This window comes from Trachemys scripta, chromosome 5 (assembly GCF_013100865.1).
Source record: "Trachemys scripta elegans isolate TJP31775 chromosome 5, CAS_Tse_1.0, whole genome shotgun sequence".
NCBI lineage: Eukaryota > Metazoa > Chordata > Testudines > Emydidae > Trachemys > Trachemys scripta.
In genome coordinates, this window is record NC_048302.1 from 69,290,169 (window position 1) to 69,362,257 (window position 72,089).

Here is a 72,089-nt window from a genome sequence, read left to right on the forward strand (position 1 = left end):
AGGGCTTCCCAGCCGCCAAGGCCTTTCCCCAGCCCTGCCTCACTCTAGGTCCCTGGTGAGTTCCCCAGCAGCCAGGCCTGTCTCTCTCTCCAGTCAGAGAGAGACTCCTCAGCTTCTGGCTGCCCTGGCCTTCTTATAAGGCCTAGTTGCTCAGTTTGGGGTGTGGCCCCAGCTGCAGCCACTTCCGCCAATCAGCCAGGGTTTTGCTCCCTTCCTCAGCCCCAGCCCTCTCCAGGGCTTTTCCAACCCCTTCAGGGCTGGAGCGGGTGTTCACCCCGCTACACTTCCCCACATGAAAAATACGGATTCTATGTACGAAACAAGGAAAACTTTATTAGGTGCTGGTGAGTATTTGCTTTAGGTTGGGGGGTTGTCTGTAAGCGAGGACAGGTCTGTCTCCCAAGATCTGTGAGAGTAAAGGATCATCTTTCAGGATAGGTTGTAGATCTCTGATGATGCGCTGGAGAGGTTTTAGTTGGGGGCTGAATGTGACAACTAGTGGTGTTCTGTTATTTTCTTTGTTGGGCCTGTCTTGTATGAGGTGACTTCTGGGTACTCGTCTGGCTCTGTCAATCTGTTTTTTCACTTCAGCAGGTGGGTATTGTAGTTTTAAGAATGCTACCCCCCAACCTAAAGCAAATACTCACCAGCAACCACACATCACTGAACAAAACCACTAACCCAGGAACCTATCCTATTTGTAACAAAGCCCGATGCCAACTCTGTCCACATATCTATTCAAGTGACATCATCATAGGACCTAATCACATCAGCCATACTATCAGGGGCTCGTTCACCTGCACATCTACCAATCTGATATATGCCATCATGTGCCAGCAATGCCCCTCTGCCATGTACATTGGCCAAACCGGACAGTCTCTACGCAAAAGAATTAATGGACACAAATCTGACATCAGGAATCATAATACTCAAAAACCAGTGGGAGAACACTTTTAACCTGTCTGGTCATTCCATGTCAGACCTGCGGGTGGCTATCTTACAACAGAAAAACTTCAAAAACAGACTCCAAGGAGAGACTGCTGAGCTGGAATTGATATGCAAACTAGACACAATCAACTCAGGATTGAATAAGGACTGGGAATGGCTGAGCCATTACAAACATTGAATCTATCTCCCCTTGTAAGTATTCTCACACTTCTTATCAAACTGTCTGTACTGGGCTATTTTGATTATCACTTCAAACATTTTTTTTCTCTTACTTAATTGGCCTCTCAGAGTTGGTAAGACAACTCCCACCTATTTATGCTCTCTGTATGTGTGTATATATATCTCCTCAATATTTATTCCACTCTATATGCATCCGAAGAAGTGAGCTGTAGTCCACGAAAGCTTATGCTCTAATAAATTTGTTAGTCTCTAAGGTGCCACAAGTACTCCTGTTTTTTTTTACTCAAAGAGAGTTATTAATTGTTCACTGTCAAAGTGAGTGGATGTATCCAGTGAGGTCCTGCCGGGTCTGTCCTGGGTCTGCGACTATTCAACATTTTCATTCGTGACTTGACTATTGGAGTGAAGAGTAGGCTTATAAAATTTGCAGATGATACCAAGCTGGGAGGGGCAGCCAGCAATATGGAGGGCAGGATTAGAATTGAAAATAACCGTGAAAAATTGGTCTGAATTCAAGAAGATGAAATTCGATAATGACAAATGCAAAGTACTTCACTTAGCAATGAAAATTCAAATGAACAACTACAACTGGGGAAAAACTGACTAGATAGTAGTACTGCTGAAAAAGATTGGTGGTTATCACAAATTTGAATTTGAATCAACAGTGTGATTCAGTGGCAAAACAGACACACATCATTCTCGGGTGTTTTAGCAGGAGTGTTGTATGTAAAACGCAGGAGATAATTGTCCCACTGTAGTTGACTCTGTGAAGCCTCAGCTGGAGTAGTATATCCTGTTTTGAATGCCACACTTTAGGAAAAATCTGATAGAGTGGAGGGAGTCCAGAGGAAAGTAGCAAAAGCGATAAAAGATTTAGAAAGCCTGATCTATGAGAAAAGATTTAAAAAAACTGGGTATATTTATTCTTGAGAGGACCTGATAACAGTCTTCAAATATGTTAAGGGTTATTCAAAAATGGGAGGTGATCAGTTGTTCTCCATGTCTGCTGAAGGGAGGACAAGAGGTAATGGACCTAATTTGCAGCAAGGGAGATTTAGATATTTTTATTAGGACAAACTTTCTAACTATAAGGATAGGTAAGCACTGCAATAAGTTTCCAAACAAGGTTATTGTAGATCGCTGTAACTGGAGGTTTTAAAGAACAAGTTGACAGTCACCAGTGTGGGATGGATTAGATGAACTTGGTCCAGCCTCAGTGTGGGGAACATGGACTAGATGTCTTCTCGCAGTCCCTTTCAGCCCTACTTTCTATGATTCTTGGAAAACAACAACAATATAGGCATATGAATGATAAATAAAATACTTTCCCAGGATAAGTTTGGCAGGATTGCATTAACACAGTTCCCTCCACACCAACATGAACATCCAATAGGCAAATGTCACTTTACGACATCACTTCCCCGTCCCCAAACCCTGTTCATGGTTTGGTGTCAGTGGGCTGTGTAGTCCCAGAGTTTTGAGGTGCATTCGGACAGACCTGACTCCAATCCCTTGGGAAATGCTCCCTGGTCCTGTGTTGAGGTTCCACCACCTAACTAAGCTGTCATAGTTTCAGATTTATTTTGTGGTTAGATAGGCCTCTCTGGAGTTCATTCAGCTTTGCTCCTGTCTCTGTGGCATCAGCTAAAACCCCTCTCTGTATTTCATCCCCTCAAGAGTTGCTTCCATTCAAAAGTCACCTGCATGTCATCTTTCATCACAAAGTCCTCTGCAGCTGATCTTTCAACAAAATGCTCAGTCTAATCATCTCTTCCCAAAAACTACTCCCAATGACACCTTACTAGAAAGGAACATGTCACATAAATAAAGAACCCTTAAGCAGAATCCTTGTCTCAACATAAGAGCTCCTTTTTTCTCTCTTCACTCTTATTTCAGCACCACTGCCCAACCTATTCTGAGTTTTGTATACAGTTATGGTGGCTCCAAAAGTATCAGTGGAGGATTTCTGTGTAGAAAGCTTATACAAATAAAGCTATCTCAGTAATCCTACTTCTTCCTGTTCACCAGGATGGTGGCAGAGAGGTCCTTTCTCTGTGGAGCTTGTGTCTATCTGGTGTGCTAATCAAATAGCTTATGAAGAGAAAACAACTCTGTCCATTTTTCCCCTTATTCACCAACAGATGGGAGTAAAGAGCTCCTTACTCTCTAGAGCTTCAGGCAGCAGGGCATAGATACATATACTGTATATATGGTATATATTCAGTAGGGGACATATTTTAAAAAATAGGTAACTAAGTTATTACAAAATATTAATGCATGGGTACCTCATGCTGCTCATTCATGTGGGCACTAAGGATACTGCAAAGTATGACCCTGAGCAGATCTGAAGTGATTACAGTGCTCTGGGAATGAGGGTGAAGGAGATGGGGGCGGGGGGCACAGGTTGTATTCTCATTGATCCTTCCAGTCAAGGCTGGGGGCCTAGGCAGAAACAGATGCCTTTTGAAGGTGAATGCATGGCTGTGTGTATGGTGTCATCAGGTGGGGTTTGGCTCCCTCAACCATGGGATGATATTCTGAGAAGAACTGCTGAACAGAGATGGGGTCTACCTATTAAGGAAGAGGAAGAATAGCTTCAGAAATAGACTGGCTTGTGAGGCAGGCTATAAATGAGGCAGGCTTTAAATGAGGCTTGATGGTGGTGAAGATTAAACATACAGGTAAGTCTGGAATATGAACACCTGGGTGAAGGGTTGGAATCTGGGGGAACATGGGAAATCATAGCAGGGACAAAGGAGAGACAAGGGGAAATCTAATGAACTTGTTAGATTACTGTATACTAATGCAAGAAATATGGAAAATAGGAAGACCAAGAAATACTAGTTAATAATCACAATTATGACATAACTGGCATCACAGAGACTTGCTGGTTTAGTTTATGACTGGAATATTGGTATGGTATAGTACAGCTTGTTCAGGAAGGACAGCAGGAGAAAAAAGGGAAGAGGTGTTGCCTTGTTTACCAAAGATGTACACATTTGCACTGAGGTTGAGGTAGAAGTTGGAGGCAGACCTGTTGAAAGTCTCTAAGGGTAAAATCAAGGGTGATGTCATGGTTGGATTCTGCTTTGACCACCTAACCAGGAAGAAGAGGTGGATGAGGCTTTTTTAAACAACTAACAAAATCACCCATTGCATAGGACTTCAACTACCCAAACGTCTGTTGGGAAGATAATGCAGCAGGGCACAGATTATTCAACAAGTTATTGGAATTGGAGACAACTTTTTATTACATAGGTGGAGAAAGTGATTAGGGGAGAGGCTCTTCTAGATTTGATTCAAACAAATAGGAGGAACTGATTGAAAATTTGAAGGTTGAAGGCAGCTTGTGTGAAAGTGAGCATGAAAAGATAGAGTTCATGGTTCTAAGGAAAGGTAAGAGTGAAAACAGCAGAATAAAGAGAATGGATTTCAAGAAGGCAGACTTTAGCCAACTCAGAGAATCAGCAGGTAAGATCCCTTGAGAAGCAAGTCTAAGGGAAAAAAGAGTTCAGGAGAGTTGGCAGTTTTTTAAAGAGAAAAGTTATGAATATTGGCTGCATACTTATTTGATTCTAAGCAGTTGGTCAGCTTCCTGAGAAAAGACTATTCTCAGTAAGTGCCCAATCCAGAAACACTTAAGCCAACAATCAAGTTGGAGATACCAATCCACATCTGGGCTTTCCCAGGAACGTGGTTTGGCTGGTAAGGAACTCAGTCATACATGGACATGTGACTTGCCCAGGTGACTCCAAAACATGGGAGACCTCTCCACTTGGTCTTCAGCTGGCTAAAGAGAGAGCCTCTCCACCCCCAGGATGCTTGGAAGAAACTGGAACAAAGGGCAGTGACTGCAAGGGGTGTGAGTGGTTGCTGGACCCAGGCTAAAAGGAGATTAGTCTGTAAAAGGGAGAATTCTGGAACTAGTGAGGATCTTATCTGTATTCAGTTTGATTAGACGTAGATTTGCGTGTTTTATTTTATTTTGCTTGGTAACTTACTTTGTTCTGTCTGTTACTACTTGGAACCACTTAAATCCTACTTTCTGTATTTAATAAAATCACTTTTTACTTACTAATTAACTCAGAGTATGTATTAATACCTGGGGGAGCAAACAACTGTGCATATCTCTCTATCAGTGTTATAGAGGGCGAACAATTTATGAGTTTACCCTGTACAAGCTTTATACAGGGTAAAATGGATTTCTTTGGGTTTAGACCCCATTGGGAGTTGGGCAGCTGAGTGTTAATGACAAGAACACTTCTGTTAGCTGCTTTCAGATAAACCTGCAGCTTTGGGGCAAGTAATTCAGACCCTGGGTCTTTGTTGGAGCAGACGGGAGTGTCTGGCTTAGCAAGACAGGATGCTGGGGTCCCAAGCTGCCAGGGAAAGCAGGGGTAGAAGTAGTCTTGGCACATCAGGTGGCAGCTCCCAAGGGGGGTTCTGTGATCTAACCCGTCACAATAGTACCTATGTATAAAAGAGGGAATAAGGACAAGCCAGGAAATTATAGACCAGTCCACTTAACTTGGGTACCCAGAAAGATAATAGTGCTAACAATCAGTTTGTAAGGACCTAAAAGTTAATAAGGTGATACATAACAGTCACCATGGATTTGTGAACAAATCATATCAAACATATCTGATATCCTTCTCCTACAGGGTAACAAGCCTTGTGGAGGAACGGAAGCAGTAGATGTGATATATCTCAATTTTAGTAAAACTTTTGATATTGTCTCATAGGACCTTCTCATAAATAAACTTTGGAAATACAGCCTAGATGAACCTACTGGATGGATAAACAACTGGTTGGAAAAATGTATGCAGAGGATAGTTATCAATGGATCACAGTCAAACTGGAAGGGCATACCGTGTAGAGTCCTGTAGGGATCTGGTTCTGGGTCTGGCTTTATTCAATATCTTCATCAATTATTTAGCTAATTGCACATAGAGTACACTTAGAAAGTTGGGAGAGGTTACAAGAGCTTTGGAGGATAGGATTAGAATTCAAAATGATCTTGACAAATTGGAGAAATGGTCTGAAATCAATAGAATTAAATTTAGTAAGGACAAATGCAAAGTATTACATTTAGGAAGGAATAATCAATTGCACAGATACAAAATGGGAAATGACTGCTAGGAAGGAGTACTTCAGAAAAGGATCTGGGGCTTATAGTAGATCATAAACTAAATAAGAATCAACAGTGTAATACTGTTGGAAAAGAAGTGAACATCATTCTGAGACATATTAGCAGAAGTGTTGTAAGCAAGACACAAGAAGTTATTCTTCCACTCTACTCAGCACTGATTAAACATCAGCTGGAGTATTGTGTCCAGTTCTGGGCACCACAGTTTGGGAAAGATGTAGACAAATTGGAGAAAATCCAGAGGAGAGCAACACAGATTATTAAAGGTCTAGAACAATGGTTCCGAAACTTGTTCCACTGCTTGTGCAGGGAAAGCCCCTGGTGGGCTGGGCCAGTTTGTGTACCTGCCGCGTCCACAGGTTCGGCTGATCGCGGCTCCCAGTGGCTGCAGTTTGCTGCTCCGGGCCAATGGGAGCTGCAGGAAGCGGCGGCTCGGCCCGCGCCACTTCCTGCAACCCCCATTGGCCTGGAGCAGAGAACCGTGGGCACTGGGTGCCGCAATTGGCCGAACCTGCGGATGCAACAAGTAAACAAACCAGCCCAGCCCGCCAGGGGCTTTTCCCTGTACAAGCGACAGAATAAGTTTGAGAACTACTGGTCTAGAAAATATGACCTACAAGGAAAGGATTAAAAAAAAAACTCTGGATTTGTTTAATCTGGAGAAGAGAAGACTGAGGGGGGACATTATAACAGTCTTCAAGTACATAAAAGGTAGTTATAAAGAGGAGGGTGATACTTTATTTTTTTTCTCCTTAACCACTAAGGACAGGAGAAAAAGTAAGGGGCTTAAATTGCAGCAAGAGAGATTTAAGTTAGATATTAGGAAAAACTTCCTAATTGTCAGGGTAATTACGCACTGGAACAAATTACCTAGGGAGCTTGTGGAATCTCCATCACTGGAGGTTTTTAAGAATAGGTTAGACAAACTCCTGTGAGGGATGGTCTAGATAACACTTAGTCCTTCCTCACTGCAGGGGACCAGTAGCGCAGCTTGGGGGGAGCAGGAATAGCGGCTGCTCCCACTGAGCAGAAAAGTGGTGCCTTTTTAATTTTTACTTACCCAGCGGCCCTCCGGGTCTTTGGCGGCACTTTGGTGGTGGGTCCTTCAGCTGCTTGGGTCTTCGGTGGCACTTTGGCGGCGGGTCCTTCAGCCACTTCGGGTCTTCGGCGGCACTTCGGCGGCAGGTCAGTCTGGGTTTTTCTTTTTCTTTTTTTCTTTTTTTTCTTTGCGGTGGGTGGCACCTTTTTTTATGTGTTTGCTCCCCCTGCTGCTAAAACCTGGCTTTGCCACTGCAGGGGACTGGACTAGATGACCTATAGCGGACCCTTCCAGTCCTACATTTCTATGATTCTGTGAAACTACAAACATGTAACATTATGGAAAAATATGTTTTGCAGACACAGCTGCATAAGTGTGTAAACATCTGCATATTTTGTACATGCCATTGTCTTTTTTGCCTGCATTCAAAGAGGACTAGATTGTCAGAGCTCTAGTCACACAGGGACTGAGGCCCTCCTTATCCCACTGCTAGGCCAAGTGCAGGCTGTGACTCTAGCATAGAGGATAGTCCAAGTACTCCCCTGATTCTCCAGATGTGAACAAATGGAGAAGAAGGGAGCAGAAAGAGCCAGAGAATGGGAGGTTCTCTAAGTGTATGTTCTACAATAGCTGGCCAGAGTAACTGGCAGGGCACACAGAGGGAGTAAATTGCTCCATGACAAAGGGTGAAGTAGTTTATTCCCCTCCATAGCTAAAGTGGATCAGGGCAAAGAATTATGATTGACTCACAATTCATTCTTTGACCTCCCTCTGGGGCAATGCAGCTACATACCACCTTTGATTTAGGGCAGACTTTATAGTTAAAGTATAGCCAGTATATTGTAGGCAAAGCATGGGTGCCTATTTCTGAGAAATGGTATGTGTATGTCAACCAATAGTAACTATTGTTTTATTGTTATAGGGCTATACAATCAATCACTTGTATTGTAGCCTCAAATGGGTAGCTCGTTGGGACGCCCCTGCTGAATTCTGATCACTTTAAAACTTTATTTAAAGTTATTACATATTTACAAAAATTCCTTTTTTCAAACCCTCCCAAACTTCTTGTTCAATCTTTCACATTCATATATGAAAGATATCTATTTCATTACCATACTGGTCTTATTGTATCACTTTAATCAGCGTGCTTGTCAGGTGCTAATTTAAAAAAACAAACAAACAGACTCCTACACATTTACATTTCTTTCAGCTGTGAGCTGCCAGGCCAGAAACTAATTTGTTTTACTGCTTTCCCTACTGCTTTTGTTCATTACAGGAACTTAACCCCCCCCTATTTACGCTTAGTGTGATTTTCATGTCTTGCATGTTTGTTAATAGTAGTCATTTCAGAGTACTGAGTTGATTTAATGTCAACTTTTAATGTAGTCTGTGAATATGCCAAAGCATTGTGTGGGTTGTATGAAGTTTGTACATGTCACTTTTATTTTGCTGAACCTGTCATTGTTTGAATAGCAGTTTATTAGTACATATACCGTATAGGGAGAACATCTCTTTGTATTGATGTTTTTTGTTGCTGTCAAGAGTACTTAGTCTTGCGATACTACTTTTCTTGCTGTTAGTCTTTTTGAAATTATATCAAACGCACTAGAACTCAAAAATAGTATTTCAGTTTTATTGTTGAGTAATATCACTAAACTTAAGTTTCAAGCACCTTAATACATTTTCCTAGGAAAGCCAGAGGCATGAGAGGTTTATCACTTCACTGTACCTTATCGATCTAGCATTCAGTGGGCACTTTAGGAATATGAGTCAGCACAATAAACTGAAGCAAAACCAGTTGTGACTCCATAAACAACCTGCTTAATCAGTGTTTATTGCTTTAAATTACAGATTATAAACTCATTGGGCAGATTTAAGTGATGTAAATCAGATCTGATCATGTGTCTGTCTATAGCTAGCTGCATGTCCAAAATAATTAGGCTAACATTTTCAAGCCTGGCTGCCTAATGTTATACACAGCTAAATAACTGGCCTGATTTTTTCAAAGATGCTGAGCAACTAGAGCACCCACTGGAAAAATCTTCCTGAAAAACAGGTGGTTATTTAGGAGTGGATTTAGGTTCCTAAATTTAAGTACTGACTTTTGAAAATATTGCCCTCAGTATCCATAAGGAAGTGAGTTTAATAAAAGCTATGCCTATCTCTGCATATAAGGTGTGTTTTCTACTTTGACTCTTGCATTCTTTAATATCCATTTTGAGACTATATTTTTGACTAGCTGATTTTTTTTTCCCCTCTGGATAAATATAAGTGCATTTACCATTTGAGATTTGTGCTTGTCACAAGGGTGAACATGAAGTTATATTCACTATTTCATCTTACCAATTTCTATATTGTTTATTTCCATAGTCTTGGTTTGTTTTTTTTTAAATACTTTGGCTCTATTTTGAGGGAAAAGACCAATAGTCACATTTACTGCTGATGTAAACAGGCACAACTATATTAATCATTTGATCAACAGTGAATTTCGCTTGGATCTTAGCTTTGTGACATATTTCTACAGACACATTCTTATCTGAAAAATTATTTCCCCCCCCCCATAAGCTATTGATGTACAGTACATGTATTTTGTCTTGATTTCTTCCATCTGGTTTCTGTCTAATTTGCTCAATTATCAAGGTACAGTGAATAATCTATGATGATGATTTTCTTATGTTTTGTGAGTTACCGCAATTTTCTTCATTATAGTTCTTGGCTTTTATCCATTCTCTCCTCTCAAGACTTGTAGATTATATGTGAGATATGTATCTTATCTAAAGATTAGAAGCATCTTAAATCCTTTTCTTTTCAACCCTAGTTTCTAGATGATATTTTAAACTTCTATGAGGATGTTTTTGCCTATTTTGAAACAATAGTTATTGCCTATTGCCTATGAGGATGTTTTTGCCTATTTTGAAACAGAAGTTACTTAAATGCAACATATATACATAATTTACAAAGTTATTGGTTTCAGAGTTCTGTTCACTAACTGTATTCATTGTTGAGCTATGTAGCTAGACGGCTATATTATCATTTTGTTTAATTATTATACAGAAACTAAATTGTGTTACATACTTCACAGAACAAATATAGTTCTTACTCTAAAGATCAATCTGCCTTTAGACATGGCTGAATAGACAGCCAGATTTTCGGCTGTATTAGCAGATACCAGCTTGGGCCCCAAAACACTTTAGAACAGTCATTTGGGTCCAGATTTTTAAAGGAATGTAGGTGCCTAAAGGTGCAGATAGTTGCCGATGAGATTTTCAAAAGTGCCTGGGAGCCTAACTTCCATTGATGTCAATAGGAGTTAGGAGCCAAAGTGCTTTTGAAAATTGTACTAGGCATGACTAGCTGCACTTTAGGTGCCTAAATACCTTTAACAATCTGGCCCTTGATTGTTCTAAAGTAAATCAAATGGAATGGTCTCCAGGAGGCTGTCTGCCAGCAAGGGATTGCTGAAGCACAATGCCTTCTAACCACGTCCCCTCAGCATGCTTCCTTTGCTGAGACCTGCGGGAGGAGGTGGCTGCAGCTTTACACCAGCTGGAAACTCACTCATGCCAGGGAAATGCCCAGGTAGGAAGAGGCAGCTCCTTTGTAGCCTCTGTGCACCACTACAGCTGTACAGTTGGGCCCGATTGTAGTTCAGGGCATGGCTCAATGAATCAGAGCAACAAACAGTAGAGGACCGAAAAGGGCAAAGGCAGCCTAAGGGTTACAACAATATTGTGCAGTTACTTAGCTTCAATATGTGCATGTCTTGATGTTACAACTAATTTTTTGCAAATATAAAGTAAATATATTACTAACTTCTTCATAATTATGCTTACAACATTTTGCTTTACTCAAGCTAATTTAGTCACTGTTACATCAAATTAAATCTAAAGAAGGTTTCCTGCATTCTCATAAATATTTTGATCACTCTGTACTTCACATGTACGTTTCTTGCATTTTGCTATATTTTTATTACCCATAATCACTTTTAATTTACTGGAAGCTTATACTCCATCCAATATTCATATGGTGAATAGCAAGAAATGAAGTCTGAAGGGTCAGACAAACAATTAGGGGTTCTAGTACAATTCTGCCACCAAATTACTATTTGATTTTGGGCAAATCATTTCACTTCTCTGACTCCCTTTCTCCTTTATAAAAGAGAATAATAATACTTAATCCAGAGGGTTGTTGCATGGTTTACTTAAGGTTGATGAAGTACTCTGAAATTCCAGGATAACAAATACGTAATAAATGTGATCAATTCATTTTGCTATCAGTACATGAGTATTGCCCAACTTCTATATTACATGTTCATATCTTTTAACATAGCTAAGAAACCACAATACAGAGTCCATTGGCACTTTTAGTTCTGTTATGACATATAATTTCTTACTAATAGCCTGCTGACGCTTCTTAGATACATTTATAAAAGATTTTGCAAAGAGGATGTTCACTTCTGTTACAGCTGGTTTTGAAGATTTTATGATATCTATTTCTGCTTGGCAGATTATTGGTTGCCAAAATGATTCTTGGGCAGAATACACTTTCCACCAGATCTCAGGGGGTGGAGCTCCAGATATGTAATCTCACATAATTCGTTGAAATGGTGTTTTCTTTTTTGCTGTATGTTGATGGAAAATTATATATATTTTATAAATATTTTATATTTATATTATATATAGTAGCTGTTTAATAACAAGAAGGCTGTCTAGTGAGGAAAATTCTTTATATAAAGTCTGCTTATTCCTTTCTTAGGTTAGACTTCAGTATTGCTGTGAACTGAATGTGTAGTGTGGTATCTCTCCAGGCTGTAAATAAGAACGTGAAAGGATTAAACAAAATCTTTCATTCCTCTGTTCTATTTTACCAAAATATAATGTATTTGGAGCTCTCTTGAATTCTTTACATGACTGCTGTGAATTCTTTTACTGGATACTGGGTTACCTTTGTCCTTCATTCCATTTCAATTGCAATGCCATTTTCTATGGACATTTTCCTTATAATCAACTTCATTATTGTTCATTTACAGGCAACTGTTTTATTCTTATGCTCACTGTAATCATCATCCTTAGAGTTTTACATGGTTTTGATAATTTTAACATCTTGTTCACATTGCTGTTTCTTGTCATCTTTTCTATCATATTTTACATATTTTTTTTCTTGCCCAATATAATTTAGTCATCACACTGAAGTTACGGTGGCACAAGTAAAAGTAGAAATATAAGGAAAGGCTATTTTAATTTGAAATTAGGACTAGTGATATAATGTCAAAAAAGAATGGGACAGTCTTATAGGTGAGCAAAATTAAAATGTAGAAGAATCTTTTCATGAAGCAGGAAACTTGCTAGTAAATTAAATGAGATAATACTGACATGAAATAGGAAATATTACAAGGTAAATTAATGAGTTCAGCAGGCAGATATATAATTAATACATTTGAAAGGGAAAATGAACAATAAGTTACACTGAGTTCAACTGACAGTTAAACCATTCATAAAACTGAAATGGAAAATAGGACTGTGCTCTGATGATATCTAAGAAAAATCATAGTGCTTATGAAAAGAAAATAGATCACTAAGGTTAATTCAAGAAGACTACAATAGAACAGAACAAAGGCAAAAAAAGCAACATAATGATCAAGAAGAATGGAAAAATATGTTAAGACAAATGCAAGGTTTTTATATGTGGCAAAAGGAAAGGGGGGGAAATCTGGAAGTAGAGCTGGGTGAAAAATTTATTTATTTTTATTTTTTTTATTTACTTTTTTTTCTATATTCAGCCAGGACACCGAAAATTCCAAAAGAATTTTCAGTTCAATTCCAAAAATATTTAGAAATTGTAGAACACTTGGCCCAGAGGCTGGTTCCTTGGAGCACTGTTCTGAACCCCTTTCTAGGCTCTGTTCCTTGGGTTCTTCCCTGCTCCAGTGCTGAGCCAACCCAAGACGAGCCCTCCTCCACCCTGCCTTGCCCTGTGCTGCCTTGTGCCTCCAAGATAGCCCCCCTTGAGTATTCTGCCTGCCTGAGCACTCAGTCCTTTTATGAAGCCAAGTGTTCGGTAAGCTGTCATCTGACCTTCTTTGACTCCTTTAGGCTGAGAAACAGCTATTTCTTATGGCACAGGTGGGGCTGGCCCCATCTCCCCTTAAAGGGCAGTCACATATTGACAGAACAACACAAATCTCTATCTTGTTTTCTTTCAGGGTTTGGAGGAGAAATTCCTGATAATAATCTCAGTAACTGGCCAATTCAGAGTGAAATATAAAACCAGAGTCTGGAAACATGAGCCATTGCCTATACAATTCAGTTCATTCAGTTTAGTTACATTAATATTTTCTACTGTGGTACAGAATCACTTCTTCATCTCAAGACATATTCTTCATTTTATCATTCAGGTGTCTCAATGTTCCATTTCTCATATTCCCCATTACATTAGTTATTCAGAACCTTTATGTTTCTATGATTAGCAAATGTTATCACATTGTCTTCTTTTTATCCAGCTCAGTCTTACTCCAGAGTGGTCTGATATTTTTTTTCATTGAGCACTGAAGTCCCTCATGATTAGACTGAAGCAGATTCTTTCATCCTGTAGCAGCTTATATAGGCCTCAATGTAGATAGTACCTTTTTTAACCATTTACTTAATCTCTCCCTTCCTTTGTACAATGCACAAACCCAGATCATTAACAGTTTGTACCTCCTGTTGATTTATACAAAGATTCAGTCTATTATGTTTGACACATTTTCAAAATCAGCCACTAACTTCTTTAGGGTAAAAATAGCCTTTTCCTTGGTAATATAAAGTTCCTTACCTTGATATGATTCTTTTCATTTTCTCCTCACAGCTTTGCCTTTATTTCCTGTTTTCCCATTTGTTGACTGCTAGTAGAATTCATGAGATTGCCTGTCTAAACCAAATGATTTTTTACCACTTTCTCTTCCTTCACATTCATCAGCACTAACATGCAGCAGAGTAAAATTAACTTCCCTCAGATGCAAGTACATATTATTTTAATAGTGAAAAACTTTGTTTGACATTAAAAGTTCTAGGCAACTTTTGTATAATGCTAGAGTACAATTTAAAACCTGTAGTTGTGAGAGTTATACATATGAATATCAAAGTTAAATACTGAGGAGGTTCACAATAGCTAATTAGTTTACAATGATGGAAATATTTCTCCATTCAGTAGAATAAACTTGGAGAACTGTAGTGCTAGTAAAAGAAATGTATGTAGAGTGCTGGGTAAATTCAGGCAAATAGACCCGATACTAGACCTGTAAGAAAAACCCTATTGGTTCAACCCTGCTGTTCCTGGAGCAGACACGCCCTCTCGCACAGGTTTTCTGATTTGAACAAATGTGCACTATGGATTCTTCTAAAACTACTGTAACGGTTCTCAGGGTACCCAGGACTTTGTGTCACCTTGTTACCCCCTACCTCCAGCGAAGAGTCTTTCCAGTGGTAGCTGGGAATCAATTGCCTAAAACCACCAGCCATTTAGCCACTCAAGCACTCTCCTCTGAGCTATTCCAGCCCTAACTTCGCTTTACAGGTTAACAATAGGTGCACCCCCATCCACGAATCTCTTTGAAGTGTTCCCCTTGATATCCACCCTGACACTGGCTACTCTCAGAAATTCCATATCTTCTGCACCCAGAGGTGCAGTGTAGCAGTTTTACCTTAAACCACTGCTCCTGTAACCCATACAGCACTTGTGAACACTTATGATGAAACAGAAGTTGGCTTATTTAAGAAAGAATAAGGATTTAACTAGAAACAAGAGAGAGTGGTGCAAACTAATGGTTGTAACAACAAAACCATAAAACGTGAACCTCTCTACACTTATCAGTAATTGACTTTTCTATCTAATAAAGTAGATTCCCCAAGTTCAGTCTGTTAGAGAGCTGTCTAGTTTCTCAAGAAACAAGATCCAGGTATTCCCACTCCACTGGGGTTTTCCTCAGTGAATGGATACAGTGTGCTTCTCCCTCCTCTGTGATATACTGAAAACAGCCTTTTGTTTCTGTTCTCAGGCAGGGCATATCGTGCTCTGTTGCCAAGTTCCTTTTTTACTTTTAAGTGGTTTAGATTGTTTGCAGCTGCTTCTGATGGTTTACCATTATTAGTCTTAATATTGTGCAAGACTAAACAATGAGAATTCCATTGCATCACTGGCAAAAGCAGATTGGCGTGACAATTCCCCCTTGCCTGAACGGGCCATCGCTGAGACAAATTATCCCCTGGTGACTGATTTCTACTCCAAGTCCATAAAGCATACTTTCAATATAAATACACTATTCCCTAAGTATTACCCATACATACATATCTCAATGATTATACAAGTTGACAAGTTGTGAGCTTTCTGTAGATACATTACATGCTACTCTTTATGGATAAATATCCTGTAAGGCATGCATTTGGTGTAATGAGTTTGTCAGGTCTCAGGTAAGAGTTGTTTGAAAAGAACAAGGGATCCTTTGCCAAGGGTCTCTATGTTGTAACTACCAAAATCATTATATTGGGAATTGAGCCAAATTTGAATTTCTATGTATCCTAGCCACTGTATGCCTCTTCCTTGCAAGACTTTGAAGAAGCCATTGTCCCAAATGGAGAGGTGGGGAGAGAGAGCTAGATTTGTCCCATCTGTGGATAGAGGTGCAGCGCCCAGTCCCCAAACCTGCTTGATACTTAGGGAGCCTCTCTGGCCATCGCTGTGGCCTCCAATACTTCAGAGGCAGTACGTGGAAAAAGCAATACAGGCTGTGGAGGGTCCCCTACTCTGCCTACTCCTTTTCCTGGCCTGCTCAGTCTCTGACCACTGCTGCAGCAATGACCCTGGATTTCACAAAGAGTGTTCCACTGTGTCTGAGCTGGGAAACTGTGCTATGGAGGCAGTTGACCCACCCTTCCATGTACAAGCTGAAGGATTTGCATATGTAGGGCCTCTCAGTGCATAGACTTAGGGGGGAAAAGATCTGGTCTAACCTATTTGCTTGCAATTAATTCATCTAAATGGGTCCTCAGGAGGAATTTAAAGAAGCAGAAGTAACTTTATGGATACATTCAGGAAAGGTATTCCATGCATAGTAGAAGGTGCAAATGTTGTGTTCAGGGCTCTGAAATAGCAGCCAGGCCAGTATCCCTCCCATTTTATCATGCCCTGATTTTCTCCTATCAGCACCAATGGCCAGAGATAGTGGCATGAAAATTCAAAACTGCAGCCACATGAGACTGGGTAAAAGAGCCTCAGGACTGGCTAGCTGCTTCATTGCACTTTGCTAGCAGGTGCCACTCACAGAGGGACCCTTGTGACAGCAGCTATAGCAGAAGCTGAGGGCATAGCTGGAGTCCTTTCACCCCTCAGTGGCAGGGCAGCAGCAGTCAGAAGGGTAGGAACTGGAGAGGGATATTCTGGAGAAAGAGGTCCAAAGAAATGTTTCTGCAGTAGAGGACTGCCTGATATTTGCATGTAGCAGCTCAGGAACATTTCCTGGAGACAGCAGGAATAGTAGCAGCTATCCAGGGGGAGAAGTAGCCAGGAAGAAGAGAGTGCATCCCCATGAAGGATGTGAGGCACCAGGCCATCTAGCTGAGGAGTCTGAGGCATGATGATATTACAAAGGCCTAAATGAAATACTGTGAGTGATGTACGTTTTCCATATTTGGCACCATTCTTTAAAATTCTGTCTTGGTGATACCTGGCTGTGTGAAAATATGCTGAATGGGCAGAAAAGGCTGGCATCATATTGACAAATTCAGACTGGAAATAAAGTATATATTGTTAACAGTGAGCGTAATTAACCATTGGAACCATTTATCAAAGGTAGTAGTGGATTCTCCATCACCGGCAATGTTTCAATCAAGATGGGATGTTTTTCTAAAAACTCTGCTCTAGGAATTATTTTGGGGAAGTTCTCTGGGCTGTGTTGTACAGGAGGTCAGACTAGATGATCACAGTGGACTCTTCTGGTCTTGGAATCTATGAATCATTAACAGGATGCAAAAGGTTAGGAATTCACTACAGATGTAATTACACTTCAGTTAAGTATTTAAAACAGAGCAGTATTTTGTGGATGACTAGCAGTGGTGTTAGAAAACCATTTTTTTGGTCAAGCCCTTTTCTTTCCAAGTTTTAAAAAAATGGGACATTTAATCTTAAAGTAATCTAATGCTCCTGAGCAATTTTAGAATTTTCTTTTGAATCCAAAATGTCAAATCTGAAATGAGCAACAGAGGGTCCTGTGGCACCTTTAAGACTAACAGAAGTATTGGGAGCATAAACTTTTGTGGGTAAGAACCTCACTTCTTCAGGTGCAAGAGATGCAAGAAATCTGAAATGGTAAAGTTATCTCGGGGGGAGGGGGGAAGGGGGAAGGTCCAGGTTTCCAATAGGAAATCTATGGAAAATCATTTTGTTTTTTTATTTCTGTTCAATTTTACTAATGTAAATGCCTTTCTTATACTAGATCATAAAGACTAATCACATTAGGAAATTCATTCATGGGCCAGATTTTACCATTAGTCTTTTCACAGATCTCCCATTGATCTAAATGGTTTGCTGAAAAATGATTGTAAGAGAAATAAGTTGATGCTATAAATATGATCCAGTATAATACAAAATAAATCAAATAGCTGTGTAAATGGGTCCTGATCAAAATTTCTATTTTGGCTAATTATTTTTACCCAATTATATGCAAGAAGAATTCATATACAATAGACGCTCACTAGTAGCAACATATGTGTGCTCTTTTGCTACGTTGCTCTTAAACAGATGTTGCTGTTATGGGGAGTGTTGACTATTCACAGTAGGGAAAGTGTTCCGAGGGAAATGTTGCTTGTAAGCAGCGGTTGCTCTTAAAAGGTGTTGCTGCAAACAAGTGTCTACTGTATAAATTAAAAAGAAAAATCTCTCTCCAGTCATTATGAAACTAAAAAGCTCTTTAGTAGTATGAAGTTAAAAGCAAGACTTCTATACCAAAGTCCAAATCCATGGTGTTGCAATGATGAGCATTGCAGAATCAAACTTTTAGGTGCTTAACCACCCAGTGGAATCCACAAACCCTGAGCTAGGTGCCTGGGCTCTCCATACAATGCCTGGGGAAAGATAGGTGCCTAAGCATAGGTTCTACAAAAGCTAACACACTTTGGGGGGAGGGAGTCACCTAAAATAGCCAGTGCTGAGGAGAAGGGTGTGTCCTAAGCCCCTCTCCTTTCAGGAAATTAGGCACTTATCTCAACTTTGTATCCACAGCAGCATATTCTCTCTCTTAGAGTCAGACGCCTAAGCCCTTTCTTGCACAAACATTTAAATCCACACAAAGAGGTCAGGGAAAAGGCAGCTGTCTTTGTAACCTTTAGCCCAGTGGTAGAGCACTCACTCAGAATGTGGAAGACCCTGGTTATATTCCCCCTTCTGCCTTATGAAAAGGGATTTGAACTTGGCTTTCCCATCTCTGAGGTGGGTGCCTTAATAACTGAACTATGGGATATTCTGATGTGGATCTTTCTCAAGCTCTCCTGTTGAAGCTGCTCCAAGGTGCATGAATAATTAACTATGCATTGGGCTATTCAAAATGACTGTCATCCAGTGGTTAGGGCACTCACCTGAGAGCTGTGGGAGATCCATATTCAAATTCTTTCTCCACATCCAGGAGACTCTGGGTCTCCTACACCCTAGGGCAGTGGTTTTCAAACTGCAGGTCACGACCCAGTACTGGGTCATAGAATGGAAGGCACTGGGTCATGGCAGCTCTGGTCAGCACTGCCGACTGGGCCATTAAAAGTCCTGTCAGTGGTGCTGCCTGGCTAAGGCAGGCTAGTCCCTTCCTGTTTTGACACTGCGCTGTGCCCTGGAAGCGGCCAGCAGCAGGTCCGGCTTCTAGGCGGGAGGGCCACGGGGCTCTGCTTGCTGCCCCCACCCTGAGCACCAGCTCCGCACTCCCATTGGCCGTGAACCGGCCAATGGGAGCTGGATGGGGGAGGGGGGGGCTGGTACCTGTGGGTGAGAGCTGCACTGAGCCGGACCTGCTGCTGGCCACTTCTGGGGTGCAGCATGGTCCGTGGTGCCAGGACAGGCAGGAAACCTGCCTTAGCACCCCCGCTGCACCGCTGACTGGGAGCCACCCAAGGTAACCCCAGGTCCCAATCCCCTGTCCCAGCCCTGAACCCCCTCCAAACCCAGAGTCCCCTTCTGCAGTCCAAACCCCTCATCCCCATCCCCATCCCAGAGCCCTCATACCCTAATCCCTTGTCCCAGCCCTGAGCCACCCCCAAACCTGGAGCCATCTCCTGCACCCCGAAGCCCTCATCTCCGGCTCCACCCCAGTGCCTGCCACCCCCAGCCCAGGGCCCTAACCCCTCCTGCATTCCAACCCCATGTCCCAGCCCAGAGCCCCTGCCCACACCTTGAACCCCTCATTCCTGGCCCCAGCTCTCAGACCGGCACCCCAACCCTCTGTCCCAGACCTGAGACCGTCCCACATCCCAAACCCCTTGTCCCCAGCTCCACTGGGTTGCGGACATCAACAATTGTTTTCAACTGGGATGCCAGAAAAAAAGTTTGAAAACTACTAGCCTAACAACTTGACTAACTGTTAGAAGGGAGACCTCAGCCTTCTTCTCCTAAGCCATTCTGTGTGGAGATAGGTGTGTTCTGAGCATACCTACCAGATTTGGTCCTGTGGGTGAGAGAGGCAGGCCAATATCTAGCTTCACCTGGTTTGGGGATCTCCCTGGGGCTTAGGTGGGAGATAGGCACTGGCCATCAGAACTGAAGCAGCAGTTTGCATGGCCAGAGGCAGAAACTTAGATACCTAGGTCACTTTACTGGTGGAAATGTAGGTGCCAAGGGATTTTGGAGGCCTCCAGGATTAAGCAGCAATTTAGCAGGGTTTGGGGGATCTCAGTAGTGCCTAAACTTTGGATCTAGGTGTGTAAAGAGGGACTTAGGTGTGTAAAATAGATGCCTAAGTCATTTTGTGGATATGGGACCAAATACCAATATTTTAAAAAAGATACAGTAGTTTGCTTGAATATCTATTATATTACAGCCAAGTATAAAAGGCACCATTTTTCTTGCTATTACAAATTTAAACATCTCAAGCAGGTAATATTTACAATAGTTTTCTAAAAGAAATTCTGTAAGCAGTCTTTAAGATGCTTAAAGTGACAAAGAGTCCTGTGGCACCTTATAGACTAACAGAAGTATTGGAGCATAAGCTTTCGTGAGTGAATACCCACTTCATCATGCGTCTGACCAAGTGGGTATTCACCCGCGAAAGCTTATGCTCCAATACCTCTGTTAGTCTACTAGGTGCCACAGGACTCTTTTTTGCTTTTTACAGATCCAGACTAACACGGCTACCCCTCTTATACTTTAAGATGCTTGTGACTCGGTGTTCTAACTTTCACAGAAATACATTGAACCCATTAAAATAACAAGTTTTCTCAATTATGCCTAAATACTGATATCACATTTTTAAAAATATATATATAAACTTATTTTCTTTCAGTCAGGGTTATCTTCACCAAGAGAAAAAAGTTGTAGCAGTTTTACATTAAACTGTTATACTGAGATAAAGTACTACAATTAGATACCCATTCATCATGACAGTGATTTTTCATCTTTATGAGATTTCTCTTCATCTAAATGATGCATTGGCTGTCATACACTAACCACTACATACAGTATTAGTTAAAAGAGAAAAAGCAAACTACAAAACAGTCTTGTGAGATTCTTCAAATAGCCAGAGGAGATCATTCAATAACTTAACAGAGCACCTAGATTCAGTAGAATACTGGTTCAAATTCTGAAAGAGTTGACTTCATTCTCCTGCAGTAAGTGCTTGTCAATACTCTATTTTTGCATGAATTTAACTAAATCAATAGAAAAAAATAGTTAAATTGGTGTAACCTCCTATGTGGATATAGTTATACTAAAAGGGTGTTAATATTGGTGTACCCCTATACTATGGTGTGTGTGGGGGGGTCACCTGCTTCTGGCTTAAAAGGCTTAAAAGAGCCTGGGGAGAGGGCTGTGGCAGGGAAGGAAAAGCTAGGCTGATTCAGGGAAGCAGCCACAGCTGGGGCCATGCCCCAATCAGGCCACAGCTGGCCCTATAAGAGGGTTGAGGGACAGAGGCTGAGAGGGAGGGACCTGCCTGCAGGGAGCTGAGAGAAGGTACCTGGAGTGGAGCAGGGCTGGGGGAAGGCCAAGGGAGCTGGGGAGCTCCAGCCTGGAAACCCCCCAGGCTGTGGCCTAGTGGAAGGCCAATTAGGTACTGGGGTTTCAGGGGGCTGCCCCTGGGTAGGCAGAGGCAGCAGGTCCAAACCCCCCTTGCCTATGATGAGTGGCTTTTACACTACATTCTTTCCCAGTGATCGGGGGGCTAGATGGTGACTGGCAGTAGCCCACAACTGAGGCAAGGTACGGATAGAGGGTTGGGGGTTCCCCAGGGTGGGGAGACCCTGAGACTGTGGGGGTATTGCCACGGGGCAGCACCCCAAAGACAAGGAGCACCAGGTCCTGGGAGAGACACGGGGGCCAGGGGCAGCGGGACACTGGCCTGCAGAGGGCACTCTGGAGGCTGGAAACGCTAATTCCTTGAGACGTCCAGCAGGAGGCGCCACAGGGGTGAGTCCCACACCGTCACATATGGGTTTCTTTAAATCTTCAGATAATCATGATACAAGCAGACAATCTGATAATCTTATTCAGAACTCAGTAGTGAAAATATTTCCTCTATTATTCTGACAAAGCAAGAGAAATTATTCAGCTTCGGGTTATAGCTCTAGTTCTTGGTTGTTGTCAGCAAATAAGTTTATAGTATTTGAGTGTATTTAAGCTAAAATATTACTGCTTTAGGGTGTTTTCCTTTGGCTTCTATGGCATTTTCAGGTTTAGCACTAGAGACGGTCCAAAACGTCAGAATTTCCAATCAATCCTTAGGTAACACTGCTCTGCAGCCAAAATGCTTCTGAAATAAATGTAGTCAAACTTTACTAATTCTGGGTCACTGAGAAGGAAAATGATGCTTAAAATTGTTGATTGGCTCTAGTTTTCAAGATATCCTATTGGGTCAGTATATACGACCCTTGACTTGGGAATGGCGGAGGATAAGTGAGTTATAAAGGGAAGGGATCTCAATTTAAACCAGAAATGACTAAAATACATCTTTGACTGGATCTATGAATACATCTATGACTGGGTTTGGACAGTACTTGCTTTTTAGGCAAAATAATGAATGATGCAATCTGAAGCTGGTATTGCGTCATCCATGATATGAATTGCATCATGTTATTCCTAGAAGTCATGGATGATGCAATCATAATGAAGCTTACATCACTGCTGAATAAATTGCCCTATATCAGCTCTAGAAATCATACAGTGTCATGCTCTTTTATTTGTCAGTCTTTGATTTTGCAAAGGGACGCATTTCTGTTTAGCCCAAGTGAGCAGAGATGCCTCGTACTTGTGTGAACAGTGCAGATAACTTCTGCTATGTTTGTGGTGAAGTGACTTTTGCATCACAAAAGCACAGTATAACCACTATGGTTAAGAAAGCCTATCCCCTTTATTTTGGCTGCAAAATTGGACATCAGGACAAGAGGTGGGCCCCACACATATGCTGCAACACTTGTGCAACAAATCTTCACCAGTGGTTGAACAGGAAAAGGAAATCTATGCTTTTTGCAGTGCCAATGATTTGGAGAGAGCCAACGGATCATACCAGCAATTGTTACTTCTGCATGGTGCCTCCTGTTGGGAAAGGCGTGTCAAAGAAGAAAAAGTGGACTGTGCATTATCCAAACATTCCATCAGCTATACGCCCAGTACCCCAAGGAGAAGGACTGTCGGTTCCTGATGCACCAGAATCATTCTCACTTGAGTCAGACGAGGAAGAGGAAGAGGATGAAACTTCTGGTCCTGAACCATCAATGTCACAGGACCCACATTTTCTCCCATCCTCCTCTAAACCACACCTCATAACACCAGGTGAACTGAATGACCTTGTCAGGGATTTGGAACTACCCAAGAGTAAGGCAGAGCTGTTGGGCTCCAGACTAGAGCAGTGGAATCTCCTGGCAGGTGATGTTAGGGTTTCCATGTTCCGTGACCGTCAAAAGGATCTTGTCCCATTCTTCTTCATGGAAGGTGACCTTGTAGCCTGCAACAACATCGATGGCGTGATGGCAGCCCTCAACATCGTTCACGATCCAGATGAGTGGAGACTGTTCATTGATTCATTGAAGACAAGTCTTAAAGCTGTTTTACTGCATAATGGCCATGTTTTGCCATCAATTCCAGTTGGTCATGCAGTCCATATGAAGGAAATCTATGACATCACAGGTGAGTATGCTGCATCCGAAATAAAGATGAATCATCTCTTGCTTTCTCACCAATAATTTATTTTAATGACCATTGATAATTGAAGATTAAGAAAATGCAAAAAACCCCATAGACTTTTCAGAAAATGTTCTAACTGTATTTCCTTGTCTTTTGTGAAACCATTTGGCTCTGTTCTGCAAACTCCCACTCCTGTAAATAATCCTTACTCACAGAAAGAGCCCCGTTCTGCTCAGGGGCCTCAGTATTGCAATGAGCTCCACATGATGGACCCTCTCCACCTGTGTGGAACCACACTGCACCCTGGATGGATGTGGGGATCCACTAGTGCAGAGTTCATTGCAGGATCAAGGAAACTATGTCCATTCGGGCTAGTAAAGGCTTGCAAGTTCAGCCCTTTAAAAATACAACACAGAAATTCAATATGCCTTGTAATAACCTGGAACATAATATAAATTATCAAATAAATCTCCAATAACTGCAGTAGTTCTGTTGCTTAAATCATATCTCCTGGACATGTCAGCCACTACAGGGAGACATGATCACAAATACTTGTGAAGACCTGGCACTCCAACTCTGTATTAGTAGTTGCACATATACTAGCCAATTCATTACATTGTTCATTGAAGATTCTTTTCAAAATTTAGTCATCTGATCATTTCCGTTTTTTAGTTTAAAACTGGCAAAATACACACTATAAACAAAATCCCAAGAACATGTAAACTATTTTTTAAATCTTCTTTTAACAATCCAAAGGATTCAATCATGTTATTCCTCCCATCCCCACTTGATTTCTTTTTTTTAAAAGAGAAAATTATTAAAATAAAACCTTTTAAAGTATAAAATGTATATCTGAGCTGAGAATAAATACTGCTTGTTGAAATTTCTTCCAGATACAACATTAGAAATCTCAGTGAAGTACTAAACCTTGCTTTAGGAAAGTTTTGTAATAGAAATTCCAAAGTCTCCTAAATATGAATAATGCTGCCATGCAAAGTTATATCAGTAATACATCATGCCTGTTGCTAGGTCTGATATAATTTATATTTACTCTTCTGGCAATGCCTCCTAGAAAAAACCACAAAAATTCATTAGTGTGAAACAAAATCCATGAATTCTGAGTGAGGATTTGAAGTTTTCTCGTAGATGTTGACGTATTTTCAGAATCCAAGCTGCCACTACAAAATAAAGTTTCCAGCACTTATGCTTGCAAACATAGTTTCGCAAAGTAAACTGATGCACCATTCAGTAGCCTTGAGTCTTTGTGGATTTCAGTGGAGCTAGGCTGATTTACACCAGTTATGGCTCTGGCGCTAGCATTTTCAGCTCTGACACTCAGAAGTATAGATGTCTGTTGTGAAGATTGTAGTAGCATATATCATACTGTGGAATTTTAAAATGTTTACCTCAATGTAAATGTTACTTAAATAGCTTCTCTAGGTGAAATAAAACAATTCAATTTAATAAGCTAATGCATTTACACATACTGAGAGCAGGAACTGTTCTTTAGCCTTCTGGAAAGGAAGAATGATTTTTTTTCATGTGCTGGTCTGAGAAAAAGGAGATCTGTGTTCAGTTCTGCCTTTGCCACAGATTTTCTATGTGAGCTTGAGGAAGACACTTAGGCCCACATCTTAAAGGTATTTGGATGTCTAAACACTTTTGAGGATCTGGGTCTTAAGCCCCAGTCCTGTGCCTGTGAGTAGCCCTGTTGACTTCAATAGGTCTCTGTGTGGCTTCTGCCTGGGTCTTATTACAAAACCAATGTCTTAATTTCTGTCCCTTGGTTCTGTAAAATGGGGGTAGATTGAACTTCCTTTTGCACACTGTCTTGTGCTTAGAGTGTAAGGTCTTTGGGGCATGGACTATGAACAGAGCCTTATGGTCACGACCTTTAAGTGCTGCTGTAATACAAATAATAAGTATGGTAATAAGTGCGTCTTATGCCACACTGAACACATCAGCGCTAAACAAATAATGATTAATATAATATTTAGAATGAAAATCTACATTTAGGCCTCAGAAGAATAGACAGTAAAGAAAACATCTTCCTCACAGATTGATGTAGATTTTGAAGAGAAATTTTCTGGAATATAGATATTGCCAAATTTCCCTTTAGGTTTGTTTTCTATTATAATTATCTAGAGCTAATAGATACAATACAAATTGTATTTTGTACAAATTCCTTTTGGTTTCTGTATCCTAGGGTTCCAGTCATGAGGACAAATGCCAGATTGCTTATAAATCATCACATATTTTCTGTTCAAACTTAACTAAATTACTGCATGTACTACAGCAGATTTTGTCATGTTTTAACTGTTTGTGACTGACAGTGAAGAAAGCTCAAATAATGGAATGAGTTTTTGATGAGGGTAGGGAAGGAACTGAAGAAGACTGGACTATTTTTATTTTTAAAATTGAACTATGTTTTAAAAATGAAATTCCTGATGGTTCATATTTCAAATTATTTTGTAATTATTACTGTGACAATCTGCTCTGAGTCATAGAGGACTAGGTTAATACTGTAGTTTTGAATAGAAATATATTCCTCCCACCTCTTAAACTGCTTAGGCTGAACTTGCATTAACCTAGATGGGAAGGGAAGATGGGAGCTTTTGGCCAATAGCAGGTATGCTAGAAATTGGATTTGACAGAGGTATACTGTGTAAATCTATCATAGCATGCACATTTCTTCCTTGTCCCTTTGGCTTTCCAAGATTTACCATGGTGCATAAGTGTAAAAAGGAGTGTTATGTGGTAGGGAAGCATGTGTGTGGCTGAGGGCGGGTCTCCTGTCTAAGATTCCAAAGTCAGCTGTACTGCAGCCATTTTGTTAGAATATTTGTGGTCACATTCAGTAGTAATCTCTCTGTAGATGTGTGCCTGATGGAGCAGTGGTTGAGCTGGCAGCGAATGAGGCTGACATTTGCTCTTACTCACAAAAACATCTCCCACCATTTCTGGTCAGAGTAGAATCCAGCCCTTAATTTGCATCAAGTTTTTCTGTTGGAATAAGTAGAGCTTGTTGGCCAGCAAATTAAATTATCTAAATTTGAATGAGTTTAATGAGAACTGCTCAGTGTTTTGTGCTGAAAAGTGCTAACAAATATATCGACAGACCCAGCCACTCACTCCTGCCTTTCTGAGGATATTGCCAAAAGCTGAAAATTCCCATCTGCATAGGGCTATGTAGAATTGCATATTTTTGTGAATTTGGGCCTATTTTTTCCACTCCTGAAATTTTACAATTAATGAAAAAAGCTTTAAAAAAGGAATTTCTGTGGAAACGTGAATTTGAAATATAATTTTTTCATGACAATCTTGTGGGACCAGGACCAATTTAATATTTGCAATGACACCCGATTATACCAAAATGTGACACGTTTTAAATTTAATTGTGAATATTGTGTTTCACACACCTCTACATTCCCACATTAGCACATAGCTTTGAATTCAACCTGTTGCCTTCAATGGGAGCAGAATTAGGCCAATGCTGAGTATTTTGAAAATGCAACCCTAGGTGTCTGACTCCCATTAATTTTTTTTCAATAGGAGTTGAGCACCTGCCCCTTTTAGGGGCTTTTTGAAAATCGACCTCCTTGGAGGTGTACTTAGGCATGTTAAAATACTTTTTGACTTTCAATGGTGTTACAGTCAACATCTCTAAACTACTTATTTCAATGCTTAGATAGGGATTTAGGTGTTTAAATTTAGCCACCTAGGTTTGTTTGTTTAGGGCTTAGTCCAGAGAGTATAATCACTAAAAAATAGTAGAGTTCAGGGTGTGAGTGACCAGGAGGCCTTGATCCTACAATAAGGAAAAGGATTTATTTCCCCAAACAACTATTTTAAAATGTTTTTACAGCAGGGAGAGGATTGCTGCTTGAATTGGTCCACCTTTTGTGGCTTAGGAGGAGTTGAGAGCCAGAAAAGCGAAGACAGTAAAGAGGAAAGCACAGCAAGTCTCAAGTGCCAGTATAATGTCAATTTCCTCTCCTGGCTTTGCACTTTATGCCTGCACCATCTGTGGCAAGGACTGATGCTTGAAAACTGGAGATTTTAGCCACTTGCGATGCTGCAGCATGACCGATACTAACTCAACTGCTTTGGCACTTACACCATCATCTCTCGAGAAAGACAGCTGCATTCTAAATACTTTTTGCATCTTCTGAAAACTGTATTTAAACTTGCATATAGATTAATGTTCGCCATTGTTTCCCTAATACCATTAGCTGTATTAATCCATTTGGTAATCCCTTATAAGAAATTTCATTCCTAATTCTAAAGTAGCCTTTTTTTTGTAATTTTAAATCAGAGAACTGTAATCTTTGTCAGAGAAGACTTTTAAATAGACTGTAAAACATATACACAGAAACAGCTGCAACTCCAAATGTTACACATGGAGGAAAATATGGTACTTCAAATCAAGAAATGATGTGTGAATGGGAAAATGGACAGTAAATGCATAATATTTTCACCTACACATTAAAAATTGAGAGGACCATCACTCACGGGTTAAAAGAGAACACTAAGAGTGTTGCCAACTCTCAGGATTTTATTGCCAGTTTTATCATTTTAGATGTTTGTCTTAAAGCTTCAACTGCAGGATTCAAAAGATTGACTGAGACTCTGTTTTCATTAAAAATATCAAGTTTTGTAGACTCTGGTTATGGAGAAAAGCTGGAAAACGTGATCTGATTGCATCCAAAACAGAAAGTATATACAAAGAAGCCTTCCCCCCCAAAAAAACCCTTGTGATTTTTAAGCCAATCTCATGATGTTTGGGGGGTCTGACTCATGATTTTTGAGCACTTTAAATTAAATTAAGGGAGATATCCTATCTCCTAGAACTGGAAGGGACCTTGAAAGGTCATTGAGTCCAGCCCCCTTCCTTCACTAGCAGGACTAAGTACTGATTTTGCCCCAGATCCCAAAGTGGCCCCCTCAAGGACTGAACTTACAACCCTGTGTTTAGCAGGCCAATGCTCAAACCTGAGCTATCCCTCCCCTCTTGGATTTGGCAATATTGGAATAATGCAGGATGAACAATACATAACCTTTTCTGTAGACTAATGCCCTTGTTCAAATGTGAATACTGCTACAAGGTTGAATTGAACAGCCAGTGAGTAGAGACGGCAGGATATTTCCTGACGTTTTTTGCCTGGAATATGCTGATTCATCAAAATTTTCAATGGGAAATTCTTATGGAAACCAGCAGGTTTTTCATGGAAAACTGCCTAGTTTCTTGCCACCTCAAACATCCAACTCCTTGCCAGCCCATGTGGCAGGCTGATGGGTAGCCTGGACACTCTAGCTCCCAGTCTCATGGCTCATTGGTAGCTCAAGCTCCCAGGGTTTCTAAAGTCCCCAGTTCCAGGGAAGCATATCAGGCAAGTCTCCAACCCCTCCAGTTCCCTGGCTCCTCAGCAGCTCACATTGATAGGCTTTATGGATTTCCCCCAGCTCCTTGGTAGCTCACCAGGCAGGCTGCTGTGGAGCTGGGGCTCCTTAGGACCCCCAACTCCCAGGGACTCTTGGCACCCTGGAGAATCATATAGCTGATACCCTACCTGGCTGGCTCCCTGGGCTACCCTACTGGAGGGCGAGCAGGTGGGTTAGGCAGCTATTCTGCAAAAAATCTTCTTATTTTATTCCACTAATGAATGAAACATTTTTCTAAATCTCATAAAATGGTTTTATTAAAAGTACTTCACTGCAGTTAAGGCAGGAAGTCAAGAAATCTTGATAAGTCATAAAAAATTAAGATTACTATTGGAAGGGGAGCTGGGATACAGCAATTCTTTGCAGATCTTTTTGTTTCTTTGCTTTTGGTACCATACACCCCACTTCTAACATCAGATTTCCAACTTCATGCTTTCTGACTGGCTTTCTTCACAGGAATGCCCTCCCCATTGTCCTCTGCCACCATTAGCATGAGAATCCAGGACCTATATGCAGAGTGTCATCAACTTCGAATTTATAGTTTAGTTACATCCACTTGATGTGGAGAGGGTGAAGGAGACATGTCCTATTGACGTATCCACTCAAGCCAGCTGCAGGGTTCATGTATTCTCATTTCTGGATCTCCACATCCAATTTTTTATGTTATTGCACCTGTGTCATGTAGCTCCCTAAAAAGACTCTATTTTCGCTGTTGAGATTACCCTCATTGAGATTGCGACAGCTTGATCTAATAAGTTCTAGTATAACACTGATCATATAGCACAGTGGACAGCTGGGATTGATGGTATAATCAATCACACAACTGACCCAAAGAGTGGGGGGGAGGAAAGATTGAGATTCAAAATCTGGCAGCATGCAGGTAAGACAAGAATAGTCATTTGCTGTATTCACTTTTGATTTCCCTCTGTGTACTTGGAAAATAGGTTGTTGGACCAATTAAACCACCAGTCACTAAAATCTCAGTATGTAGGTTCATCATGAACCATTACTAGAGTTATTTTGTGTTTATAGGACAATCTTAGTATGTCATGATTTTCACTTCATTTACAAACTTCAGTGTTAAGTATCTTACCTATGTGTATATTTAAATATAATGTATAGTAGGTGTTGTAATGGACTGTAGATGTTTGTAGAAAATGAGTATGTAGGTAAGATGCTGATATATCACTACAGGGTGATATTGTCACTGTCTGATTATCCTCTGAGCCACACAGTGATCAGAGTATAATCAGATTAGTTTATACTACTAAAGAGGCTGGTGTTCGCATTCCGGCACTGATGAGTGGGTCAAGAATTAAATCAGAATAGCTGGATGAGTGAATTTCTAGCTTCCATTTTACTGTAAGCAGTGCAGAATGGCCAGTCTCCCCAATTCAGCTGAGGGAGGCTGAATTTCCACCTATGGATTTCTGGGATGTTTCTTCCCCCTGGGATAAGTATCATATGTCATTAAATTGCCATTGGCCAAACAAAGAAACAAAAAACCTACACTAGAAAAGATTGCCTTCTTTTTCTCTGCTACAACCAACATTTAAGTGTCCAGGATGGAATACAAGCAATGAAAAAAGATTAGAGACCGAGTAGAAAGTGCAACACTGACTTACAGTTTAAAGCAATTAATGGAAAACTTCCAGCTAGATTGTTTCTGAAATAAATTATATGGTATGAAATTATAAAGTAGGAGAATCCTTTCAAAGGTCACTGAAAATAAATAAATAAAAATGACTTTCCTAGATACTAACATTGGTTTCGCCCTTAATTAGACGTGTTCCTGATTGGTGATATCCTCTGAGCCATCTGAAATGAGTTCTTGATGTCACAAAGGGAAATTGTGTTTTGGGCTCTCTCTGGATTTTTGATACTAGATATTAGCATTCATCTTGTACTGTGTATGTGTGAAATGTTTGGCCATGTTTGTATTACTTTTTGTGTACATACTTTGTCATGTTTTTCTCTTTCTGTCTTTACATGAGGCTTCTTAATGTAGGCACTCTGAATAGTGCTTTCAGAATCCCTACAGCCTGCTGCCTGTCAATACGTATTCATACAGTAAGTCTGCTTCCTCTCTGTTGTGGTCTCTCCCTGAAACTAGTCACCTTCAGGATAACAGAGTATATATGATCAGTTAAAATGTTCGTGATTAAGAATCTCACTGCATTGGAGGGGAGTTAGAAACCTAACCTCAGCCATAAATACCGTCTTATTTATCAAAAAGATTATTGGAAATTGTCAAACAGATAGCTAAGGGTTAATGCCTCTTTTACCTGTAAAGGGTTAAGAAGTTCACCTAGCCTAGCTGACACCTGACCAGAGGAACCAATGGGAGGACAAGATGGTTCAAAGGGAAGGAGGGAAGTTCCCTTTGAGTTTTTACTTTGGACCGGAGTGGAAAGCTCCAGAATTCAGCCTCTTATTAAGTAGTGAGTATTAGTGAAGGAAATAAATAGGTTTATGTTTATTTCTTTGTAACCTGTCTTGTGCAACTAGAGGAATAGTCAAATTGGGTATTTGGGTATTTTTTGTGTAAGTTTTTGCTCAGGGGAACATCTTCTGTGTTTGGAATCTGTTGTCTGTGGGAGTAGCTGGTATGCTAATTTCTCCCAGAGGGTTTTCTTTTACCTTTCTTTTCTTTAAATAAAAGCCTTTTTTTTATACCTGATTGATTTTTCCTTGTTTTTAGATCCAAGGGGGTTGGATCTGGATCCACCAGGAGTTGGTGGGAGAAAAAAGGGGGGGATGGTCAATTTCTCCTTGTTTTAAGATCCAAGGGGTTTGGATCTGTGTTCACCAGGGAATTGGTGAAGAGTCTCTCAAGGCTACCCAGGGAAGGGAATTAGTGCTTGGGAGTGGTGGCAGCCAGACCAGATCTAAGCTGTTAATTGAGCTTAGAGCTTCTCATGCAGGTCCCTCACATCTGTACCCTAAAGTTCAGAGTGGGGAAGGAACCTTGACAGAAAAAACATGAGACAAAGTATTAAGGAAATTGATAATTAAAACTGATTCCACACCATTTGCCCATCCACTCCAAAAAGTTGTTACATGTTCTTAACCCTTTTTGGATCAAATACTCACCTGAGCTTTTTAATGAAATCTTAAAATACAGTCAGGCAGGTTTTGATGAGTATTTTTGTTAATATAAAAGAATCTGGCTATTTTTACTCAATGGGACAACTTTTGCTTGATATTTCCAATTCCATATTCCCATGACAACTTTGTCTGTCCATTATCCATCTTTAACTGTAATGTTATGAGCCTTATACCACTCCAGTGATGTTCATATGTGCCACCTCTTCAACTTGAGAGGATCTTCCGTTTCACCTTAATTTAACAAGACAGCATTACCAATAACTGGCCTCTTGGGGAGGTGTGAGGATGGCCATTTTCATGTCTTGCAGTTAAGGCACAGGACAGAGAGGCAGGGTACTGTTTTATTTTTCAGGCTCTGCTACAAACATCTTGTGTAGACCTTAGGCAAATCACAAGCAGGGGGATTTTCAAAGGGCCTCTGTAGAGGATTTGGCTGGCTAGAGCAGGGTGCTCAGGAAAGGGAGAATTTTCAAAGGCTAGGAGCAGCCAGGCTCAGTGAGGAGGCTTGTGCTGAGGTTACTGTTATGTTATTGTTTACCTACCTCATAGGAGCATTGTGAGGCTAAATTCCTTAATATTTGTGAGATACTCAGATACTGCAGTGACGAGCACCACAGAATAACCCTATAAATAAAAGCTTACATGATAAGAATTAATGCAAACCAATAACTTAGTGTGATTCCTGATTTTAAGTACAGCAAGATTATTAATGAGAATCCTTGTTGGTTGTTACTAATACTGTAGTTGTGAGGATTAAGCAAAATGTTCCAAGAAGTCCTAATAATAGAAGTTTAATTTCTTATGAAACATGAAAATAGTGAGTGTAGTTCCTGGACTCAGCTAAAGGTTTTAATTTAAATTCACCTGTAGGTTTAAATCAGGACAGAGGTTTGGGTTTTTTGAAATAACAAAATTTGACCTGACATTTTTCTCAAAGGAATAATCATGGAAGAAGAATTAGTCTGCTTGTCTTGTTTCTTTTATTGCAGTTTCTTGTTCTCAAAATCATAACCACTCTAGGAACTTGTTAAAGGAAGTAGAGGTGGGAAGATGTGGAAGGGTGCCAAAACTAACACCTTCAGATGTGAGCATTTTTGTACCTTTTTTGTTCAAGGAACAGTACGAATGTGTGAATGATTTTATCATTTTTGCTGTTGCTTGCCCTGTTTATATTTTGCTAAAATACTTTGAAATTATGCAATTCGCATGATAAAACATTTCTAAAGAAAGAACTCCAGTATGGCTGCACCCCACAGCAATTAATGAGGTAATCCAGACAATTAAAGGCTATGCTCAAATGATTGTTTAAAATAGTGATGTTATGTGTTGTGTTTACTGAGGGGCTCAACCAATAATATTTGGATCTGATTCCAAACTTCCCCAGCACGGTAGGGTAGATTAGCCCTATATTTTTAATTGCCAAGTAATACATGGATGGGAGCTATAAACATCTATTGATATAAAAAAAAAAATCCTAAGAATTAGTGATCTTATCTAAAGCCCGTTGATGTCAGTGGAAAGACTCCCCATTGACATCAGTGGGTTTTGAATCTGACTGAAAAGGCTTAAAAGAATCACCATTACCAAAGCATCTTCTTTGTCAATGTCGACTGCAGAGATGCCAGAGTAGCGTAGCAAAGCAGTTTAGGGATGAACAGGACTTATTTTAGAGAATAATAAGAAATTGGGGCTAGGAGGGGAGGGAGAAGATGGAACAGGAAGCAGGGAAGGTATATGTGTGATTACATGCGTAAACTCACCAGAGCTTTAAAATGCAGGAGTAAATACTTTGTATACCAATTGCATTGATTTTTAAAAATAATTTTCTATATGTAAAAATACAGTTAATAATTTGTCTCAGACAATGAATGCTATAGATCCCTTAAAATAAAATTTAGCAAGACAAACCATTTCTATAGCATTGCATAGGGGACTGAATGTGTAGACAGTATAGATGACTGTGCTGTTCTATGCCATGTAACAGGCAATATGTATTACACTTATTCTGCACTTTGAATATTGTTTGTACAATACTAGGTGTGATATTCCGCTTCTGTTGGAATATTTTTGTGTAATGTGTTGCCGAAGGCTATTATATTCTTTTACTTTCTATTCAACTTTAATAACATTTTCTTTCTGTCTTTCTGTTTTTTCTGTCTTTCCAAGACCCTTAGATCTCAAGAATACAGGTCACGTTTTAATAAGATCATGGGAAATTACTGATTGGTCCCAATAGTGTGCATCCCCGGGGCTTATTGTTGTCTAAATTAAACTACAGATTCTGTGTCATTGGAACATTAAGTACTGAAACACTCTACTCAACTTCATTTATTTTTGTATTGCTGAGAAGAACTGAGGCCAGATCCAGCTATCATTTTGCAGTCAAAACTCATTTAAATCAATGGGAGTTTTGACTGAGTAAGGACTGCAGGACTTAACCCATAAAAACAATTAATGTGATTGGGTTCAAATTCACATTTAGATCTTAATTCTAAAGTAAGCCCTTTTTTCCCCCTTAAAGAATTAGGATGGGATTTTCTAAATGTCTCAGCACTGGCATAATCTTATTGCTGTTAAAGTCAATGGGAGTTTTACCAAAAGGATTAAGTCACTGATGAGAGCTTTCAAGTTTTAAGTTAGGACTTACTAATCATTTTTACAAGAAGACAGGTAGTGGCCAAGACCATGCTAAATTTACTTGTAGTTAATGAAGAGGAAGCTGCCAAAATAAAAGATAGAGGTTGGAGTAGCATTTTTTAAGGTAAACACAGTTACTTTCTGAATAATGACAAACAAGTTTACTGGGATTAGAGAATGCAATTCTGCAATATTATTTTCGATGTCTGTGATGTATGTGGAAAGGTGTTTTCTAATCATCACTCAGGAAAGTAGCAGTGTACAAGGCATATTCCTCTAAAGCATCAGAGTAGGCCAATATCTGGAGCTGAATTATGCCCAGTCCTTGATTCCCTCATACTATTTCTCTAGCTGGGACGGAGACACATTTGTTATCATCCAACTATTTTGTGATGTTAGCGTTATATACTGCCCTGGATGCAAGTGCAGAACCTCCACTAATATAAGATCAAAATCTTTGTTATTTAGTCCATTTGATACATGGCTTGTCTGAAGCAAGGTGAAGTGTGGATTTGTATGTAATCATCTCAATGGAGGAGTCCCATAATTCCCCCTTTTGCTTCAAACCACAGTCTGTGAAAGAGTAAAAGCAGTAGTTAATGGTTGATTAGTTGTTTGACAACTGAATGGTATTTTACATTTCAATGCACCAGTTTTGGGCCACCAGAAACTTTTGCTAAAGATTCAAATGGTAGTCAGCATTGACAAGGTTTGTTATGCAGAAAGGAAGCTTCTAATAAACGAACTAGGCCAGGTTTTGTGCTGAAGTATGAATTATGGAAATGGTCTAATGATATTTATGGTCAGCAGTAAATTAGTTTAAAAAAAATTGTGATCAGATTATGGCCAATATGCTTCCTCCAATGGAAATAAAACCACAGAGGAAAGGTAATCAGAGGACATGCTTCACAATGACTTTTGACTAGGTTCCCTGGTATGCTCTCCTCAAACAAAAAGGTTTTGGCAGAAGGATCCCCTGCAAGAAGCAGGGGGCAGTTTCTGAGAACTCCGCAAAGCCTAACCTTGATCCATCTGCCTGGATGATCAGCCTCTGTGCACTTTTTAGTGGCCACCCATACCCCTAAGAGCGTAGTTTCCTTAGGAGACCCTCTGCTGCTGCTGGTTCTCACTCTGGCAACCGCACTTTCCTTTTTTCTCCATACAAAGCTGAAAGGATGGAGGCCAGTTACTCCGGTTCTTCCAGCTGCTGGAAATCCACCTGGTGCAGAGAGGCGCATACTGTAGGGAGGGAGTATTGGTCCTCAGCTTCTCCCTCCTCCAGCCCATTCACCTCAACACTGCACCGGACAAGCAGAGGTCTTGCACCAAGGCATGTGCACAGCTTGGAAATACTTCTCCTCCTTCCTCTTTGTTTGTTTGTTTGTTTTTCCCTGGCTCATCTTGCTCTCCCCTTGCACCATGAAGCAGAAAGGAGCATATGGCCCCATATGGTTTTCAAAAGAGCAAAAAGATTTGCTTCCTATTAAATATTCTCACCCACTTCTCTAACGTGATCTTCTTATATTAGGATAAAACATTCTTTGTTTAAAACTTTACTCAGGGGAAGCACAGCAGCATTGGAAAACCACAATTGTTAAATATTTACTGCTATTCCACCTGCAAAGATTTAATGTGTTCAATTTCTTGGGTCCCAGCTGGTTTCTCATGAGGCTCACCACACACTTGGCTCGCCGTTCTTCTTTCACAATCAAAGAGAACTTGCATATCAAATTACAGACCAGATTGTAAAACCACTGGAAGGGCAACAGTGGGCCCAAGATACCCTCTATCACTTTCACCTTGAAGAATTTACTTTGACTAGAGTATTTGGAGGTGGGGGTGAATGAGGACTGATAAAAGAAGCAGACAAAAACTGACTCCTTTTCTTCTTAGCAACAACAGTGCTTTTTATTTTGCCAGTGTGAAAAGCTGATCAAAATGGGATTGGGAACTAATTAAAAGCAGTGTTATTACTAATTAAAATGTGAGCAATGCATCATTTTGAAAAGCTCATGTAACTCAACAGCAAGAAGAGCGAAGAATGCAAAACTTTTCAAATGACCCTTTCCACATTTTTTTCCTTGACTGTAGATAGCCAAATCCTCAGCTAGTGTAAATTGGCAAAGCTCCTCTGCATGCAGCTATGCTGATTTACACCAACTGAAAATCTGATTTGACAGAGTCCCTTTTATACGTCATCTAGCTATTTTTCCTTCTGACCCTCAGCCCAGCAGCAGTTCCAGCAACTGGCTCTGTAAGAGAGTGAAAATCACTCCGTTTGGAAAGGCCATGTCCTGTGATGACTATGAACATCAGGTAAAGCACCAGGTTAATTGCTTAAGTGGTACCATATTTTCACAACCAGGCGTATCCTTACAATATTAATCCACTGTTTCCTTTCTTATCCCTCCCCATTATTTGGTTGTAACAATTATTATCTAAAGATGACAGATTGTCAACAATTTGAAAAGTTTTGGAAAAATGTCCACAAAAAATGTTTGTTGTTTTTTGATCAACTTATAGAGAAGTTGGAATTTTTTGAATATTTGAAATGTTAATAAATATTTTCCTGCATTTTTTTTCAACCGGCTTTAATTACTAATCAAACTTGAGGCCTTGCTCTTATCCATTCATATTCCCTCATTTGGAACTCAGTTCAGGAAAACACCAATGTATCTACTTAAGATCATCTCTATTCAGGAGAGCACTTAACACATGATTAACTTTAAGTGCTTTTCAGAATACAGATGCATTCCTGAATCTGGGGCTTTCATCAACTGCAGTTCATTTGCAAGGATATAACTGGGGGAAGAATTTTTGCCTCTAGGGCTTGTCTGCACTGGCACTTTACAGCGCTGCAACTTTCTTGCTCAGGGGAGTGAAAAAACACCTCCTGGGCATTGTAAGTTTCAGCACTGTAAAGTGCCAGTGTAGACAGTGCACCAGCTCCCCTCATGGAGGTGGTTTTTTTTAGAGCACTGGGAGAGCTCTCTCCTAGTGCTATGCTGTGACTACACAAGCTATGTTAAAGCGCTACCGCGGTAGCGATTTAACGTTGCTAGTGAAGACATGCCCTTAGTATGTCTTCCCTTCTGTGAAAGAAACTAAAGATCTTGGATAGTTTCATTAAACTTGGGGGCACAAGGCAGAAAAGAAAAGGTCTATAATAAAGGAACATGCACCAGAGAGTTACAGCCAAGGGACTGGGTGTCACTGTTGTTACCTTCCTTAGAGTTCAAATTAATGGCTAGGTAGAAGGGTTCCTTCAGTGTAGTGCAGTGGGTTGGCCCGGTTGACAATAAAATCCACCAGCTGGGCAAGAGAGAATATCCAGATCTACCACATCAATTTACTGAAGGAGTGGAAGTATTGGAAGAGGCTGTTGGTCATGCCATTTCACCCAGAACCTAAGTTAGACTCTCAAGTGCTCATAAATCCAGGATCAGAGGAGGTACCATCTGGCTAAATCTCTGGGTGGAACAGTAACACCATGTCCAAGAGCTCATCCAGACCTTTGATGGTTTTCTCAACTATGCCTAACCATACAACTGTTTCAGAGTGGTAGCCGTGTTAGTCTGTATCAGCAAAAACAATGAGGAGCCCTTGTGGTACTTTAGAGAAAACAAATTTATTTGGGCATAAGCTTTCGTGGGCTAAAATTGGCATAGCTCCTCTGCTATGGGTTTTAGCCCACGAAAGCTTGTGCCCAAATAAATTTGTTAGTCGTACAACTGTTGTGTCCAATCACATAGAAACTGAACAGAGGAAAAAGGTAAGCAACAACTTCAGTCCATTACTGAGAGACAGGTAGTAGACAGTATGTAAAGAATTACAAGCAATGTTAGACCTGGGGGAGGTGAAAGAGTCCCACACTGACTGGTGGAGCCATACCATCCTAGTGCTAAAAACAGATGGAACAAGGTTTTGCATCGACTTCCAGAGGGTGAATGCTGTGTCCAACTTTGATGCAAACCCAATGCTGAGAGTAGACAAATTGGAGCAGAGACTTGAGGATGCTGAGTACATCACCACCCTTGATCTGACTATGGGATATTGGTAGATTCTCCCCTCCCCCCCAATTGCTGAATCATGAGAAAAGACCACCTTCAATATGCCCTTTAGATTGTACCAATGGCCTGCATGGAGCAGCAGTCACCTCCCAGAGGCTGATCAACAAAATATTAAGACCCCATGACTGATATGCTGTACTTAACAATATCATCAATGTACCCAGCTGCAAGACGTGGGATGACCATCTAACACACTCGCAGCAGTCTTACAGGACCTCAAAAATGCAGGGCTGAGAGAGAACCATCTAAGTGTAAATTGGTCACCTGGGCTATTATATGCCTGAGACCTCTGGTAGGGAAGGTGAAGGCTTTGCAAGACTGCCCTATATCCACTTCAGAGAAACAATTACAATGCTTCCTAGGACTGCCTGGATATTATAGGAGGTTCAGCCTCAAATTTGCTGTAATTGCTGACCTCATGAAATACACGGTACTGTGAAACTTCCACTGGACTTGAGGAGAGAGATACGGCTTTAGATCACTAAAGGAACACCGATGAAAGAGCCTGTCCTATTCCACCAGACTTTTCAAAACGTTCATGTTGCAGATGCCTCAGATGTCAGCCAGGGGCAGTCCTATTGCAAGAAATGGGACAGGAGCCACCCAATTCTATACCTCAACGGGAAGCTATTTCCCCAGAAAGTTGCTTATTCAGTGATAGAGAAAGAGACCTTAGCAGCAAAGTGGACCTTTGAATCATTAAAGAACTATTTATCATTAATTTGGTGATGACGTACCTCTCCGTTGGCTACTTGCCATGAAAGACCATAACCCACAAATAATGAGGAGGTATTTAGTGCTTCATCTGTACTGCTTTGAAGTACTACACTGAGCGAGTAAAGACCATAAAAGTGTGAACTTCTTCTCAGGAGATGGTGGAGACTTGCTTGCACGAGGCAACCCACAGAGCCGGATCTGATGGGGAGGGTGTGTGATGGGATTAACAAACCTGCACTAAGGGTGAGGCATGGGAAAGGCTGGAGCAGCACTGGGCCAAGAAAGCTCTGTCCCTCAGGCACTGCCGAACAAAAAGAAAGCAGTCTAAAGTGAGTCCCCCAGCCTGGGCTGCTGGAAGGAGAGAAGCCATTTCCAGGAGCACTGCCCTGACCCAACAGGAGAAGCAACTCTTATCACGGAGGTCTGGATGTGAGTCTTCCCTGCCCACCCTCCCACTTCCCGATCCCATCCCGCTCCCTTGAGATGTCAACCCAGATGTAAGGAGAATCATGTGCGAGGCCACCAGAGGTTCACATGCATTGGCCCTGAGACTCTAGGGGCTTGGGGCAAAGAACTATAATAAAACAACAATCATGGCCTGGACTGCGGCATCAGGTGGGAGGGGGAATAGGAAGTGCCACCTGGGGAAAGTGAGCAGGAGGTGGGCTGAGCATAGCCCATCCTGCACTGTCTTACTTTCAGAGCTCTCAGCTAGTACCTGGTGAAGTGGGAGGGTCCTGGTCCCCTTCCCCACCCCAGATGTCCCTACACCTAGTTCTGGGATGGGCAAGTCATGGGGTTTACCAACAAGAAACTGACCCTTCTGCACCCCATTCAGGGATTCTGGACACACTGAATGAAAAGAGAGACTGGAGAAGCAGGCCCTGACCACTAAGCATGCTGACCCAAGTGATAACTCGGCTACATACAGCTGCTTAATGAAAACCCTTCTTTCTTGATTACCACCACTGGCTTGTTCTGTTTGTTTTGCAATTATCTTCTCATTTACTTCAAGCAGAAATATTACTGTTTGATTCTTTTTTGTTATTGCCCTGATTTATTTAAATGTACAATAAAGTGTAAAATAAGGAGAAAATATGTAAATAATTCCTGTTTGATACCGGACGTTAGGGTGACCAGACAGCGAGTGTGAAAAATCAGGATGGGGGTGACGGGTAATAGGCGCCCATTTAAGACAAAGTCCTGAATATTGGGACTGACCCTATAAAATTAGGACATCTGGTCACCCTACTGAACATTCTTATGTTTGTCTCCATTTCTAAATATGTTTCAATATAATATTAATTTAAAGACTTAGGCTGTGATTTTCAGAGGAAGTCAACGTAATTTGGACTCTTGACTCATTTAGAACCTTTGGCATAGGCTAGCCTTGGTTCTGTGTCCAAATACCCATGAGTTGGAAACTTTTACATTTGCTTTTATTCTAGAAAATAGGTTAAATTTTGCAAAGAAATATAATATTCTAGAAGTTCAGCAAACTCATATTATATCCACATTAATACCAAATGCTATCTATAATCATACATTATAGTTCATAAGTAATGCTTACTATGGTTAGCCATTTATTAAAATATCCTGCCTGAATATTTTTCTTAATTTTCCAGAAGAGGGTTTTTTTTTGTTTTGGTTTGGATTTTTTTCTGCTATTTTGTATATTTGGGTAGCTTTAACTTCTATATGTGTTAGTTGATTTCCCATACAGATTATCTTTAAATCCACTTCAGACATTCTGCAGCATTTTAAGCTACTGCACAGCAAGCGTTTAGTTTCATAGTGCTATAAACAGTATTTGTTTTCATGTATACAGAATGTTGGGAATCTAAACATTCCCATCAGTACCACGACTGGGCCAATGCCAGTTTTTAAATTCAGATATTCCTTTCTCTCATTATCCTACCCCAGCTATTTTAGTACAAGGAGACTATAAATGACAACTCTTTCATAGGCACTATTATAGGAAGTTAGTTGCTCGAAAAGAACAGATATTTACTTGGCTCTGAGCATACATGGTCAAATTCCGCACTGCTTACTCATGATATACTTAGGTACACAATAGGTTAAAAAACAATTGTTCATCCAGAGTGAAGATGGACAAGAGAGTAAAAGCACCAGCAAAGCTCAAGAACAGGTTCCATAGCTCCACTTTCAGAATTTCAATAACACACAGCTCGAACTCCAAGTCTCCAAAACAAGAAAACCGCAATCCTAATCCACTCTTCCCCATCACATGGCTTTGTTATGTTCTAAATGTTGAGCATGGTTTGGCTGATTTGGTGATGAATCTTGGTCCTGTACACCTAAGGCATGTTGCATATATGCTAAGAAGATAAGTTATGTATTTTAGGCTTTGTATTCCTTGTCTCCCTGCTCTAAGCACTGTGACAATATGATTTACCGTCAAGCAACTGGCCCCATGTTGTCATATTGTTCGTGGAGCTGGCCAGAGGAGTGGTTCCGAGTCACAATCTCTTTCCTGGGAGGGAATAAACTGTGCCAAATCTATACTCAATGCAGTGTATGTTCCCTGGTTTGCAGCACGGCCATACCACTGAGTTGTTTTCTTAGTGTTTTTATTTTTCTGTTGGACCAAACATCTATTTACAATGGGCACAATATAATTAGTTTGTTAGCATAGCTTCCCTGTTTCCTTCTCACCCTTCCAGAAGTCTAACTTCGGTTCAAATTCACCTTCTTTCTGCAAAAACTTCTCAAATAAGGTTAATATGTACAATATGGAATGCACAATTGCAGTCACAGCTCTGGGGGACTGGTTATTTGGTAATAATAACTTCTGTGCATATTTAGAGGCTCCTGGCTATATTTCGTATATGGAAATGCCTTAAGGCTGTAAAAGACCCAGGAGCTGCAACCATTATTCACCATTTTTGCTAAAACCTAAGCATCTTATGTTTGTATGAGAATACAAATAGTATTAATATTCTGGGCTCATTTCTCTGAGCTGAGAATATTAATAATATTTGTGTGTGTGTGTGTGTGTGTGTGTATATATATATATATATATATGTGTGTGTGTGTTGGACCTAACCACCATCCTTTTGTTGCATTTGGATATTTTACATCCGTGAGAACATTAATAATTATATAAATCTAATTACAATAATAATTGTGATTATATTTGGATAAGCCTCCCAAAGTTTGTACTCTAAATAGAAACGGTCCAGTAGTTTAAGCTCAAAATTTAGTGTTTTTGGGAAGTTTCACATTTTCAGAAAATCTAATAATAAAAATCTAATGATTAAAAAAGCTAGTGCATAATACTGATCACTTATAGTGTGTGCTTTGCTGTTGAAAGATCTGTAAAACATTAAATTGCTAATCAAATATATTTTAAATAAACTGTAAACTTACTTTTCAGAACGGAGAACCTAAGCAGCATTATGCTACTGAATAAGAATCAGGAGAAAATGACAGATTAGATTATTATGTATTTATTATTTGTATTGCAGTAGCATGTAGGAGCCATGGTGATGGGGCCAGAATCCTATTGTGCTAGGCACTGTGCAAAGCCAGTACATAACGATAAGCTGTGCCCCAAGGAGCTTAGAATCTAAATACAAGACAAGGGGCAACAAGTGGATACAAGCATATGGGGAGAACAGGGATACAAGACAATATTAGGGTGATAGGCAATAGTCTGAGCACACCAGTTGCCGAACCATTGTCAAGTTTTTTGTAGGCATCACAGCAAGGAGAGTTTTAAGAAGGGATTGAAGGAAGATAATGAGGTAGTTTTGCAGTTATTTAAGAACTTTGTACTTCAGGATTCTGAACCAAAGGTCAAACCAGGAATCTGTTGAGTGAGACTAGAACTCACATCTCCTGACACCCAGTCCTTGCTTCTACTGTAGGACTATCATTCTCTTCTCCAAGCTGAATGTAATATCAAAATCAACATTGAAAAGTAACTTTGTTTTTTTACAATTATTTCCATTTGATGATCTTGCAAGCAAACACTTAAACATATTCATAACTTTGCTCACTTGGGAGCCCTTTCTGAAATGATTAAGCAAGATAGTGGCTATATCAGTTGCCCTCACACCATGAAAAGTATACATGGAGGGAAAAGGTCTCTTGCAGAGTTTGGAACTACTGCACAGAAAGGGACATTCAGAAATAGACTTGTAGTTTTCCAGGTTTGCTTGCTTGGCTATCAGTGTTTTCCTGACTTTTCTTTTCTTTTTTAAAGTTGAGACTTGGGTGGGGGAGCCCTGCCTGATTTTATTAGGTTGGGAATTTCTCAAAATTTCTCTTGAGGAGACTAGCTGTTTTGTGACAGCACTTTTGTATTCTTCATATTAAAATACTATAGACAGCTGTTTGAATATGTTGTGCTTCTTTAAGTACCTCAGCAATGACACAAACAACTTATATAACAGTGTCTCGCAGGAAGCTTATCTAAAATGTATACAGCTACCAACAGCATGTTTCAGGTTTGGCCAGCATACTTTTTGTAAATAAGATGAGTTGGGGAGCAATAATAATTTTTCTGCCATTATTTGCTTGTATATTTTCACATATTGTTTGAATGATGCTAACTTTTGTCTGTTGTGCTCCTTGGGCTGGACTGTAATCTGTCTGTGTAAATTGCAGCACATAGACACGCTGCCTCAGAAGCACAGCAAGAACCAGATTAGTGAGGCAGTGTCCCTTTATCTGTTCCTGAGTTCTGCAGAGGCTGGTGATCTGATAGACTGGGAAGCAAAGTACTGGCCACGTGCTGAATGGTTCATGTGGTGTAGGGGTAGCCTATGCAGATCTTCTACTTTGAGACGTGAATGGAGGAGTTAGGGAGATTACCAGTGCGGAGAGGGAAAGAGCAAGGCATGGGTGACAGAGAACCTGGATAGGGAGGGACTACTAGGAAGGGTAGGTGGTGTTAGGAATGATGTCTGTTTATGTGTAATTATATAATAGATGGTGCCAGTAGATGGTGCTCAAGAATGTACAGCAGTGTCTCTGGGGTTTGTATAGGATCAATAAAACTTGACGCTGCGCACAGCAAGTGGCTTCCTTTATGCAGCTTTATACATTGGCTCTTAACACAAGGAAAATGAGCAGGAAGAAACAATAGACTTTGAAGTGAGAACTGGGGATAGGATAAGGTAACACAGAGAGAAAAGGGGACAGATTTCAGAGCAGGAGGGATAGCTGATGGGAGACAAGCATTCTGAAAGCATATAGAGGAACAAAAACGTATCTGGTGATATTACAAACTTTGAGCATGTTTATAATTAATAAAGTGAATTGAATTTCTTAAAGTCAAAGTGCTTTGATGTTCTGCTTGCTTTAGCAGATGTATAGAAATCAGTGTCTGAAGTTAATTATTGCAAGGCTGTACTTTAAAATAGAATTTATGATTTTGTGACAAACCAAAATGTCTCCTTGTATTTTAAGTTTATCTTAATAAATCCAGCCATATAGACAGAAACTCCATATCATAGGTATAACTGACGCCATCTAAAAACCTCTGGAAACTGTATATTAGTCTGGGCTCTAGTTCAAATTAAAATAATCCAGCTGGTACCAGACCAATTGTTGTGACAGCGCTTTTTATCATACTAATCTTGATTCTGTGAACAATGAGCTTGTTAGCACAGTGTTTCTCTCTCACCCTTGCTCGCTTTCTCTTGCAGTAAACATGAGGTGCAATCACTTTCCCAATTCACTAACAGAAGTAAAACTATATAAGGCATGGTTATGGTCTTGAACATCACTACTTTAAACTCTTTCAATAGCTACAAATAAGAGCTACAATACAAAAGTAACATGCCTGTATGCATATTATATGAATTGTACGTACCTGTCTGTAATGTAACCACGGGAATATTATTTTTTATGGCTATAGTAATTGCAACGTCTCAGCGGCTTAACCACAGAGAGCACAAAAACATCTAAAATGTGTAATTAACCCTCATCATTTATTTTGGAAATGAATAAGTGATTAACTAGGATCGCAATCACTCCAAGACAACACTTATAAGTAGCATAATTTTTAAAATGATTTATTTTGTCTCCTGCTTTTTTCATTAGTTTCATTCCTTGCTTCTTCTCTATTTTTCTACTACCTATTCCTCTAAGTCTTGTTTGTTTCTTTCCAGCTCTGTTCTTCTTCTAACTTTTTGTAAAGTCGTCTCCTGTGATTGAAAACAAAATGTCTTATTTATGTCTGTTCTTCTTTTCCTCCCATTCTCTTGTTCCATTTTAGTATTTTTACTTTAGCTTTTACTATTTTATTTCTTTACCTGTTAAGTTATATTCTTTCATCACATCATACCCCTTCATTTCCCTCTGTACTGGTTATTCTTTTCATAGGTGCTCTCAGTCTCTCCCTCTTCCCCTCCTGCAGCTATTTATACTCTGGATTCAGCATGGCCCTCTTCCTGTTTTCTGACCAGAATAGAGGAATTTGGTGGGGGAGGTTCCAGGATTGATAGGAATTATGAGCTAGATGTTATGGAATGTTAGGAAGGAAATCTGCATGAAGGCTGTACCCATTCCCTTTTGAGACAGACACTAGGGGAAAAGAAAGCCCCCTGGTGGGTCTTCCTTTTGAGAGCCTGGGAAGGATTAGCTGTGGTAGAATCCAGGACAGAGCTTGGGAAGGCTAGGTTGCGGGGCTGCTGATGCTGGAACTTTTGTTTCTTTTTGAATTTTTGATCACTCAAGGGGTGGAGGTTTTAGTTTTGATGGAGGATTGAACCAGAGGAAGACAGTGAAGCATATCTGCCTTCACATGAGGAAAAGATAACTAACTGCTACAATAATTCTTCAGATTTGCACAAGGGGGCCAGATATGGCTCCCAAAATGCCCTAGTTTTATCCTCTCCAAATTTGTTCAAGGTTCCCACTCCCTCTAACTTTGCCAAAGATTTTGCCTTGATTCATGCCCAGCCTCTTGTTGATTTGCATTGTGGTAATGCCTTGCAATAAATGTGAAAAGTGTAAGAATAGAACTTATTCCTTGGGGAAAATATTTTATAGCAAGAACTTCTTCTGCTAAGTGACCCCCTGAATACACAAAAATTCATTCCAAGTAACTATTCTTGAGATTCATAAGAACTGTGTTTCAACATAGTTCCTGCAAATACAATTCCAGCATAACTCCTAAAGATGAAATTGAAATGAAATGGAAAACTGTGGGCAACTAACTACTACATGATACAAGTGTTGCCAAGCCAATAAAGCACAATGTGCATTCCTCCTGTAAATTCAGTTTTGTATATAATTCATGTTTATATTTTGTCTGAAGAAAACAAAGATCCAGATAAACAGTAATATATTTTGTTTAAGATTCTGAAGAAAGACCGTAGGTTTTATAGGCTTGCCACTGGGAGTTCTCAAAGTTCTATTGTTAAAGGTCAGTGGACTGTGGTACCATTATAGTTAAATTCTGTGCCTACAAGGAGAAAATATTAAATGTGGAGTTTAACCTTATAATACATATGGTCTGACATAAAATGATGTGTGATAGTTTGGGTGGTTTTTACGTTGCCTGCTGCCACTGTTAGTGCTTTAGAATTTACTGAGAAATTTATAGGTGCTTGAGTTTCACATAAATTAAGATGATAAATAACATTTAGAGTGCTCTGCAACACTAAATACTTTAAGCCCCTTCTAAAATCACTTTTAGACCTTTAGCTTTCATAACTAAAACAAAAGAAATTACTTCTTCAAACAATGCATAGTCAACCTATGGAAGTTGTTGCCCTGGGATGTTGTGAAGGCCAAACTGGGTTCAAAAAGAAATTAAATAAATTCATGGAGGAGAGATCCATCAATGGCTAGTAGCTAAGATGGTCAGGGATGCAACCCCTTAAATCTCCAACTGCCAGAAGCTGAGATTAGATGACTGGTTGGTCACTTGAAATTTCCCAGTTCTGTTCATTCCTCTGAAGCATCTGGTACTGACCACTGTCAGAGACAGGATACTGGGCTAGAAGGACCATTGGTCTGACCCAGTGTGGCTGTTCTTACATTCTCATAAGACTTTTCTAAATATGCTACGACACACTGATACATATTCTACAGAGTACAGAAATGTTATTTATGATGAGCACTTGCACTTCTCAGTTGCCTTCTCCAGTGATATTAATGCTCCTTTTGATAAGTATTGCTGCAGTTTGTAAAACTGCAGAAGAGCAATCCGAAAGAAACGTATTAAAAATTTATTCTAGAATAATATATTTTGTAAGTTAGTGATTTACAAGAGGTAATGGTATTTCCTTGTAGTGGATGGCAGCTTGAAAGAGGATTTCAGTGTTAATAGTGACAGGTAGTGAAGCTTCTTCTTTATTAGTATTAATGATAAAGCAGAAGCCATTAAAAATTCAATATGCATTGAACAGTACCACACAGAATGGAGTTGGTTTTTGCACCATTATTCAGGTTGGGTGAAATTCATCCTGTGTGATTGCCTTCACCTAACAGTTATTTAAGACCTCAAAATCTGGAGTAAGTTGCACCTATACCATGTGCTTAGTCTAGGCACTGGCATTTTTCCCATAGGCAGTATTGTCAGACCCAAGTGTTCAATAATCATGGATCAGGCCCCAAAAATCATTTGACTGGCTTAAAATCATGAGATTTTAGAAAATAGTGATTTTGGGGTTCTTCAAACTTGCCTTCTGGATTTTGAACCTTTAAGATAGACGTGGGTCACTTTTTCAAGTTTTAATCTGCAGCCATGAGTTCTATAAACACTTTTATTTTAGAGGAAAGATGAGATTCTCACATAATCACAAGATTCTGGAAGCTGGGGCTGTCAGAAAAAACTCCAAATATAAGACTTGAGATAAAATCACGTGCTAGCAACATAGAGTAGTATCTTACTTCACAAATAGGCCCAATAAAATCAATGGAAGTGCTCATGGAGTAAGATCCTGAGGAAGGGTGGCAGAATCTAGCCAGTTTTGAAAATAATAGTCTAGCAATGGACCCTTGGGTCATGTGCCTAATATCAAGGGGTTTAGAGATGTTATTGCATTACATGTGTTATTTTCCTCATAAATACTTTATAGATCTTAGGGTATGTCTACACTACGGGATTAATCCGAATTTATATAATTTGAATTTGAAAAACAGGTTGTATAAAGTCGAAATGTATGCGGCCACACTAAGTACATTAATTCGGTGGTGTGCGTCCAAGTACCGGGGCTAGCGTCGATTTCTGCAGCGTTGCACTGTGGGTAGCTATCCCATAGTTCCCGCAGTCTCCCGCGCCCATTGGAATTCTGGGTTAACATCCCAATGCCTGATGGGACAAAAAACATCGTTGCAGGTGGTTCTGGGTACAGCCTCCCTCCTCCCTCCCTCCCTCCCTGCATGAAAGCAACGGACTGCAGACAACCATTTCGCGCCTTTTTTCCTGGGTGGGTGAACACTGCAGACTCCATACCATGGCAAGCATGGAGCCCGCTCAGCTCAAGACAGCAGTCATAAACATTGTAAACACCTTGCGCGTTCTCGTGGAGTTTATGCTGAGCCAGGACCAGAAAAACGAGGCGAGGAGGCAGCGGTGGCGGCAGCGCAGCGACAAGCATGATGAGGACATTGACATGGACACGGATACAGAATTCTGTGAAACCACGGGCCCCGGTGCTTTGGAGATCATGTTGTTAATGGGGCAGATTCTATCCATGGAATGCCGATTCTGGGCAAGGGAAACAAGCACAGACTGGTGGGACCGCATAGTGTTGCAGGATGATTCCCAGTGGCTGCGGAACTTTCGCATGTGTAAGGGCACTTTCATGGAACTTTGTGACTTGCTGTCCCCTGCCCTGAAACGCCAGAATACCAAGATGAAAGCAGCCCTCGCAGTTGAGAAGTGCGTGGCGATAGCCCTGTGGAAGCTTGCAACGCCAGACAGCTACCGGTCAGTCGGGAATCAATTTGGAGTGGGCAAATCTACTGTGGGGGCTGCTGTGATGCAAGTAGCCAAAGCAATCACTCAGGTGCTGCTACGAAAGTTAGTGACTCTGGGAAATGTGCAGGCCATAGTGGATGGTTTTGCTGCAATGGGATTCCCTAACTGTGGTGGGGCGATAGACGAAACCCATATCCCTATCTTGGCACCGGAGCACCAAGCCACCCAGTACATAAACCGCAAGGGGTACTTTTCAATGGTGCTGCAAGCACTTGTGGATCACAAGGGACGTTTCACCAACATCAACGCGGGCTGGGCGGGAAGGGTTCATGACGCTCGCGTCTTCAGGAACACTACTCTGTTTAAAGGGCTGCAGCAAGGGACTTACTTTCCGGACCAGAAAATAACCGTTGGGGATGTTGAAATGCCAATAGTTATTCTTGGGGACCCAGCCTACCCCTTAATGCCATGGCTCATGAAGCCATACACAGGCAGCCTGGACAGGAGGCAGGAGCTGTTTAACTACAGGCTAAGCAAGTGCAGAATGGTGGTAGAATGTGCATTTGGCCGTTTAAAAGGTCGCTGGTGATCATTATTGACTCGCTCAGACCTCAGCCAAAGAAATCTCCCCATTGTTATTTCTGCTTGCTGCGTGCTCCACAATCTCTGTGAAAGTAAGGGGGAGACCTTTATGGCGGGGTGGGAGGCTGAGGCAAATCGCCTGGCTGCTGATTACGCGCAGCCAGACACCAGGGCGATTAAAAGAGCACACCAGGAAGCGCTGTGCATCAGAGAAGCTTTGAAAACCAGTTTTATGACTGGCCAGGCTACAGTGTGAAATATCTGTTTGTTTCTCCTTCATGAAAACCCGCCCCCTTTATTGACTGATTTTATGTAAGGAACCCACCCTCCCCCTTCCCCCAGCTTTCTTTCAAACCAAATAAAGTCACTATCATTTAAAAATAATTTATTCTTTATTAATAGATTAGAAAAAGATGGAGGGAACCCGGGTGGGATTTGGGAGGAGGATTGCTGGGAAGGAAAAAGCCACTAAGAAAAGGTTAAAAAAATGACAGCCTTTTGCTTGGGCTGTCTACTGGGGTGGAATGGAAAGGTGTACGGAGCCTCCCCCCCCCCGCGTTCTTACACGTCTGGGTGAGGAGGATACGGAACATGGGGAGGGGGGGAGGGTGGAACAGGGGCTGAAGCGGCAGTCTGTTTTCCTGCAGCCGTTCCTGAAGCTCCACCAGACGCCGGAGCATGTCTGTTTGCTCACGCAGCAGCCCCAGCGTTGCATCCTGCCTCCTCTGATCTTCCTGCCGCTACCTCTCATCTCGAGCGTCCCTCCTGTCCTCACGTTGGTCCCTCCTGTCCTCACGTTGGTCCCTCCTGTCCTCACGTTCACTGGCTTCTTNACGTTGGTCCCTCCTGTCCTCACGTTGGTCCCTCCTGTCCTCACGTTCACTGGCTTCTTTCCTATACTTTGAAACTGTTTCCTTCCACTCATTCAGATGAGCTCTGTCACTGCGGCTGGATTCCATAATTTCAGAAAACATCTCGTCTCGCGTTCTCTTCTTACGATGCCTTATCTGTGATAGCCTTCGGGATGGAGGAGGGAGGCTTGAGGAATTTGCAGCTGCTGTAGGGAGGGGGAAAAAAGAGAAAATTGTTTAAAAAGATACATTTTGCAGAACAATGCTTATACTCTTTCACGGTGACCAACACTATTCACATTACATAGCACATGTGATTTCTGTGCAAGGTCGCATTTTACCTCTTAATGCTGAGTGCCTGTGGCTTTGCTGCTAGAGATCACAGGTCTGGGCAACAGAATTCGGCTTGCATGCGGCCATGGTAAGCCATTGTCTTACAGCTTCTGCGCCCTCCTTTCCCACATACCAAGCATAGCCTGTAGAGTGCTGCGGTTTTTCTGTTAACATTCAGCAGCAGCAGAAAACAAACTAACCCCCCCCCCCGCCATGAATTCTCTGGGATGATCGCTGTACCCCTCCCCCCCACCGCGTGGCTGGTAACAGGGAAGATCCCTGCTAGCCAAACGCGAAAAGCTCAGGGCCAATTTCCCATCTGCGCTTGGCTAACTGCAGGGAAGAATTTATTTTCCGCCACAGGCAAACAGCCCAGTAGGAACGGCCACCTCTGTCCCCTTAATTAAGTTCCCATATTTCAACCAGGTTACCATGAGTGATATCACTCTCCTGAGGATTACACAACAAGATAAAGAACGGATGTTGCTTGAATGCCAGCAAACACCGGGACCATACGCTGCCAGGCTTTGTCAGGCAATGATACCAGATTACTTGCTGCAAGCATGGCGTGGTCAAGTGTCCTACCATGGAGGATGGAATAAGGATGCACTGCCCAGAAACCTTGTGGCAAGGCTTTTGGAGTACCTCCAGGAGAGCTTCATGGAGATGTCCCTGGAGGATTTCCGCTCCATCCCCAGACACGTTAACAGACTTTTCCAGTAGCTGAACTGACCGCGAATGCATCCTAAGTCCTCAGGGCAAAGTAATCATTAAAAACCGTTTGCTTTTAAAACAAGTTTTATATTTTAAAAGGTAAACTCACCTGAGGTCCCTTCCATGGGGTCAGAGTCTTGGGTACCGGCTTGGGAGGGTTGGGAGGGTACTTCAGTCAGGGTGAGAAAAAGATCCTGGCTGTTGGGGAGAACGGAGTGCTGTGTGCTCTCTGCAAGCTCATCCTCCTCCTCCTCTCCCCAATCTGCAGAATCCTCAGGTGTCGCTGATGAGACTATCCCTGACCCGGAATCCACGATCACAGGTGGGGTAGTGGTGGCAGCCTCCCCTAGAATTGCATGCAGCTCGCGTAGAAGCGGCATGTCCGCAGCTCTGACCCAGAGCGACCGTTTGCCTCCTTTGTTTTTTGATAGGCTTTTCTGAGCTCCTTGACTTTCACGCGGCACTGATCTGAGTCCCTATTGTGGCCTCTCTCCATCATGCCCTTGGAGATTTTTTCAAAAGTTTTGGCATTTCGTCTTTTAGAACGAAGTTCTGCAAGCACTGAATCCTCTCCCCATACAGCGATCAGATCCAGTACCTCCCTCACGGTCCATGCTGGTGCTCTTTTTCGATTATCAGCCTGCATGGTTACCTGTGCTGATGAACTATCTGTGGTCACCTGTGCTCTCCACGCTGGGCAAACAGGAAATGAAATTCAAATGTTCGCGGGGCTTTTCCTGTCTACCTGGCCAGTGCATCCGAGTTTAGATTGCTGTCCAAAGCGGTCACAATGATGCACTGTGGGATAGCTCCCGGAGGCTAATACCATCGAATTGCGGCCACACTATCCCTAATTCGAAATGTTAAAATTGATTTTGGCGCTACTCCACTCGTCGGGGTGGAGTACAGAAATCAATTTAAAGGGCCCTTTACATCGAAATAAATAGCGTCGTTGTGTGGACGGTTGCAGGGTAAATTCGAATTAAAGCTGATAAATCCGAATTAAAGTCGTAGTGTAGACCAGGCCTTAGAGTAAAAATGAAAGTGAATGGGGGAGAGGAGGAAATTCAGTGGCCTGAAATGAATAATATGCAGATTAATATGTTAGTGAGGTTTCCATTTTTATGTTATTAATGTATTTATGAAAGTGAGGTATTGAGGTAATTGCCCTGACTAACAAAGCAAATTACATTAAAAATGCATTCTTGTTCAGTTTGAGCTTTGCAATCGGAAATAAGTTGTTCACCTTCACAAAGGAACAAAATCTGATTTCAGAGACAGGCAATCTGTTGGATTACATCCAGTAATTTATTCTGGAAGCTTTTGAAATGCTATTGGCATTGAAATGACAGAGCGCTATTGTCCTTAACTATAATTATAATGGGTTTGATTGTATATTTCTCCTCTTTCTAGTAACAGCATTTGCAGAAGTAGATATTGGCATTACTAAACTCTAAGCAACTTTAAATTTTCTGATTACACTATTAAATCCCTAGTGTAAATTGTAAAGGAACTAGATTTGCAGCACTTCTTTATAAGCACAGTTTGAGTTGTCCAGGGAATGTGAAAATGTGAGATGTACAATTTTGTTAAAAAGTGATTGAAAAAAACATGGTATGACTTATAAACATCACGCTTTCCAGTGACCACTTTGCTTGTGTGGATTTTAAGATGTTAAAAAAAAAAATCTTATAAGAATGTTGACTTCTTGTTCACAAAATGTTATGATTAAACTGCAGTCAAACGTTTCCCGTCTTCTATGTTCCACTTCCTCTTGATTGCTGTCAAAGCCTGTGAAATCCGCTCAGCCTGAATAAATCATGAGTATTCAGACTTATCAGGAGCAGATGAGGAAGCAAAATCCATCTCAAACCGAAAGTCAGGGCCAGGACTGTGTGCTCCAACCCTGCAGCTTCTATTCCATGGGGGCAATATGGTCTAATGTAGAGAGTACTGGATTGGGATTCAGAAGACATGGATTTGATTTCTGGCACTCCTATATGTTTGCTTGGTGACAGTGGGCATTTCACTTAACTTCCTTGTGCCTCCAGTTACCCATGTATGAAATGGGGATTATAATACTTAACTCCTTTGAGATGTGTGGATGAAAAGTGCGGACTGGAATAACAGCTGGGATATTGGGGCATTGTATCCATATAAATAAGGATCTAAGGCTCTGCCCTGGCTCATGCTCAGCTTACCTCCAATATATCTTTTTGCACTGGCCTATGCATGGTCAGCATGGACTCCTCTTTTCCCAGCACATAATGGGTACACAGGCACACTGGTGTGGCTGCTTAGCTAACAGACCATGATGCAGGGCTTAAGTGATGCAAAAGTCCATACTATAAGCTACGTTTTTATTTGTACAGAGGTATATAATGTTGTTTTTGTTGCTAAAGTGTTTGGTGTGTGTTCTATTCAAACAATTCTGTAATTCTGCAGGAGAGTGCTCTGGGTTGGAGCTGAGGGGTTCAGAGGGCGGGAGGGGGGATCAGAGCTGGGACAGGGGGTTGGGGTGTGGGAGGAGGGTCAGGGGTGCAGGCTCCGGGCAGTGCTTACCTCAAGCAACTCCCAGAAGCAGCAGCAAGTTCCCTCTCCGGCTCATACGTGGAGGCACGGCCAGGTGGCTCTGTGCACTGCCATGTCTGCAGGCACCACCCCTGCAGCTCCCATTGGCTGCTGTTCGCAGCCAATGGGAACTGTGGGGGCCGCGCTTGGGGCGGGAGTAGCGTGCAGAGCCACCTGGCTGCCTCTACGCATAGGAGCCAGAGGAGGGACATGCCACTGCTTCCAGGAGCTGTGCGGAGCCATGGCACAGTTGGAGCGGGGCAAATCCCCAACCCCGCTCTCTGGTGGGAGCTCAAGGGCTGGGTTAAAACATCTGAAGGGCTGGATGCAGCCCCTGGGCCATAGTTTGCCCACCACTGGCTTATAACAATGCTTGAACCATTTCCAAACATGATTATGTTCAAACATGTCATAGTTTCAGGGTAACTGCACCTTCTCTCCACGCCTATGGTCTGCTGAAGGGATGCCCTCAGGTCTCTAGTCTTCACCTCTCTTTGGGCAGGGTTTCCTCTGGCCCCGGGACTGCATCAGGAGTGGAGGGACTGGGGAGTGAGCTCCTCCTGGGGCTACAGTGGAGGCACAGAATGTGCCCCTCTGAAAGAGGTCAAATTTAAATTCCTGCACACGCCCCAGCATTGTTCTCATTCCAGCAGATCTGATTCCAAGTCCAGCCTCTGTGCTTTGTTTTCTCACCAGGGGCTCTGGGCAGCATATGCCAGTGGTTATGAATAATCAAATAGCTCTTTCAAACCAGAGTATATTTAATGTAATTATAAAAGGTAATGGTAGAAATACTATCTAGGAAATAAGCGTGTGAGCTCCCTTAGGATGCTAGCTGGGCACCCTAGTTGTGGCCACTCTTTTATGGGAGAAATGTGACAATTGTAACTAGAAGAAACAAGAAAAAAATGGTTTTACAAAAGGTTTCACAACATTAGTCATATATTTTCAAAATTGGATTTTTTTTGTTGTGAAATATTTTTTGAAAAGAATATAGAAAAATTTGTTGTTATTTATTCTCACCATCCTTTTTCTTTCCTTCCTGAATGAATGAGTAATGTCCATGTTTTCAACTTGTGAAACTGAGGAAGTTGTGAAAGGAAAGACTGTCAAAATGTAAAGAGAGAAAAATTGGAAAGTGAAAGAAAGAAACTGAAACAAACCCTAGACATAATTTGTTCTGTTGTACTCAGTGGGAATAGAGGTAGAACCCTCCTTCCCAGAAGCCTGAAAACCAAAATGTCAAAATATTGAAAAACAGAGAAAATTTTGAAAAATTGAGGCAGAGGTGGAGAGAGCCAATTATCATCAAAAGAAATTTTGAATGAAAAAGTCCAAGCAGTTCTAGTTGTAATAGTTGTAAACCATGGGACTGATCCTGCAAGTACTTCACTTCCAGGACTCCCATTGAAGAAACTGGGAATTCTGTATGCTGAGCAATTGCAAGAAATTATGTTCATGTTCAGAAACTCTACTGGAACCTGATAGGTGGAAGTCTTTTTAGTCATGTTTCTGCTAGCATTGGCTGTTTTAATCCTCCACACTAGACATTCTATTAAAAAAAGTTGTTTTAAAAAAATTATAGTTAATACAGTTCTGTTCTTGGTATCAAGAAAGCCTTTCTCACTCTTTCCTTTTCCTCTGATGTTTTCTTCTTCAGATTCTTTGATAATTTGGATATATTTCCTTTTGAACTTTCCATTATGCTTTGGATAATGCATTCTTATTCCTACAGTACTTCAAAAAAAGGTACTCTCCAAAAATCCAGGAGGGACACCAAATTATAAACAAATGTACATGGTCCAGTCTGAGTATGCAAATTAGTAAAGGGCTGCAAAATACATAAGGGGGGGGAGAACCAGGGGGAACCATCACCAGAACCATTATTCTCTACAAAGCTATCTGACAAAACTTGGCACTAGCAGTGGTTAGCCACAAATTTGTTTTTGTTTTCTTCTGAAAAGGACACACATACATTATTATAATGAATTACTTCTCCAACTATATTGACTTGGTTATATTTACACAGACTTTGTTGACACATCATCCAGAAACTTAAGTCAATGTTTGCAAAACATGGAGTTCCTGAAGTCCTCTTATCTGATAATGGGCCTCAATTTACCTGTAAAACATTCCTAGTATTTGTGCAAAATTGTAATTTTAAACATTGTACTAGTAGTCCATATTACCCCCAAAGCAATGGGAAGATAGAGAGAGCAACGCAGACTTTAAAAAGACTTCTTCAAAAATCTGTGGGCCCATATAAAGCACCTGATCAACACTATTTGCATTTGGACTATCTCCAGCAGAACTTGGGAAAGATGGGAAGATTGACTAAGGATGCCTTTACCTGTGGTACTGATACAATTTAACTTTAAGTCATCTGATTTGAAGGAATTTTAAAAATGGGATGCCGAAATAAAAATTTGGCAACAACAAAACTTCAATGTTCAGGACAGAACAAAATCACTACCTGAACTGAGACCAGGGAAAACTATTTGGCTCAGAAGCTTCCAGACATTTGGAGCTGTTCAGAACTTGGCAGAAACTCCCAGAGTCTATTTAGTGGAGACTCCAAAAGGACTTCTTCATAGGAAGTGATTAATCTTCAATATTTCCCAATATGATGAAGAAAGAGTATCTGCAGGTCCCAGATACTCTCAGGAAGTGAGCCCCTTCCACAGAGAACTCCATGCACAAACTCAGTGGAAGTGAGAACACAGTCTGGAAGACTGATCAGACCCCATCAAACACATAATCTTTAGAATATTGGTCAGAACCAATCCAATTGATAAAGGGCCATTGTGTGAATAGTTTTAAGGATTTGAAGTTTATTTTTAACTGTTGCTTATGCATATACATTGGTTTCTAATTTAAGTTTTTCAATCTTTCATTATAAAGAAAGGTTATAGGAGTCCCTCCACAGTTACTAGGAAGGACCAGGATGTGTTGCAGTGGGATTCTTAATTCCCTGGTATGGGGGTTTCTACCTGCTGCTTAAAGCATGGCTCTGTGTTTATGTCCTCACACTATGCTTTCTCTTGGTTTCCTGTTGCTGTGCCTGTCTATATTTTTCTATGGTGCACATCACTGGGCCATCTAATCACTGACCGTATCTAGTGCTTTCAGGGTACTCCTGCCATAGTACCAAATGTGCTCTCTCCTACTACTCACATTCTGCTATTTCCACAGTCATAACTAGACCGACTTTGTGTGTTAGTCAGCTCCTGTCTTCACCCTCCTTTGTATTTTTTGGCTCCTTTACATTTTTGTTCATAGAGAAACCAGCAGCTGCTGTTGCAAACTTTTCAATACAAGAACCCCACTGACACCTGCAATTATTGACCATGGCAGAACGAACAAGTGCCAAGGAAATCCTTAACTTCAATTTTCTTTCCTTGAAGGAAAACCTATTTAAAGAAAATCTCTTGCATGGCTCATCATGATATGCAAACCTGAGGCATGTTACATTGTTACAGTTCCCAGACCAGCTCTCAGAAGGCAGGGGGGGGGAGAGGGGAAACAACTTACATTAATCCACAAAGTCCATTTCAGACTCTCTAATCTCTTTTGGACCAAAAATACTTCCCAAATCATCTTAACTGGCATTTCTGGCTGTATGAGATAAGCAACAGTGCTGAGACAGTCTTGTTTCTTCCTTTCAACCTAAACATCTATACCTAAGAGCAAGTGCTCTGCCTGGCAAGATGAAATTTAGAATAGCTTGTTTATATTGCATATTTTCTTGAACAGTTTAGTAGAACTGTAGAAGGGGTGAGGGGAGTGAAGAGCAATACACAGACATTTACTACAATGTATAATACACTCTGGAAGATGAATGGCAATAATTGTTTTAATAAAAAAATGAAAACTTAAGTCAAATCTTAAAAGTAAAAAAAAAAAACAGTGAAAGTGAAAACTCTTCCCTCCCCCTACACTTAGTGTTTTTACCTTCTACCTCTTTTGCCTAATTTTGAGCATTTATGTCTTAGTCTAACTTGTGTCCTTAAAATTATTGTGAATTATTTTAAAGGAAATCTAGTGCTAGTGAGAGTCAGCAGACTAAAGTTCTTTGGTCACAAACCAGGTACAGCATACAGGAACTGGCAATGCAAGGGCTGTACCAGGGAAAGGATTGTGTCCAGACTAGGAAGGCATCCAGTCTGTGATAGAAGCTTATTGAAACATCTGAGGGTGAGATTTTATCTGTATTCAGTTTTCTTACTGTATTAGGCTTAGACTTGCGTGTTTTATTTTGTTTTGCTTGGTAATTATTATTTATTACTGTTATTACTTGGAACCATTTAAATCCTACTTTCTGTATTTAATAAAATCTCCTTTTACTTAATTAACCCAGAGTATGTATTAATACTAGGGGGGAGGGGCAAACACCTGTGCATATCTCTCTATCAGTGTTATAGAGGGCGAACAATTTATGAGTTTATCCTGTGTAAGCTTTATACCGGGTAAAACGGATTTATTTGGGGTTTGGACCCCATTGGGAGTTGGGTATCTGAGTGCTGGAGGAACACTTCTTAAGCTGTTTTCAGTTAAGCCTGTAGTCTGGGGGGATGTTGTTCAGACCTGGGCCTGGGTTTGCAGCAGGCTAGCATGTCTGGCTCAAACCAGGCAGGGCACTGAAGTCCCAAGCTGGCAGGGAAAGCAGGAGCAGAAATAGACGCAACACATCAGTTGGCAGTCCACAAGGGTGTTTGTGATCCAACCCATCACAAAGTCCATCTCCCCTGCGCTGCTTCCTATCCCACTTAGTCACTGGTGCTCTATTGAATGGGGGTTTTGTCTCTTCTCCTCACAGTCAGGCGGCGGTCACTTCATTCCCTCCTCAGGGTCTCCCATCTCTTCTGACAGCAGGGGGCTGCTCCACTCAGGGGCTGGTCTGAGATCCTGTGGAGGACTCTGCTGCCTGGAAGAGATGTTTGCTCCCTCTAGTGGCCCAGCCCCAACTGAGCTCCATGGCTCTCCTTTTATACTACTTGTCCTGCTCTGAGGCTTCCAGTCAGAGGGTGGGTGGATTTGGCTCCGCCCACATGGTGAGTGTAGTGGTCCCTCATTCTCCAGTTCCAAGGGAGGCCACTCCACCTCACTACACCCTGTTAAAATGTGTGCATCAAAATTGTAGATGTAGTTGTGAGTTTGCTATATGTTTGTTACTGAAACATGTTGTGAGTCTGGGAAATGTCCACAGACCAGCTCCCTAGAAATAACAAAAGAGCTGTAAACATAAGCCTTACATGTCAAGCTGCACGTATACAGGAGGTGGAAGCAGGAATTTGAAATTCATATGAAAGACTGAGTGCAGAGCACGTAGGCTATGGAACTACCTTACCCCATGATACAGCAAGGACTTTTCCAGTAAAAAGGGCCAAGATATAAAAAGGGGGAACAAAGGCCCTTGGCCGTCTCTCCTCCCCCATCTATACTGAAGGCAACAGTATTATTTGGAAGACAAAGAAACAATATTGAACTTGGGGGAGTGGTTCTAACTGGAAAAACTTTCCTGTTACCACAGATTGCTGTAGGCTTTTGGGTAAGAGAAATCTTAACTGCTTATATTTGCCTTAGCTTGATAAAGTTTAGGAATTAGACTGCAATTCTATCTTTTATTTCTTTTTGTAGCCAATTCTGATCTTCTTTGCCTATCTCACTTATAATCACTTAAAATCTGTTTCTCTATAGTTAATAAACATATGTTAATATGTCAGCGTGGTTTTGGTTGAAGTTTGGGGAATCTGCTCAGGTGGGCTGGTGCATATTCACACCGTTTGATGGAATGATGAGCTAATTAATGAGCCTACTCTGATTAAGGGTGCCCTGAGCAATGTAAGATGCACATTTCTGGGGTGCAAGGCTGGGGGAATTTTCAGGTGTCTCCCTGCAAACAGTTCATGAGTGGCTGTGGGAACCTTTGTGTAACTTTGGGTGTGCCTTCCCGTGGCTGTGTGAGAGCAAAGCCTGAAGGGGCTGCTTGTCACTAACAGAGCAGTGTGAGAGGTAACCTGAGCTAGAGAGTTAAGGGGCACAACAATTCCACAGTCCAGATTGTACTGGGGCATGACACACAGGGAGATCAACTAGATCATCTAATACCAGGGCTGGCTCTGGCTTTTTTGCCGCCCCAGGCAAAAAAGCCTCCTGCCGCCCCTCCCCCCTCGCCGGAGAGCACGGCAGGGGAGGGCGCCGAGCCTGGCCGGGGCCCTGGTCTCCCTGGCCGGCCGGAGCGCTGGGAGGAGGGCGGCGAGTCCGGCCGGGGCCCCGGTCTCCCCGACTGGCCAGAGTGCCGGGAGAGGGCGGAGAGCCTGGCCGCGGCCCCGCTCTCCCCGGCCGGCCGGAGCGCCGGGAGAGGGCGGAGAGCCCGCTGTGGCTCCACTCTCCCCGGGTGAGCGCCGCCCCCTCCAGGTGCTGCCCCAAGCACATGCTTGTTAGGCTGGTGCCTGGAGCCGGCCCTGTCTAATACACCTTTTTCTGTCTTTAGATTCTGTTCTATCGGCAACCATGAGGCTTTATCCTGTTTCGGTTTTGCTTTGTGCAGAAATGCAAGGAGAGTTTATCATTTAAGAGGTGAAGCTAGAAATTATTATTGCTGGCTTTAAAATGAGGTTATTCTGTTTAACTAAATATACGTCAGTGAGAAAATTCAGACCTCAGATGGGATCTAACCTGAAGGGAATTGATCAGCACGTTATTGTAATTAGAAATTAGAAAGCAAGATCCTGATGAAAATATTGCCTTTAATACTACTGGAAATAAATTATCATTTTTCACCCCAACAGGTGGAATTGTCTACAACATGCTGTATGTGCCAGATCTGAGTTTGTCTAAGAGCCTGATATATTGAATGGCTCAAATTAATCTAGAGTTGTAATCATGTTTTGCATGTATAAATCTTAGTGTGTTGAATGCATTTATTTAATCAATTGGTGAACAGACACAAGGTTCTGTTCACCTCTTTTACTCTGGTGTGAACCCAACCTGAAGGCAAAACCAAAACTGTTTGAGGTCTCAGATGAGTATTTATAGTTATCATATAAATTAAATCTTTAACAATTGGAAAAGTCAGTTCTTTTAGGTCACAGTTTAGGACGCTGGTTAGTTGTTCTGTACCAGAGTATAGAACTCTGCATAGAAAGACTCTTTATTAGGTAGACTACTATTAAATAAATGTGTTTCTTTAGTGGAAATAAAAACAATTTACTATTAGGACATTTTCTCCTTTTATTCATTAGGATAATGAAAGTCACAATAGTGAAGTTTACTACACAACATAAATGTTGAGTGTTTTAGTCTGTTTTGGACTGTTGAACCAATGTAAAAATGTCAACACATGACATGGACATCATGAAGAAGCTATCCAGAGTGCCTTCTTATTTCTGTCTCAGCATCTGATGCAACATTTTTTGAAAATGAACTTTGCTGTGGGGGCCTATTTCAGAGACAGTGATTTCAAAATCAGCATGCAGTTTGCTACAGTTTATTGCTGTGAACAGAATTCCTGCAGCATAATATGTCAGATGTTAGCTGACTGATACTGTAGAACTTTTTATTTTTCATGATCATTCCCTTTAACAGCAATGCAGGAATCTGGAATATGCACCTGTGCTTCCCTCCCCCCAAATCTTTTAAAATATGCTTTCTTCTCAGTTAACTAGACTATATGTTTTAAAGTATCCTCATCCTGTTTTGAACAGGCTTTTATATAACTAAAGGGATAAAAGGAAGAAAAAGTTAAAATCTCCCCAATACCCCCTCCCCCCAAATTCTCTAGATAAGGCCAAAGGTGCACAAACATTTCTATGAAATGCAAGGCAAAGTGAGTTGCCTTGAGGGGAAAAAAACAACAACACCTTTAAATAATTCTGCAGAGAAATATGCAAGAAGACATAGAGGTTTGAAGACTACAGATGCAGGGACTGTGCTATAACATGATAGGTAGTTTCTTTTTATTATTATTATTAATGTGACTAAACAGTGAGAAATATCAGATGGCAGATTTTCTTAATAGAGTGCATGAATTTTTGTAGTCTTTGGGAGGGTGGGTATCCAGGTGGAAGAAAGGATTATCAAGAAGCAAACTTAAACAGTCACGTAAGAAATGACAGATGAGGGAAGTAACGTTATCATAGACTCCGGGTGATGTGCAAGATAACAAGGACCTATGTCCTGTATATATATTGGTATTCATAAAGCAGGTTGAGCTGTCAAATATTAAATGAAGTAGTCATGAATATTAATATGTTATTAAAATCTACATGAATTCCCCAAAGATAGCTGAATAAAATGCCTTCTCTCTTTTGCTTGTTAATATGTGTAGGATGTGAACTAAATTCATTGGAATCAGTATTCCTTTTGTTTTTTGAACTTTGCTAACTCTGAGATATCCATTAATGCATAATGACAAAAAGAAGCAATTTTCTCTTGTCAAGTATGCTAGGCAAAAAGCAAACCCAATAATGTGAAACAAAAATTACATGTAAGGAATATCTATGCTAGTGACAGTACATGTGCCTGGTTGTGCCATAACCCCGCTAATTGTCCACACCTAAACATCAGAAGCACATACCTGAAGGTGAATAGAGGGTGAGTAATTAAACACCTTAGCCTGTGTCATGGCCGTATAGCTGTGCCAGTGTGCAGTGTGGACAGGGGTAAGGCGCATGTACCACATCTTGAGTTTCAGTAGTCCTCCGCTCCCATCCTCCACAATGCACTGAACCCTCTCCTTTCTGACCCTTACACAACCTATAAAGATCCTTGCCCCCATTTTCACTGTGCCTGACCACATTAGAACAGCCTTCTATTAAACACTTTACAGATCAGTACAGGTGACAATGGATCTTATTCCAAGAACAACTCCCTGCCATCCATACCCGTGTGTTGATCAATGTATGGTTGGAATACACTGTCCTCCACGACTCCAGCCCAGTGCTGGGAATGCATCAAGCATATCAAAGCCACATTTCTGTATTTACTTTATTCTTAAATGTATTTATATTTATTTGTTTTTTATTTTATGAACTGGAAATTTTGTAAGAAATATTAGTTACTACTTGACCATCATGTAATAGGGTCTCCAATACCATAGTGACAGATACAGGATAAGACTCTCAATGGAAGTATGTTTCTCCTTAAATATAACTTAGAGGGTTTTTTTTTAGCACCAAGAGTAGATAAATAATAGTAAAATCCTACATTCTATCATATGTCATGTACTGTAGATTTTTTTTCTTTTCAGATTTTTTATTCCAAATAAGATTTCATAGTCAAATTCTTATAATTTCTACTGGCTTTTCATTATTTTTTGATAAAACAAAATATTTTCTCTGCCCATACATATATTTATTATTTCACAAAAAGATCCCCATTTAAATATGAGTTTTATTATAAAAAATGCTTATATGATATTTCACAAGATTATGACTTATTAAAAACCTTTCTTGTTTTTATCAATAATGGCATGTGTTATGAAAGATGATATTATGGTACAAAATTTTCTAGAAGGCTAATTTACACATGCTAATTATGTGTATTTTTATACTTGCTTCAACTTGCTACATCCTTTTTTTTTTTTTTTTTAATGTTTCTCATTGTGTGAGCAAGATTTTGCTGTCATTGTTACACTGGTGAAGTACAGCACCATTACAATACTCATTTCCTCAGTCTATGAAAAGTCTCATGATGGATGGAGTTAGAACCTTTTAACAGGGAGAGGAACTCATGCCAGACTTAGCTCACAGACTTTATACTGCCCTATAAAATAATGTTTCCATATAATGATCCTTCATTCGGTTACAGAACTAACTAGCAGGACCATGCTGAAACTGGTATTAATAATGACTTCAGTGGAGTTATCTGGTTTGCACAGTGCTTTAATAAGTTAGAGGCTTTTAAACAGAAAACCAGAGGATCATGACAGTCATCCACTTTCATGAAAAATACTGGAACTACCTCAGATACTCATCAAAATTCAGCAGCAGTATAAGCTTGCTGATAAGCTCATTCAAGGCCTGGTTGGAGTGACACATTCTATAGTGAAGGACATTCTTGACTGAAGTTGAGCAGTCCACAATTACATAAGGGACTGTAATAATACTTATGGCATTGATTTGCAGGCTGTTATGGGCCTTGCATGCTTCTTGTTAAAGCCATTTGAAACTTGTGTAGAGACTAGCAACTGACCCAGCCTTATCCCATAAATCCATTTTTTATGTCTCAAAATCCTTGGGGTGAGAGTACAGAGGGAGACAGTTATTTAGGAGACGTAGCTGGTCTTACCAAAGACATGGGAGGCAAACTCAAGGATGATGCACTTGTTAACTGCTTGCTCGCACTGAGCAAAAATAGCCTGCTGGATCTGCAGTTTAATACAGTCACACTGGGCCAAATTCTTCTCATATATACTGGCATAAATTATGAAAAGTTCTGTTAATGTCAGTCAAAATACTTCATATTTACACAACTGTAACAGAAACATGGTCTATTTTGCTTGGATATTGTTGCATATAGGATGTAGCACTTTCTGGAGAGTCCTTTGTTACCTAGCCACATAGAATGAATTTGTAAAGCTGGGTCTAATCTGGCTAGGTACTCCTCCTATACAATGCAGAATGTTCTAATCTGCCACTGACTTTAATAGGAGTTAAGAGCATTTAGAAGAAGGAACTCAGCACCTGACAGGATCATTCCTGATGTCTTTACCTTATTTTTGATTCCCTTGATTGGTGAGTGTTACTTAGAGCTTCAATATTATTTGCTTAAGTTACAGCACTTGATTCTCTACTATGCCCGAGCTCTGCTCAGGCACAGTGGATAAAGATGGTTTCATCACCCTTCTACATCCCTGACATGACCCCGCTCTTCTCTTATGCCACTTTAGGTGTTCTTTGTGTACTTTTTTAAAGAGAAGCTTCCATTGTTTGCAGTAGCCCTTTGAAATTTGGCAATGAAAAAGATAATACCTAGCTCTTACATAGCCATTTTTGCCAATAGATCTAAAAGTGCTTTACAAAGGAAGTGTCATACATTTTACAGATGGGGAAACTGAGGCAAAAAAAGAGCTGATGTGACTTGTTTGAGGTCACTCAGCAGGACAGCGTCAGGAATAGACTAAGTCCTCTGAATCCAGTCCAGTGGTCTATTCAGTAAGCTACACTGTTCTTCAGATAAACCAGCATATGCTTTTCTTTGTCCCATAAAACTCCTTTCAGGTTTGAATGAGATAAACTTCTGCATATCATTATTTCCTTTCTCCCATTTGTTTTGCTCAGGAAAATTTCAGCAGCACATTAACATTACAACTGAACATGAAAATTCTATGGCCACTCCTATATTGATGCCAAAGTAGGAGCAACTGCAGCAGCCACTGCACTGGGAATGCCTGGGAACTACTGGAGTAGCTTTAGGTGAGAGAAGAGAGGGGGCAGGAGTGCTGCCAGCTTTTCCGCCGCCCTAGGGCGGCGGAAGGTCTCGCCCCAAAATGCCGCCCCCCCCCGAGGCAGTGGAAGGTCCTGCCGCCGAAAAACTGCTGCGGTTGCTGCCCCCCAAATTGCAGCACCCTAGGCGACCACCTAGGTTGCCTAATGGGTTGCGCGGGTCCTGAAAGGGGGGGCTGTCCTTTTCCAACCCCACCCCAACCCCCCCGAGACCCATCACCTGGCCTCAGCAGCCCAGCCTCACATCTGGGAGGGTTAGTCTAGTAATTTTTTTCTGTAGGTTTCATACAGCATGTTCATGGTTAACATCCAGGCTCCTGTATCTTAACGTAATAAAAGAAAGACAAGATTCAGAGACTCTATTCTTGTCCCTCTAGCCCCTATTTATTTTTCAAATTAAATATAGGTTTGATGCTGAGTTCAATTAGCATTTACATTTGTAAAGCTGCATTAATTCATTCAGTCATACTACTGAGATTTTCCTGGGGGTTTTTATTACACTTTTTTCTAAATAGCCTTCAAAAAGCAAATTGACATCAATGGGAAGGCTGAATTACCCCTACTATTGCAAATGTCTGCTAGTGTTCTAATGGTTTGACTGTTGTCCTGGATACACAGGAACAAAGCCAACATGCAAGGGATGGGGTTTAACTAGGCCACAACTTTATTAAAGTAACTCATCTGTGAGCTATCCAGAAATATCTTGTACAGTGCAGGCCATGGTTCCTTCCTTAATCATCATTTCCACCTGGTGGATGGCTGCCATCAGCCCCTCACCCCTCCACGGATGGGTCCACTCCACTCTTCCTCTTCCCCCCCCCCCTTGCCCTTATGAGGGGCAAGGAGCTGAGGAAAGGGGATTATCTCCTCACTGTATCTACATTAGGTGCCCAAACCCCATTTCCCAGGTTCTTTAGGTGATGCCTTCCCCTATGTCCACTTCCATCTCCCATTTATTAAGGAACTCAACCCTTATGGAATGCCCACATGCCCTGGACATCTCCTGCCTAGTACGCTGCAACAATATGAACCTCTCCTCCTGACCTACCCCATAAGGTCCTCAAGCTGCTGTGGAAAGGAGAAAAAAGCCATCTGCCATGCTGGGGAGGCACATTCCTCTGCAGTGGTGTCTTTGTGGCATCTCAGCAGCTAGTGGGGACTGCTAATCCAAGTGTGAGAGAGGTCCCAGGCCAGAGCAACAGAGCTGGTATACCATTCCCCAAGTTTGCAGAGATCAATGACTTCTTTGAGCCCTACTGGCCATTCCCTATCTCATGTAGTGACTCCTGCACCTTCCTTCTCCCAATCCCCAAGGAAGTGGGGGAGAAAGGAGCCATTACCCCTTTTTCCCACCAGTCCAGAGTCCCCCACAACTTTGAGCTTGCAAGGGGTGCAATCTGTAAACACTGTGCCCTTACATCTGCATAGATGTGTGTGAGTGCATGCATGTGTATGGCAGCAGGTGAGGGATCAGGAGTTTCTGGGAGTTTTCTGTTTGCCACATAGCAGCTTTTTCATGACATTCCATGACAATCTCTAAATACTTAATTATTTTGTGACTCTGAATAAATGTGCCAAGAACCAGTCATAACCTGCAACTGCTGAATATGCATTAGTCTGCTTGTAGATATTAGTGGACTTCACACCGTTCACTTTAGGGAAATCCTCCTTTCCTTCTTCTGGTAAAGTTCCCTTAGGTGGAGCCAAAGTTTTATCTGACTTAGGATCACAGGTTTTAGCCTTTGATTTGTGGTTAATACACATTTTAATTAACAAATTTAAGACAGTATTAAGGAAAGAGATATAAATGATGTAAAATGAGACTTCGGGCATCTCTGCCCTCTACAGAACAGTTTCCGGGTTGCAGGTGCCTCACACTGCTAATATCTAACAGAGATCCTCCATTAGCTCAAATAATAGGGCAGAGCTTTTGAAACATGAGAGATCTGAATTATACCTCTGTTGTCAGGGAATTTCACCCTCAGTTAGGAGCCATGTTTAAGCTTATCAAGTTTGTCTATCTTTTGTTTTCATTCGTGTGGCCTATTCATGTCAACAGGACTATTTTTGCTGGGTGTTTCTCTTCAATACTAAAACAACAATCTGTACATCTTCAGGCTCCAGACTCTAAGAGATATTTTTGCCCCAGGCCACCAGAGACATAGACAGACATATAAATACTAGGCAAACTTATCTGGTAAGCATGGAAGCAATGGAACAAATTAAAAACAGGAATAATCTCCCTTTCCCCATGACTGCTGTATGTTTGAAGCTCTGTGAAGTTTCAGGAATGGCCAGAAAGAGGGGGACCTGGATTAGGAGACAATTACTGTATGTAGCATAAACCCCTACAAACCCAGAGAATTTTCACTGGAAATTCATGCAAGAAATAATGCAGACTTTTCATCACTAACTGTCACCTCTTACCTCACCAGGCACTGGTGACCAGTCAGGAACAGTTCCTCTCTTTCCCATGCTGCCAGGGACCTGGGCAAAGGGGCTGCCCCATTTCACAGGTGTCTTGATTGCATTGGGATTTTCCCCACAGATCTTAGGATAGTCATGTGGTTGGAGTGCTGTGTGCCTTGATCTCAGGGCAGGACTTCTTTCAAGGGCTTGGTGAGTGGGGACTCTGCATGATGAGCTGCTCACAATTTCCCTCCACATTTTTCTCTTCAAGATGGAATGATACAACCCTAAAAGTCAAAGCAGTAGAAAGGATGGAAGGGAGCTACTGAAAATATATTTTGGGAAATTAGGGAACTGTTAAACACTTCTGATTCATAAACTGCATCACCCTAAAAATAGTCCAAAGGCACTGTGCCTCAGATAACTGAATTGGATTTCACCAGGGTATTACCCCATTATTCCAGAAGGTAGTCATTTACTGATGGCTGATCCCATCAGTGAATTACAACACCTTCTGCACCAACTCGGTTGTGCTAGCTGGCATGTTGGGGGAGTCCAACCAAGGCTTTACTCACTCCCTGCCCCCTTTTACTCACTATATGCCCAATTGCTCTGGGGGAGGAATAAGCAGGTACCTCAAGTAGGTGTATGAGGGGGATTTTACTCCCCCATTTAAGCTGTGTAGACCAACTCAGAATCTAGCTCTGAATAAGTCATGTATTAGCCAACCAGAGCTCTTCCTTTGCTTTATTACATCTCACCTGCATTTCAAATGACTAACATTAGTTTCAAAGAAAACAAAGTTCAGCGAATCATCTTACCCAATCTGCTGTTGTGAGCATGCATAGAAGGTGCATGTAGTCATTCAGAACAGTAAAAGGTTTCCAGCCCAGATGTAAGAAACCTGACAAAGCCAAGTAGCTGAGAGTTAATTAATGTCTTAGCATGATGGAAAAGATCTATAAATCTGTTGCTCTGAAGTAGTTGTAAAAATCACTTTAGGATTAAAATTCATACTTGCAATTTTGATTCAGAAAGTTAACGGTTAGCTTTAAATCCACAAAAATGTAGACTGAGGGTTAAAGAAAGGTTAAAATTATATTCCATTTTGCTATGATAGCTTTCCTTAGCTTTCTGTGAATTTCGGAAGGTGCTGCATGTGGTGAAGGTTATAATAGTCATTCATAAATTATGGAGTATTTTAAATTCAAAAGCATACATATTAAAGATCTAATATCCTTTCTGTTCACTAGCTATAATCATAATAATTTTGTTGTGTCAGCATTTCATGGATTTATTTTGCTTTTTAATGAGGAACATGTCAGTTTCTGTACTACATGAATATCTAAAGAACCAAGAAAAAAAACTTGCCCTACAGCCCAATCCCACAGCCCTCACATGAGCAATGTAACTAAAGTGAATGAGACATCTTGTGGAAGTAAGAAGTACTTATATGAATAAGGATTGTAGGACTGAGTCCTGTGTTTGGTTGCTTGGAAGAGCAATGGCTTACAACCTTGGATTGGGGGAATAGATTGCAGATTGTGTCTCCAATATTCTCTGGTGGCTCGCTAAAGAGTGGTATTGTAGTACTGGAAGAAATTGCCAGCCTTCTCAGCCATAAGGTGAATGCTGTGATGACCTTGTTAATGAATGCAGAAAGCAAAACTGTGACTCTAATGCAGGAAATGGAGAAATGAATATATAGTCAAGGGTTCCAACTGGAGACATGACTGCACCTTAGCATATGCTTTTGACAAGTGAACTGAGTAAGAGAGCCTGAAATGCATGTTCAGCTCTCTGGAGTCTTCCACTCTTCTCTAAAAAAAGGAAGCAGAAGAGCCATCGAAAAAAGAGATTTTAATTTTGTCTGGAGATCATGTGTCCTGTTCAGTTAAAAAAATTAGTTTAAGTATTTTTGAGTAAGCTGTTTATTTCATATCAGTTGATGGAAACAGATGGCTAGTTCAGAGGTAAGTCTGAATGATACTAAATTAGCCCAGTGACTCCATTACATCATCATACAATGCAATCTTTTCATTCCTCTCAATTTGTTTCTTATATAGGGCTGGGCAAATGATAGACTATTTTTTGGTCAAACCATATGTTCCCTTTGATTTTGACCATTAAAATTTTTTGAATTCTTAAATATTAAACTAAAGGAACTTTTGAAACAAAAATTCATTTCAAACTAAAAAATTGCAATATTTCCTTTAAAAATGTTTTTAAAAAGGCATTTTAATTTTTCAGAATTTTTATTTGGGTGGGGGATAAATGAACATTTAGCAAAACTGACATGAATTCGCCACTGTCCCAAAGCAGTTTCTCAAAAGCCATCCATCTTCCTGCTTTCAGGATGGCACGTGCTGCCTGGGAAGAACATGAAGCCCTTCTGTTCTGTAGCCAGGAGGAGAGGGAGGATGAGTCTCTCCTCCCAGAGCCAGGGCCTGAGAATATTCAACCTTGCCCAATGTCAGAACCTGAGAGGGCTGAAACTACTTTCTCTAGAAATTCTTAGTCTAACATAAATTTAAATAAGGAAATCAAACTTTGCCATCTTTGAAATAATTTTCCATAGACAGCAAGATTATTAACTAGCAAACGCTAAAACCATATTTTCAAAGGTAGATGCAATAAGTATATCCATACCAAATACATACCCTTGTGTGGCATGTTGGGTATGTCCATCCCTAAATACCCAGTCACACACAGAGCTGCCCAATTTGCATGTGCATAGTTTGTGTGTTTGCAATAGATGCATAGGTATATTTTCCAGACATACCTGATATGTCCTCAGTAGTAAATTTGACCCTTATTGTGCATATGGTCCATTTAAAATACACCAGCTAGCTACACTTGGATGTGAATTAGAGATATATATTTTTTATATTTATACCAAATGGTAGATTTTTTTTCCTATATAAAAAGGAGTTTTTTGATCCTCCACCCTTTAGAAAATGAATTAAAAAAATAAGAAACCCTATTATGTTGGATGAAAAAAGCTATTTTGACCCCAGAATGCCTTTTTCTCTGATGATATAGTCACAGAGATATGGAATTGCCACTACTCATCACAAAAATGATAGATACTGTACTTCAACTCCCATAAAATGACAGCAGCTTAATGTAAGATATAATTCTTCATAATGAAAGGTGAGTTCATAAAGAAATGTTTAAACAGGTATCCAAAAAGGCAGTACAGCATAACCAGCCACCTAGCAAGCTGCCCTTGGGATTCAACCCTGGAGCACTACTTTAGAATACCTTTCAGTTGTCCATTTTTAAAGAAAAATACTACTGAAGGCTTTTCCATATGTACAGTAACAGTGACTTAAATCATACTGCACAGAGTTACTGTGCAGAGCAGGTATGAGTAACTGGCCAACCCACATACAGCCCCTAAAAAGTAGGCCTCCTCCCAGATGGAAAGAAACCATGCCTCAGACAGTAAGTCTGAGAGGAAGTTCACGGAGTGTATCTGTGCTTCCTGTTTCTGGGATAAAGCAGGAATCATTTGTAATAGTCATGCTAGAAACACAAGGAGTGGAGCTGCCTCTGTACCCTCCTTCAGCGATAAGTACATGTGGTTCTGTTGTTTACCGAACTCATTATTCCGGGGATGTTGGCTATTCGTGCTAACTCTCCAA